The sequence below is a fragment of the Pinus tabuliformis genome, chromosome 4_1, assembly GCF_031772625.1.
Source record: "Pinus tabuliformis cultivar Carrire ecotype Pingquan chromosome 4_1, CPIR1, whole genome shotgun sequence".
Lineage (NCBI taxonomy): Eukaryota > Viridiplantae > Streptophyta > Pinopsida > Pinales > Pinaceae > Pinus > Pinus tabuliformis.
This window is the reverse complement of record NC_142303.1, coordinates 261,918,957-261,991,045: the sequence shown is the minus strand read 5'-3', so window position 1 is coordinate 261,991,045 and position 72,089 is coordinate 261,918,957. Positions and strand designations below refer to the sequence as shown.

Here is a 72,089-nt window from a genome sequence, read left to right as displayed (position 1 = left end):
CTGTAAGTGTTTGGATAGATAGGTCTCTAGAGTATGGCACCTCTTCCAATCCTTGGTCTCATGTACATTCTACAGACAAAGGAATTATTTAGTCAATGATGACAGGAGAGGCACCATGGGAAGATCACCACCATCGTTCCCAGCTTCAAGATAACAACGAAGATTATTCTAGCGACCTTAATCATCCTTTAGTTTTTGATTTTCTATCAAATACTGTAAATACAGTGGATTCCGAGTGGAATCTGTCCAATATTGAAGAAACTATTGCCATTAATATCTCGACCAAACCTAATGTTGTAGAGAATATACATGTTGGCAAATATCGTTCTCCTTCAGAGCTGGAAATATACTACGCTCTCTTTCATGAATTCAGAGATGTCTTTTCATGGTCATATTTGACTCGAGTATAATTGAACACGAGATAAAGATGTATCCAGATGTCAAACCAGTAAGACAACGGCTTCGACCGGTTCACTTGAAGAAAGCCGCTACCATTAAGGCAGAAGTTGAAAAGCTCTTGCATGCTGGTTTCATTTACACCATTCCTCTCACTGATTGGGTATCGAATATTGTTCCTGTGATGAAAAAGCAAGGAACGATTAGAGTGTGTGTCGACTATAGGGATGTGAATCAAGCTTGTCCAAAGGACAACTATCCTACACCCTTTATTGACTAGATAATTGATGAATGTACCAGATGTGAAATCTTTTCATTTATGGATGGATTTTCTGGATACAATCAAATCAATATCTTCCCACAGGACCAGTCAAAGACTGCATTTATATGTCCATGGGGCACATTCGCATACCGCAAACTACCTTTCGGTTTGAAAAACGCAGGGGCAACCTTTCAGAGGGCAATGAACTACACCTTCCATAACATCAAACACATCGTTCAACCATATCTCGACAATCTACCGACTCATTCACGAAAGAGGACCGATCACCCGCAACATTTGAGAGCTATATTTCTATGCTGCTGACACTACAAGATACGACTCAATCCACACAAGTGTGTGTTTTGTGTTGGTTCTGGTCAGTTACTTGGTTTCGTAGTTTCTAAGGATGGAATTCGACTCAACCCATGTAAGGTTCAGGCAATCATCGACATGCCTCCACCTTCAAATTTGCTTCAGATTCAGAAACTCCAAGGGAAAGAAAACTTTCTAAGTAGGTTCATTCCAAATTACACCAAACTTGCTAAAGGTTATACGCGTCTTCTGAAAAAAGAAGTCCCCTTCAACTGGGATCAAGTTGCACAAGCTTCCTTTGATGCTTTAAAAGGTTCCCTAGTAAAATCATCATTAATGTATGCTCCTGACTATCAAAAATATTTTAACCTGTATCTTGCCACTACAAATACAACCATCACCATGGTTTTAGTACAAGAAGACAATGGAATAGAACATCCTGTGTATTATTTAAGCCGCAACTTAAATGATACAGAAAGAAAGTACTCCTATGTTGAAAATCTAGCTTTAGCAGTTGTTCAAGCAGTATAGAGATTTCGATACGATATACTCTTTCACAAAACTACCATTTTGTCAGATTGCAACCCTATGACCTACATTCTATCACGTCAGTTACTAGGGGGCAAATATTCCAACTGGATAGTGATTTTTCAAGAGCTTGATCTGGAATTTACCAAATCCAAATCAAAGAAATCTCTAATCTTCGCGGAGTTACTTTGTGATCTCCCATCATCGTCCAACGATTTAACATCTAAAGCATCAATCGTGGATGAAACTATGTTTATGATATCATCAAGTGACCCATGGTACAGAGATATACTAATCTATCTCCAAACCCAAACCTTTATGCCTAACACCTCTCGCTCGGAATAGCAACGTACTCGATACCAAGCAAAAGACTACATGATCGTTAGTGATACAGTTTACCTTCAACTACTTAGAACTAGTCAAATCAAGACCATACAGACTGCCCAGTGCAAAGGGTGCGATGCATCTCACCTCCCACATGAAAAAAGTACGATTCATACTGGAAAACCCTTCTGTAGGGTGTGATGAGCGAGAGCAAACAAATGGCACAAGCAGTTTGCTAGGTGGAGAACCTGAGAATCTTCTAGAAGCTGCTCATTTGACACTTGCCTCCCTGAGTTCACCCAGGGATGAGTAAGAGATCTAAAATCTCCAAGTGGAACCAAGAACTACCAGAGAGATGACACTAATCAAAATCCTAGAAGCTGACTCACCCCCCTACAAATATCTCTAAATGGATCCCTCATCCCAGAGATCCAAAGGTTGGAATTGGGTAATTTGCAAAGAGGTGCTGCTGGTTTCTCTTTGAAGACATTGTTGGGTGACCTTGCTTTGTGTGAGGTGAAGAGGGCTTTCAAGCTGGGAGGATGGCGCTGGGTCATATCAAGTGGTTGTGATCCTCTCTTCTACTACTTTTACTAATAAAGCTATTTGAGTTTTCCTCCATATTCTTGTGCATCTCTAAATATTGTGTTGATATATGCATTTGTATGGTCAATATATATTTGATCCTATATTGTTTACAGTGAAAGATCTCTATGCTTTGATGGTATTATGCTGCTGTGAATCTACAGGTGCTCTTTGAAGCAGGACAAGTAAGGAAGTAGTGGCGAGATTTTGTCAAAGGGGAAAGGAAACAAGCGAGGAGCTAGGCGGAAGACTGAGGTTGGTACTCTCTGCTTCTTTCTCATCTCTCTCTCGTAAAGGAAAAACAAGTAACTTTAATCTGTTTGTTTCTAAGATAGCTACCCATCTTAGTGGGACTAGCAGTTTTGAATAGACACTAGATTTCCCGATAACAAAATGGCGACTCCGCTGGGGAGCGATTAGTTTGATTGCTTGCCTCTATTTGTTTGATTCATAAACCATGGACGGAGCCTGAAGTTAAGCTAGATAGCCTTCGAACTGCATTTGCTATGCAAGTGCAAAGTAGATCAACGTTGCTTTAGTCAATCTCTGGGTTTGTTTATGAACTGAACAATTGACTTGCAAACATCCTAAGTGCCCTAGAGGTAGGTTGAGTAACCTCATCAGATCAGCCCCTGTACTTTGTAGTTACTGACTATCATTTGATCGGCCTAAATCCCTGAACTAAACTGCAAACTGTGACCAGAAACCAAGTTGAAGTCTCGTCCCTTGACCATCACACCCTGTCTTCTTGGAAATCTGGATGCATCGCACCTCCTGTGTGTAGTATGTGATATGCATCCCTATTTCCCTGTGTTACAGGTGCGATGATCAGACAAGACTAGATCTGCCTCTAGATTTTGGTTTTTTCTTCACTGTCTCCAGTTTTATTAAGGAGTTTTTCTATTTGTGATTAGTATACCATTGTTGAAACCCCCTTTCTTTGCATCATCCAACCTCCATTGTACAAAGAATTGTGAATGTTTTTATGTATTGTGTGCCATTTACAGTTCTCTTTTACAAAGAAGTAGCTTAAACGAGCTGTCGTATTTTGATTTGGAAGTGTCGCCAGTGTCGTTTTCAGTCAAAGAAAAGAATACTTCTCTTTTTGATAGTCGATTACACTATTACTCTTGTATTTGGTCTGAATTTATAAGTATTTCATGTGTCGAAAACAGTTTTCAATTCAAAATCGCAAAGTGTCGTCTTCCCTTCCTGTCGTTTTTTGAAAAGAAAATCGTTAGTACTGTCGCTTTGAAAGAAGAGATAATTCAGATTTGTATTTAACATTATTTTTGTCATTCACACATTAAGAAAGCGGAAAACAAATGCATGCATGTGCATTTGCATTTAGACTGCTTGTTGATTGGGATTTAGGACAGTGCATCTAGTGTGTGCTCTCTACTCTATGTTGAAAAGATTTCATTTCTCTTTCCTTAGTAGCTAGGATTTTCATTGCAAAAGGAAGATTAAACGACTTTTTATCATTTCAGATTGCATTTTAGGAATTGTATATCTACATCACGCGGTGAACCTGAAAGGAAAATTTCTTAAGAAATATCAACTATAAAATAAATTCAATGAACATAAAAACGCTTTGGAACCTAACGCACAACATCTAAAAGTCTAGGTTAGAGACGTATTCCGGCATCGTAAAGCCTGGTAACTGTTGTTTTCATCATAGGTTGGGTGATTCCTCCTCTTTGAGATTAAAAGTGTCAGTACGGACTTGTGCTCCCACAATAGGCTATATCCTTTATCCTTAGGAAGCCGTGTCTGCCGCCCTATCGATCGCAATGCACTGAACACAACATTCGGGAAGATTGACTATCGTACTATAAAAAGTATTATGCAGTTTTGCAATTGGTTTGGTAATCCCTCTGTCTAGATTTCCAAAGTAGTCTCTTTCATTCCTTTTTAGACTCCTTAAAAGAAAAGGTCCATCTAAGCACTTGTCACTTCAGGCTCATTAAAAATCGAAGGCGACTAGAGTCATCTTTAGCTTTTTCTCGACTCTTAAAAATTGAAAAAGCAAGTTGTGTCAAAGCATCTAAAATTCATTTAATTCGAAATAAAAATTTTCCCCTCTTATTTTGAGTTGATCGAATAATCCGCAATCGCGGAAGAAATTCAATCAAAACCCCGTTGTTCGCGGAGACTAGCAAGTCAATCATCTTTGACTCCATAAATGAAACCATTCCGAGCCAAGTGAACTCGTTTAACTGGGTCAAAGTCTCCTAGTTTGTTTGAAACTTGTGTTTCAACATCCTCTGAGACTCCGGTTACTCCAACCGTTTCTGGTATCCCTGCCTCTACAGAAGAAGTTCCACAGTTACAAGAGGACATTGGAACTGGTCCTAGTGTAATAGTAAACACTTCGATTCCTGGACCAACTCCATCTAGAGTTTATTCGGAAGGTGTTACCCCTCCAGTATCTGTCACTGCAGCATCTATACCTTCTTCACCAACAAAAATATTTTACGGACCTGACGGTCTGCCTCTTCCACCCAGATTGATTGCTATAGAAGAGATTACGGAGGATCTCCCATCCAGTGTTCCATCGCATTTTGGGACTGGGATCCACCTATATCCTTCTACTTCAGAATTTAATACCCCTTCATCGCAAGTTCCTGTAGAATCGCTGGGAAGTCTTTTGGATAGACGCGATATGTCTGGACAACCATCGACATCTAGGACTATGTCGTCTGATATAGCGGTAGCAAAACCTCCTGCCACCACTCTGACGATGTTCACTGGTATACCATCTGTCCCAACTAGCCCTCGACCGCTAGAAGGAGTCCACTCAGGGACTGTTTCGACAGTATGGTCTGTACCCGTTTGTTCATCCAGAATAATATCTGGAATCTCTTATGTTGAATCTCAACAAATTGATCCTTCACAACAAATTCAATTTGGGCAGTTTGGTCTCCAAAGGCCAATCATTCCTTTGAACACTGGATTTCCGCCATATGGAGGGCAGTACACCCTTTCATTGTTCCCTCCAGGAGAACAACCATATGAAGGTTCACAACCGAATTCAGGTCAAATTGGAATCACATCCAGCGATTGGGTGCCAATACTGCCTCAACAACCAAGAGTTGTATATTCAATGCAACTGAGTCTACCTGTGTCGAATATCCCCACTACACCAACTATTGTCACAATGTCGCAAGTACAAGCATTGCCTATTGTATGCCAACCTCAAGTTTCTTAGGTCGTTGGACACAGCCTCTTGTCTCCACGACACAACCACAATCACCAAATAGTGGGTCCTTAACTGGAGTAGCCTAGGCTCAAACGAGTACTATTACCCATCATCTTGGTCAAATGTCCAGTATTGGGCAACAGCAAATGGTTTCACAACCATGGCTGGTGCAACATCAACAACCGCAATTCGAACAAGCTTACCAAGGACCTGAGAAGCGAAACTTTGCAGGCAATGGGCAGCCGTATATTCAAAACGGTTATCACCAATCATCTCAAATTGGTTATACCTAACCACCTTATCAAAGTTATCAGCATCAAATACATTATGCTGGTATGCAAAGACCCACTGCTCAGGCGATCCCATCTTATCCTGTGTATGCTTCACCGAAATTGAATCAACAATTGCCCTTCGTGGCAACTCTAGAGTTACCAGATCTAAATCAGCTAATGAACAATTCAATCGCTTATGCCCCTTGGTGGCCAGCGATTCCTCATAAACTTCCGTCAGATATTCCTAAATTTAATGGAAATCTGGGTGAAGACCCGTCGAATCATGTGATGACCTTTCATCTATGGTGTTCGTCCAACACTCTCAATGATGATTCGATTTGGCTTCGCCTTTTTCAGCGAACGTTAACTGGTCTGGAAACAAAATGGTACATCGAATTGCCTAGAGCTTCATTCGATAACTTCACCGCCCTTGCCACAACCTTTTTAACCCATTTTCAATTACCAATAAGGTATGAAACAGGAACAGAGCTTCTTACCAATTTCAAACAAACGACAGCCACTCACATATCTGATCATATTCATGAATGGCGACGTCATCGTAGAATGGTGAAAACATATGTTCCTGATCAGCTGCGAGCTGAATGGTTTATTAAGTCATTATTACCTTCTATTACCTAATATGTGGCAAAGGGAGGGGTCGTCACTGAAGAGAAGGTTATTGCTCGTGCGCAATATCTATACTCGATCTATACTCAGTCTGGAACACTCTACGACAAAATCCCCGACACTCCTAAACCAGAGTTTTCTGTTCCTCCTCCCCCTAAATCAAACAAAGACTCTCATGTCGGTGATGGCGTGATAGGTAAGACAGGCACGAAATCGACAAAGGCTACATGTAAGAAAGCCCGTAAGATTTCTGATCAAAATGCAAATGAATAAATTCTAGTCTCAGAGGTTAATGCCATGTCAACTGACAAAGGCAAAGAACCGAAGCAACCAGGAGGCAAGAATAAAGGGAAGAGCAAAAAGAAGAAACAGGATGATTCGTCTCCTGAAAAATCTTCTGCAAACCCTTCTGGGCAAAAGAAACCTACTCAGCCATGCCTCATATGCGATGAGGATCAGATGAGAGATTGTCCATATGAAGCTAAAGTTAAGAAATTCCTTAAGAATCCAAAAGCCTCAACAGTATTGACTGATCCGTTTCCAAACCCAGGAACCAATCTGGTTGCTAGTGACAATGCTTTCGCATCCCAAGTCCTTATGTTATCCATTTCAAAACAGCAAAATGATGCCTTGATATTGACAAGGAATAAAGATTACAGGAATCCACAGCTGTCGAACAACAAGGCTACTGATCAACCTAGTAGTTCGACAACAACTTCGACCGAAGTTGTGCCACCCATCATTCCTGAGCTAACGATAAAGCCGCCAAAGGGAGTAGTACAAAAATCGACATTTAATCCTCGTGCCAGAGCAACACAGAATTATAATATAGTAGAGGACCTGGCCCAATCGACATCCACTATGTTGACAGTTGAAGTACTGCAAAATTGCCCCTCCCAAAAGCAAGCTTTATTATCAGCAATAGGTGGGATTGACCCAGCAGATTCCAATCTTGTGGCCTTTAATCATAAAGGATATGACCCGCAGTTACCAGCTCAACTCGCTTTCCTCATTCAAGTGAAAGCCCTCAACAAAACTGTTCATCGAACAATTATTGATGAGGGGGCATCTACATGTATTATGTCAATGAGTTGCTGGAAAACTTTAGGCTCACCACCCTTGTCGCGATCGTCGACGACGTTAAAAGCATTTGATGGACGAACATACACTCCATATGGGATTTTAAGTAACTTGCAAGTCGAACTGGGGGGAAAAACAGTAGAAATTGATGTGGAAGTTATCAATGGAAACCTCGATTACAACATCCTACTGGGAAGGCCCTGGATTTATGCTATGGCTACCGTTGTGTCGACATACTTCAGAAAGATTGCATTTCCCTTCCAAGGGGGAATTACAATCGTCGACCAACAGACATTCCTCCCCAACAGTTCGCAAGTTACAGGAAGCATTCTGATGATCCACGGAAGCTCTCAGTCGCTTCAAAATATCGGAGTAGGCCTATTAAAAGACCCTACATTGATGGGTATGTTTGCCCTACCGCATCCAAACAACTTGGCGGAAGTGGAAACAGTGCGAACCTGCAATATGGTATCTTCAATTCAGAAGATTTCCGAAAACGATATTAGCATGGATCGTCACCAGGTGTTGCCTCCAAGCCCAATAGAAATATTGTAGCAATCAATTTTCTCGGAATGGGAGGCAAACCCTAATGAACGCTCATCAAGCATTTGGGTAGATAGGTCTAAGGAGTATGGTACCTCTTCAGACTAAGGAATTGTTCAGTCAATGAACATACAGGGGGAACCATGGGAAGACTACCACCATCATTCCCATCTTCCGGATTACAATGAAGATTACTCTAGTGACCTTAATCATCCATCAGTTTTTTATTTTCTATAAAATACTGTAAACACGGTGGATTCCGAGCGAAATCTGTCCAATATTGAAGAAACTATCGCCATAAATATCTAGACTAAACCAGATGTTGTATAAAATATTCATGTTGGCAAATCTTGTTCTTCTTCAGAACTGGAAGTATATTACGCTCTCTTTCGCGAGTTTAGAGATGTCTTTTCATGGTCATATGAATAAATTCCAGGCATCGACTCGAGCATAGTTGAACACGAAATTAAGATGTATCCAAATGTCAAACCAGTAAGACAGCAGCTTCGGCAGGTGCACCCAAAGAAAGCAGCTGCCATCAAGGCATAAGTTGAAAAACTTCTTCAAGCTAGTTTCATTTACCCGGTTCCTCTAATTGATTGGGTATCAAACATTGTTCCCGTGATGAAAACGCAAGGAACAATTAGAGTGTGCATTGATTACATGGATGTAAAGAAAGCTTGTCCAAAGGACAACTATCCTACACCCTTCATCGACTAGATAATTGATGAATGCGTCGGATGCAAAATCTTTTCGTTTATGGATGGATTTTTCGGGTATAATCAAATAAGTATCTGCCCACAGGACCAGTCAAAGACTGCATTTATTTGTCCGTGGGGCACATTCACGTACCATAAGCTACCTTTTGGTTTAAAGAACGCAAGGGAAACTTTTCAGAAGGCAATGAATTATGCCTTCCATGACATCAAGAACATTTCTCAACCATACCTCGACGATCTTCCGGCTCACTCACAAAAGTGGACCGATCATTCGCAGCATTTGAGAGCAATATTTCTACGTTGTCGACACTACAAAATAAGACTCAATCTGCACAAGTGTGTGTTTTGCGTCGGTTCTGATCATTTACTTGGCTTTGTAGTTTCTAAGGACAGAATTCGTCTCGACCCGTGCAAAGTTTAGGCAATCATCGATTTGCCTCCTCCTTCAAATTTGCTTCAGATTTAGAAACTCCAAGGGAAAGCAAACTTTCTCAGGAGATTCATTCCAAATTACGCCGAAATTGCTAAAGGTTATACACGTCTCTTGAAAAAAGAAGTACCCTTCAACTAGGATCAGGTCACGCAAGCTTCCTTTGATGCTCTAAATGAATCCCTAATAAAAGCATCATTAATCTACGCTCCTGATTATCAAAGAGATTTTAACCTATATCTGGCTGCAGCAGATACGACCATTGCAATGGTCTTAGTTCAAGAAGACAATGGAATTTAGCATCCTATTTATTATTTAAGTCGAAACTTAAATGATATAGAAAGCAAGTATTCATATGTTGAAAATCTTTCTCTTGCTGTTGTTCAAGCAATACAGAGATTTCGACACTATGTTCTCTTTCGAAAAACTACCGTTTTGTCAGATTTCAACCCCATGACTTATATCTTTTCATGACAGTTGCTTGGGGGAAAATACTCAAAATGGGTAGCAATTTTGCAAGAGTTTGATCTAGAATTCGTAAAATCCAAATCAAAGAAAGCTCTAGTGTTCGCAGAGTTACTATGTGATTTCCCATCGTCGTCCAACGATTCAACATGCAAAGCAACAATCGTGGATGAATCTTTGTTTCTGATATCTTCAAGCGATCCGTGGTATGGAGATATAATCATTTATCTCTAGACCCAAACATATAGGTCTAATACCTCTCGCTCAGAACAACGACGTACATGATACCAAGCAAAAGACTACATGATTGTCGGTGATACGCTTTACCATCGTGGTGTCAATACTATTCTGCGGAGGTGCCTCACCCGTAAGGAGGCCAAAAAAGTCCTGAATAATTGTCATTCAGGCACATGTGGGGGGCACCAATCTGGTAATGCTACGGCACAAAAGATTTTACGAGCAGGATACTTCTAGCCAACAATGTTCAAAGATTGCATAACCGAAGTCAGAAGTTACCATTCTTGTCAAATCTTTGACCACAAAACCAAAATACCACCCACACCTCTGCAGCCAGTAGTTGCTATTGGGCCATTTGCCAAATGGGGCAGAGATTTCATGCAATGTAACCCCACCTCAGCCAGGGGGCATGGGTATATAATAGTCGCAGTCGACTATTTTACGAAATGGGTCGAGGCACTGCCTACATTAAACAACAGTGGTGAAACGGCCGCTCTTTTCTTCTTCAATCATGTAGTCACGAGGTTCAGGGTTCCACAAGCTATAGTCACAGATCATGGATCACATTTCCGCAATCACATGATGGTTGAATTCGCCACCAAATTAGGACTGTCCCATGATAACTCTACTCCATATTATCCGCAATCGAACGAGCAAGTTGAAGCAATCAACAAAGTCCTAAAACGCATGCTGCAAAGGATGATTGGAGTCCATAAACAGAGTTGGCACCTAATTCTATACTCAGAAATGCGACCAGGTTTACACCCTTTGAGCTGGTGAATGGCTTGGAAGCGATCTTACCAGTTCAATGTGAGATTTCGTCTCTCAAGCTCGCAGTCGACCTCCTCCCCGGAACTTCAGAGGAAGAAGCTCATTTCTTAGAATTAATCCAATGGATGAAACTCATCGTGATGTCACCTTGGCTAATGAAGCGCATAAGAAACGATTCAAAGCGCAATTTTTTCAAACCGCGCATTTTCTCAGAAGGCGATCTGGTCTTGCTCTATGATCAGGAATCCAATAAGTTGGTAGTAGGTAAGTTCCAGTCTTTGTGGATGGGTCCCTAAATTTTTAAGCGTGTATTAGCAAAAGGAGCCTACGAGCTAGTAGATTATGAATTCCACTGTCGCAACCCTGAAACGGGTTGTACCTTAAGAGTTACTATGCTTGACTTGGCATGGTAACCTCTTCATATGCTTTTGTTACATTTTTGTTTTCGTTAAGAGTGATTGTTTTGGTTAGGTAATCCACTTTTTAATTTTGTTGTAGATGTCGAACCCATTGGAATCATTTGTTGGATATGCCGAATCGTAGTACATGGAACCTATCTTCTGCAACTTGGGCCATCTTTGATCCAAGCAGCCAGTTAGTAAGTTTCAAAGGGGTGTGTATTGGTCAATCAACGAACAACATCATTGAATATAGTGCGTTGATAGAACTCCTCTCTGATGCCATCGCGCATGGCATACACCGACTTGTCGTCAGGCTAGACTCACAGTTCATCATTCTGCAGCTTACAGGCATCTATTTTGTTTGGGATCCAGCTATATATCGCATGTTCCTAAGGGTCAAGATTTTGGAAAGACAGTTCGATTCTATTCAATATCAACATATTTCCAGAAACTTAAACACATTAACCGATTCATTATAAAATTATGTGTTAGATAGACATTTGCAACATTTGTAAAAGAAAAGCATTTTATCAATAAACTGCATCAGAATAATATAACTTAACCAAAATAAAGCTTCGAAAATCAAAAATATATATATAACTGTTTATAGTTTGTACATAGTGTTCTGTGTCCAGGAAAAAATCGGTCATATGACCCAAAAACTTAAAATGCAATGGGATACCCTAAGCTAATGGTGCTTGTGATAACTAGTCACCGCATGTGCAATCATGCGTAATAGCCTGGTCCATCGACTCAGCATGCCAGTGGTATGGCGCTATAATCTCAGAGGCAGCTCATCAGTCCTCACATCCGGAATACCAAGGGTGAGACCCTTGATATGATCCTGCAACACTGCAAGGGTCTCGGATACATCCAGGTCACGAAGAATAGCCCTCCCTACAGCCTCTCCTACTGGAACGACGGCTGCTACTCTAGGACGTGTTGTTGGTCGCACTGGCCCAATATCTGCATATTCACATGAGTTTTGATTAGTCCTAATAAACATTTAAAAATCACAAGAACATTATGAAAACAATAAACAAAGATATGGTCAGAGATTTTTACCTATGACACCCCACTGCTCACTAGCCAGCAGCACCAAATTCGGGTCACCCCAGAAATCCATCCCAGCATATGGATACTCGGCATAAACCATCTACTAATGGTTGAACCACTCAAAGAAGGCATCAGATAATGAAACCTGCGATTGACCAGCACGTCTGGCCATAAGGTCGACCCATCTCTGCATCCGTGGTTCAGTCGGTGGTGGTAGGCCAAGTGAAATGTACTGCGGTTGCATCAGTGGGATCTTCTCCAGAGCTCCAACAGTCACAACTCCAAATGAAATGGTAAAATGAGGGGTAAAAAACTATTTTTAAGTTACCTTTCATGTAATTTAAGTAGGGAATTAGTTTTTTAACTCATTTTTCAAGCATATGTTCTCATTTCTAATCAGTTTGATGGAGCAATTGAATAGGTAGTATGACCATCAAAAGGACATAGTGTTAACGGTGAAATCTAATATCAATGACCATTATCATGAGCAGTTTTACGTGAAGTTCAAGCTCATTAAAAAATAAACCTAGCAATGAGCATGTGTTCCACCAGAGTTTAAGCTCATTAAAAAATGAACCCGCCTCTGGTAAATAACCATTGTGAATGACTATCATCAGCTTTTGAGCCTTGGTCATGTTCTTACCATCACCTCCACTCTATTTTAGCCGATCATTCGCCTCCATTTGATTGTTTACCCCTTTGAGGAATAGTTGCGACGAGTGATCCTATTAGCCGCCTTCTTTACACTGCCGTGATTGAAAGTTCCAAGCCTTACTTGGAACCAGCTGCTATCTGAAAACATCACTCGTTCCTCAAAAAATGAGTCTCCTTTAAGCTCTTTTCATCTGACTCGTAAAATATGAAAAGATTGCCGAGCAATTGGCCTCTCCAACTCATTAAATTTATTGGAAGTGTTATCCCTCCTCTAGATTTTAATCTTTTTGGACCTGAGGGATTATTACACAAAAAGATTGAGCATTTGTCTTGTTCGTCTCGTTAAAGCTATCGAAAAGTCATCCCTTTCACATTGTTTTATACTTTTTTGGACTTAACGGATTATATTATGAAAAAGGAATATTGGAGTCTTCTTTCCATTTCTTTTCAGACTCTCTAAAATTGAAAAGGACTGAGTTATCCTTGTCATTAAACTCGTTAAAACAATAGCGACAAACTTGTCCATTCAGACAAGAATGAGTTTCACTATCGCTAGGCTCGTTAAAACATAGCGACGGGTTTGTCCGAAGGGAAAATTATAGAACAAGCATATGTTATCCTCCTCAAGCTTGAAAAAAATAAAGAGGTATTGGTCAGAAATGACTGGGGAAAATTGGGAAGAAAACTTGAAGAAACTTTATTGGTAGCAGGTCGCTCTTGAACATGACACTTTCACTCCATCACCATGATTGAGTTAGGTTTGGTTATTCCGTTCACCGGTCATATCACCATTGGTCCACCGTACCATCCACTTTTGGGGTTAAGGCTACCAATCCATTTCAGTGTCCCTAATATGTTCAAGAGAAGTCGCTCAGACAATTCACCTACCCAGCTTGTGTCTCATCCACTAAAATACCTTCACGCTTCATTCTTTCATGACCGTCACCCTAAACCTTGTATCATCAGATTGTTTTCACCTCTACAAAATCATTTGCTCCATTCCATGTCGTAGATGTGGGATCCATTAATGCCCACCTACAACGGGTCACTTCCTATCAACATCAGCTCATCATCCAAGAAGCTAACCTAGGGACAACCCTTCCAGTACTTTGAAGCTTGCATGCCTCAATGGCAAGCTTCTCACTTCCAGCGACAAGTTTACACTAATGGCCTTCGACTGAAAGATTTTGCGTGGTGTTCGACATCAACTCATGTATTCACACCACGTAAATTGTACTGCAGTACCTTGAGGGTCATCATCATTATCAGTGATTCCTCTCGCGTCTGTTAACAGCTTACATCATTGGCTAGTAATCAGGCGATGTCTTTCCATGTTTGACATCAGAACATCTATTCACATGGATCAACTTGTACTTCGTGCGAAGATTGAACAAGTTTTGAAGACCCCAAATCTAGTTTCATCCATCCAGGCTGCAATATATTTAGGAAAATAAAGACATCAAATGTACATCATTGCTGCACAAATAATCATCCAAACTAAGGGATGATGGCTCTACCAGAATCATCAGTCTACACACAGAGGGTTGTCTGTCCTATGTACATGAAAATGAATTTATCAAGCTGAGAATGGGAATGCCCGCCTCAGCTAGATCATGAAAATATTATGAAGATAATGTATTGTATTGTATCTTATTACAAGTCACCTTCTAGTGCAAAAAACCTCGGATCCTCACTATAAAGCATTTCACCCAACATCAAAAGATTTACGGCCTCAAGCTTTAGGGGGCAACTGCTATAGACATATTTGGGCACTACAAACCCAATCACATATGTCCATAAACCAAGGGCTTCTAAGTCCCTAAAAGTGTTGTTTCATACCCTAAAGAAGCAAGGTCAGCTGATTACATCATCTCCCAGAAGTTTTCCATGAAAATCTACTCAGAACTGGTCAAAGCAAGACCATACAGACTGCCTAGTGCAAAGGGTACGATGCATCTCACCTGCCACATGCAAAAAGTGTGATGCATACTAGAAATCCCTTCTGTAGGGTGCGATGAGCGAGAGCAGACAAATGGCACAAGCAGTTTGCTAAGTGGAGAATCTGAGAATCTTCTAGAAGCTGCTCATTTGACACTTGCCTCCCTGAGTTCACCCAGGGATGAGTAAGAGATCTAAAATCTCCAAGTGGAACAAAGAAATACCAAAGAGATGACACTAATCAGAATCCCAGAAGTTGACTCACCCCCCTACAAATATCTATAAATGGATCCCTAATCCCAGAGATCCAAAGGTTGGAATTGGGTAATTTGCAAAGAGGTGCTACTGGTTTCTTTTTGAAGACATTGTTGGGTGATCTTGCTTTGTGTGAGGTGAAGAGGGCTTTCAAGTTAGGAGGATGGCGCTAGGTCAGACCAAGTGGTTGTAATCCTCTCTTCTACTACTTTTACTAATAAAGCTATTTGAGTTTTCCTCCATATTCTTGTGCATCTCTGAATATTGTGTTGATATATTCATTTGTATGGTCAATATATATCTGATCCTATATTGTTTACAGTGAAAGATCTCTATGCTTTGATGGTATTATGCTGCTATGAATCTACAGGTGCTCTTTGAAGCAGGAAAAGTAAGGAAGCAGTGGCGAGATTCTGCCAAAGGGGAAAGGAAACAAGCAAGGAGCCAAGCAGAAGACTGAGGTTGGTACTCTCTGCTTCTTTCTTATCTCTCTCTCATAAAGGAAAAACAAGTAACTTTAATCTGTTTGTTTCTAAGATAGCTACCTGTCTTAGTGGGACTAGCAGTTCTGAATAGACACTAGATTTCCTGATAACATGCATGGGTATATCATAGTCGTTGTCGACTATTTTACAAAATGGGCCGAGGCAATGCCTACATTAAACAACAGTGGCGAAATGGCTACTCTTTTCTTTTTCAATTATGTAGTCTCTAAATTCGGTGTTCCACATGCTATAGTCACAGATCATGGATCACATTTTTGCAGTCACATGATGGTTGAATTGACTGCCAAATTAGGACTATCCCACGATAGTTCTACTCCATATTATCCAGGCTAACAGACAGGTTGAAGCAATAAACAAAGTCCTAAAGCGCATGCTGCAGAGAATGATTGGAGTCCACAAACGGGATTGGAATTTAATCCTGTACTCAGCTCTGTGGGCATATAGGACTTCGGTGAGAAATGCGAGAGGATTTATGCCTTTTCAGTTGGTGTATGGCCTGGAAGTTGTCTTATCAATTCAATGTGAAATCTCATCTCTCAAGCTCGCAATCAATCTACTTCCCAAAACTTCAGAGGAAGAGGCTCGTTTCTTGGAACTAATCCACTTGTATGAAACCCGTCGTGATGCCACGCTGGCTAACGAAGCACATAAGAAATGTGTCAGAGCACAATTTGACAAAAATTTCAAGCCTTATGTCTTCTCAGAAGGTGACCTGGTCTTGCTCTACAATTAGGACTCTGATAAATTGGGAACGGGTAAGTTCAAATCATTATGGATGGGCCCCTACATTGTTAAGCGAGTATTAGCAAAAGGAGCCTACGAGCTGGTAGATTACGATGGGATTCCACTGTTGCAACCCCGAAACGGGTTGTATCTTAAGCATTACTATGCTTGATCAAGTGTAGTAATCTCTTTATAGATATGCTTTTGTTACGTTTTTGTTTTCGTCAAAATTTGTCATTTTGGTTAGGTAATCCACTTTGCATTTGTTGTAGATGTTGGACCTTTTGGAAACATTTGTTGGGTACGCCGACGGAGCTAGTCATAATACGTAGAACCTATCTTCTACAGCTTGAGCCATTTTTTCTCCAAGCGGCTAGTTGGTGAGTTTCAGGGGATATGTATCAGTCAATCAATGAACAACATCGTTGAGTATAGCGTGTTGATTGAACTTCTATCTGATGCCATTTCACATGGCATACACTGAATTTTTGTCAAGCTAGATTCACAGCTCGTCATTCTATAGCTTACGGGCATCTACTTCGTTCGGAACCCAGCTATCTATCGTATGTTCCTAAGAGTCGGGATTTTGGAAAGGCAGTTTGATTCCATTCAATATCAGCACATTTCCATAAACTCAAACACATCAACTGATTCATTAGCAAATTATGTGTTATACATACATTTGCAACATTCGTAAAGAAAAGCATTTCATATCAACACTTGCATCTAGATCACATAACTTAACCAAAATAAACTCCGAAAATAAAAAATATATAGCTGTTTATAGTTTCACATAATGTTTTGTGTACAAGGCAAAATCGGTCATGCGACTAAGAAACTCAAAAATCAATGTAGAAAAGCATCCTAGACTAATGGTATTGGTGGTAACATGTCACCGCCTATGTGATCATACGCAAAAGCCTAGTCCATCGACTCAGCACACCAATAGTGTGGTGCTGTAGCCTCAGAGGTAACTCGTCAATCCTCACATCCTGAATACCAAGAATGAGACCCTCAATCTGATCCTGCAGCACTGCGAGGGTCTCCGCTATGTCCAAGTCACGAAGGATAGCCCTCCCTACAGGCTCTCCTGCTGGAACGTCAGTTGCCACCGTTTGGCGTGCCGCTGGTCACACTGGCCCAATATCTTCACACACATATGGGTTCAATTAGTCTTGATAACATTTAAAAACACAAAAACATTATAAAACTAATATATGGCCAAATCAATTTACCCATGACACTCCACTGCTCGCCGGCGGGTAATTCCAAATCCGGGTCGCCATTGAAATCCATCCCAACGTATGGATACTCTGCGAAGACCATCTCCTAACAGTCGAACCACTCAAAGAATGCATCAGAGAAAGAAATTTGTGGCTGACCAGCATGTCTAGCCATGATATCAACCCATCTCTGCATCCTGGGTTCCCTCGATGCTGGCAATCCTAGTGAAATGTATTGTGGCTGCATCAGTGGAATCCTCTCTAAGGTGAAAGCAATTAAAATGGAACCATAGCCAAAGTTCTTGGATCTTCCATTCTTTACCTTGGAGAGTTGTTCTTTTATCACCATAAGTACTGCCTCACACCAGTTGAATACCTTTGGTTCCAGGCATTCCAGAGCATACTACACATAAGATCTGTTTTCCAAATGAAGAGTCGCGCTACCAGCCAATCTAGCAAAGGTGAATAAAATGGTCCTCAGAGACCGATCAGTGACATCCTGGATATTGATCTTGCCATCTCTACTAGGCTGAGATCCATCTCTGCAAAACTAACAGATATAATCTCTCACAGATTCACCCCCACGGGCGGATCCCGACAGTGAAAGAGGGGCACCACGCCTCGATAACCCCGTCAAAAAGTAGATATCCTCGACTATCAGTGGAATATATTTACCTCTAATCTAGAATACCTGGTTGATCAGATCCCAAGCATCGAGAAAATACTGCAACAAACTGATTTTTTGCCTCATGCTGGATATACGGAAGAATTTGAGCAAACCACAGTTTCGCAATGCAGTAATAGTACCCTGATCATGTAGGGCAATCATGTCCTCTTCTTCATGTTCACGTTCACACAATGTAACGACCATCTTGATCCAACAAATATATAAGTCATAGACAAAATATGAATTATGATCCAAATTTGAGCAAAAACAGGCAAAAATTTCATGAAAAATTACTGTGTAAAGTTTCCCTTCTGCGCCCATCACACCCTGCCTTTGAACTAGGTGAGATGCATACTAACTAGCTAGTGTACAGCTTAGTATGCATCACACCTTTCGATATAGGGCTGGTGCGATGATGGGAGAAAAAATTCTTCAAACCCCAGGGGCTCAAAAGGAAAGGAAAATTTGCTCAAAATCAGAAAAAGATGGAATGAAAATGAAGAGCTCAGGGTTAGCTCCTAACTGGTCCTGATGGCACGGAGAATAGTCCACCAGATCTCTGGAAATCAACTAATGAAATTTGAGGGGGAAAACCACTCCAGAGCTACAAAGTCCGAAATTTGAAATGAAATGGTAAAAATGAGAGGTAAAACTACTTTTTATGTTACTATTCATGTACTTCAAGTAAAATGTTAGTTCTTAATTCATTTTTCAGGCATATATATGTGTATTTCTAATCAATTTGATGGAGCAATTGAGCAGGTTGAACGACCGATGAAAGAATCTAACGTGTTAAATGGTGAACTGAATATCTTTGACCAAAATCATGAGAAATGTTTCCACAAGGTTCAAGCTCGTTAAAAAATAAACCCGCCACTGAGCATAGTTTCTTCCGATTCAAGCTCATTAAAAATGAGTCCACCCTCGGTAAATAACCTTTGTGACTACCCTACTATCAGCATTTTGAGCCTTGGTTGTGTTCTTACCATCACCTCCATTCTTTTGGCCGATCATACTCTTCCACTTGATTGTTTACCCTTTTGAGGAACAGCTATGACGAGTGGTTCTATCAGCCACTCTCTTTACACTGCCATGTTTTGAGAATTTGCAAACTTACCTGGAACCAGTTGCTACCCAAAAACACCACTCGTTCCTCAAAAACGAGTCTCTTTTAAACTCTTTTTAGACTCGTTAAATATAAAAATATTGTCGAGCTATTGGCCTTTCTAGCTTGTTAAAGTAAGGAGAAGTGCCATCCCTCCTATATATTTTAATCTTTTTGGACCTAAGGGATTATCAAACAAAAAGATCGAGCACTTGTCTTTTTCGGCTCGCTAAAGCAATTGAAAAGTCATCTCTTTCGTATTATTTTATACTTTTTCGGACTTAAGGGATTATGCTACAAAAAAGGACTGTTGGAGTTTCCTTTTCATCCCTTTTCAAACTCTCTAAACATGAAAAGGACCGAGTTATCTTTGTCATTAAACTCGTTAAAACAATAGCGACAAACTTGTCCACCCGGACAAGAACGAGTCTCACTAACGCTAGGCTCGCTAAAACATAGCGACAGGTTTGCCCGAAGGGAAAATTATAGAACAAGCATATGTTATCCTCCTCAATCTTGACAAAAATAAAGAGGTACTGGTCAGCAATGACTAGGGAAAAAGGGAAGAAAACTTGAAGAATTTTATTAATAGCAGGCCGCTCTTGAACATGACACTTTCACTCCATCACCATGATTTATTCAGGTTGGGTTATTCCATTCACCGGTCATATCACCATTGGTCCTCTATACCATCCATCTTTTGGGGTTAACGCTACCAATCCATCTCAGTGTTGTCGACATGTTCAAGAGAAGTCATTCAGAGAATTCACCATCCAGCAAACACCTCATCCACTGTAATACCTTCACCCTTCATTTTTCATGACCGCCATTCCTGAACCTTATATCACCAGATCATTTCCACCTCCAGAAGATCGTTTGTTCTATTTCATGTCATAAATGTGGGATACATTAAGGCCCTCCTACGGCAAGTCACTTCTTGTCGACATCAGCTCATTATCCAAGAAGTTGACTTAGAAACAACCCTTTCAGTACTTTGAAGCTTACATTCCTCAATGGCAAGTTTCTCACTTCCGACGACAGGTTTACATCAATGGCCTTCGACCAAAAGATTTTGCGTGGTGTTTGACATCAGATCATATATTCACACCACATGAATTGCATTGTAGTAACTTGAGGATAATTATCATTATCGGTGATTCCTCTCACGCCTGTTAACAGCTTACATTATCAGCTGGTAATCAGGCAATGTCTTTCCATGTTCGACTTCAGAACATCTTTTCACATGGATCGACTTGTACATCGGGTAAAGAGTGAACGAGTTTGAAGACCCCGGATCTAGTTTCATCCATCCGGGCTGTGATATATTCAGGAAAATAAAGACATCAATTGTACACAGAAGCTGAACAGATAGTCATCTAAGCCAAGGAAGATGACTCTTCATGTGAAGAATCACTAGTCTGCAATAGCGGACGATTTTCTGTCTTATGTACATGAAAATGAATTTATAAAGCTAAGCATGGGAATTCCCGCCTTAGCTAGATCATGAAAATAATATGATGATTATGTATTGTATTGTATTTTACACAGGTCACCTTCCAATTCAAATACCTTGAATCCTCATGATAAAGCATTTCACCCGACATCAAAAGATTTATGACCTCATGCTTTATGGGGCAATTGTTATAGACATATTTGGGCACGAAAACCCCAAACTCATATGTCCATAAACCGAGGGCTCTTTAACCCCTAAAAGTGTTGTTTCATATCCTAAAGGATCATGGTCAACTAATTACATCATTTCCCAGAAGTTCCACCTGAAAAACCACTCAGAACTAACCAAAACTGAACCATACTAACTGCTCTATGGTCAAGGTGCGATGCATACTGGCTGCTACACTAGCTAGGTGCAACGCATACTGAAAGAGCCTTCTGTGGGGTGAGATGAGCAAGAATAGACAAATGGCAGAGACAGTTTGCTAAGTGGATGATCATGGAATCTTCCAGAAACTTCTCATATGACACTTACCTCTCTGAATTCACCCAGGGATGAGTAAGAGATCAATGAAATCTCTAAGTGGAACCAAGAACTATCAGTGGAATGACACTAATCAAAAACCCAGAGTTGACTCACACCCTTGCAAGACATCTATAAATGGATCCCTCATCTGAGAGATATAGAGGCTGGAATTTTGTAATTTGTAAGGAAGTGTTGTTGGTTTATCTATGAGAAGAGACATTGTATTGTTGGGTGATCTTGCTTTTCATGAGGTGAAGAGGGCTTCTATGCTAGGAGTATGATGCTGGATCAGACAGCTGGGTTGTAACCCTCTCTTCTACTATTACTAAAGTTCTTTGAGTTTTCCTCCCTATAATCATGTGTTTGTGAATCTTATTGTTTATGAATTCAACTGTATGGTCAATGTGTTTCTGATTCTGCATTGTTTATGATGTTTTAGATAGAGATGCTTTGATGGTTTTTTGTTACTTTGACTCTACAGGTACTCTTTAAAGTGGGACAAGTAGGAGAGGAGTGGAAAATTCTATCAAGGGAGAGAGAAATCAAGCAAGGATCCAAGCGGAAGATCCAGGTTGGTCCTCTTTTCTTCACTCTTATCTATTACACTTAAAGGAAATCTCGAATTTCTTTGATTGTTTGTTTCTAGGATAGCTACCCATCTTAGTGGGACTAGCAGATCAAATAGACACTAGTTTTCCTGGAAACAATCGAGGTTGCTCAAGAAACAATCCATAGTGTCAAACAGAAGAAGAGGAAAGGGGCAGTCATTAAAATAGATTTATCCAAAGCTTATGATAGAATAAGTTGGATCTATATCCATATGTTACTAACTCATCTGGGATTCAAAGTCGAATTTATCAACTGGATCGTGGGATGTATTACAAGTGTTAGTTTCGTGGTATTGATAAATGGAGATGCTTCTTCTTTTTTCAGAGGGCAACAAGGTTTGAGATAGGGATGCCCTCTTTCACCTCTGCTCTTTCTTCTAGTTGTTGAAGGTCTGAGCCAATTAGTGCAGAAGGCAAAAAGGGATGGAGCTATAAGAGGTCTAGAAGTGGCGATAAATCTGTTTATATCTCATCTATTATTTGTAGATGACATTTTACTCTTCTGTAATAGGAATATAAATGAAATTAAGGAACTCAAGAGGATTTTAGATCTTTTTATGAAAGCCACAGGAATGGAAGTGAACCAAAGGAAATTACACATTTTAGTTTCAAGTGGCTTTCAAGGGCCGGAAGGATGACCCTTAACAAATCTATACTTATAACAATCCCGGTTTATTGGGAAGCTTTGACATGGGTTCCGAAAGGCATTCTAGAGAAAATAATAAGGATATGTAGCAGATTTCTCTCGTCAGGATCTATGGAGGAATCGGTCCTACCTTGGGTAGCATGGGAGAAGGTGGCAAGGCCAAAGGAATGGGGAGGATGGGGAATAAAAGATCTCACAGCTTTCGGGCCTTCATTAGCAGCTAAATTAGGATGGAGGATAATTAAGATTGAAAACCTGTGGACGATGGTGGTAAAAAGGAAATATATTGACCCTGTCCCATTAGAAGATTGGATAAGAAACCCAATTAAGAAAAAAGGGAATGTATCTATTGTTTGGAAGGCTACCATAGACGCTTTCAAGATCATTGAGCAAGGTTTGTCTTGGCAGGTTAGGAACGGGGAGAACCTTTGGATAGGGAAAGATCCCTGGGTAGGCTGCAATGGAAATTTTGCACTATCCCTGAACCTTATTAGGAAACTCGGCTCTAAAGGTGTTTATTGTCTCAACCAGATCGAGAAACAAGGTCATTCCACTATTTGGGGACAAGCATGGCTATCAGGGGAGGAATTGGATCTGATGCCCCAATGGTGGGACGAATGGAAGGTTTTTACTCAAGAGCTCTCCAGGTCGAATGTGAGACTGAGAGACAGACCGGACCAGCTAGTGTGGGCTCATGCAGAGTACAAATCCTATTCTCCAAAAGATGGATATAAATTCCTTATGTCGAAGAAAGGATGGGGGAATCCAGAATGGTGGGCCAAGCACTTGTGGAAGCTGAAAAGCCCTACAAAAGATAGAATTTTCTTTTGGTGCATCCTTAGGCGGAAGGTTCCAACATGGGACATTCTACAAGCCAGATAAAAGTCAGGACCGGGGAAATGCTCGCTGTGCAAAAATGATTCTGAAACAATAAAGCATCTATTTATAGAAAGCCCGGTTGTTAGAAGGGTGTGGTTGGAGGTTGGGAAGCTTATCCAAAAGAATGTTGTTTGGGAAGGGGAATCCTTCTCAGATGTTTGGAAAAAAAGTTGGCAGCTCTATCCGGAAGGGAACTTGCGGAATTTACCCCTCATCATTGCATGGGGCATCTGGATAGCTGGGAACAGGAGCATATTTTTGGATATGCACATCCCTCATGAGGCTATTGCAATTCAATGTACTTCAATATACACCAATATCCCTGAGCCTGATACAGAGAATGTGCCTAGACAAGCTATTGAGGAACAAATCAAGGAAGGCATACCGTGGGCATATTTCGATGGGGCCTCCCAAAACAACAGAGCAAGAGCCGGGCTGGTAATACACATAAACCAAAACAGGTGCCTTAAAGCCTCAGTGGGCTTAGGAACTGGTACAAATAACTTCGCGGAGTTGTCTGCCCTTAAACTGCTTCTATGTTGGCTAATTCACAGGAACATCTTCACGGTTCAGATCTTCGGGGACTCACTGAATGTTATAAAATGGTTCAATGGGCAAATCAGATGCCAAAATTATATCTTATTACCTTTATTAGAAGAGGAAAAATAGTTAAAGTACTCCTTTAATGTTTTTTCTCTTTGCCACATCTACAGGGAGCGCAATGATGCAGCAGACAAGCTTTCTAAAGAGGGTATGCAACAAGATATGGGTAGTTGGAGAATAGCAGACGAGGACCAGGGAGAGATCTGTGTGTCGGATCAGCCACCATATTCATAGCCAGTCTTTACTATGGACTCTTCAGGCTTTTAGCACAGCCTGAATTTTTTGTTTACAGCTGATTTTATGATGATTATCTCACATGTCACTGTTTCTTATATTTTTTTTTTAACTTTTTCAGACGTTTGATGGGTTTGTTTTCCTTCTTGTTTGGGTTGTTTTCCTCAATGAGGAGACCCGGGAAGTGGAAGCAACATTTTTTCCTTCATGGAGACTTGCAGACTTTGTTTTAAACTGATATATACTGTCTATTTTGAGCTGGGGATAGGGGTTGTTTTCCTCGATATGAGGAGGTCCATGCTTCAGCGCAGTGGTTTATCTTTACCTTCATGTTTTTGAACAAGACTGATAGTCACATCCTGTGGAGCTCTATGATTTTCAAATCATACAGAAAAATGAATGCTTAAGCATATACTATGTAACTTTTTATTTTTGTTATAAAAAGTTTGATTTTTTCTTTGGAAAAAAAAGACTAAATTCGATTTTAATTCAAAATTTAATTCAAGGACAAATTAAATTGGAATATTCTTTTTGCCATATTTCAACACCCCCTCTCAACAAGAAAGGGATTATTTGCCACCCGATCCTATCTCTATGGAACTCGATTTTACATTTTGACAATGCCTTTGTCAAAATGTCAACATCTTGCTCCTCTGTCGAAATATATTGCAGCAACATGATCCTCCTCGCTACACAGTCTCTGAGATGATGATACTAGATGTAGATGTGCTTGGAACTATCATGAAATACTGGATTCTCAGAGAGTTTGATACAACTCTGATTATCACAATAGATCACAGTTGGATCCATCCTCTGATCAAACAAACCAACTAGGTTTTTCCGCATCCAGATGGCCTCACATGCTGCCTGACTTGTAGCCATGTATTCTGCCTCTGTCGAGCTGAGTGCAAACAACCTCTATTTCCTACTGTACCAAGAAACTGTCGTTGACCCTGTTAGCTCTGCTATATGCTGCTGATTTTTCAGGAGAAGTAATAAGTTTGGTCCTTGGTTGCTGGCTCAGAGATGGTTTATAATGCTTATCATTGTCTCTCCCTATTTTCCCTGCTACCTCCATTTCCTCCTTTCCCTCAAATTCCTCTTATTTCCCTTTAAACCCCGATAACCCTTTAAACCTCGTTAACCTATAAACCCCCGATAAACCTTTAAAATGGCTTTTGGGCATTTTTGTTTAAATTCTATTAAACCCCATATAAACCTATTATTCATTTTACCCCAGCACTATAGTCCTAACCCTTATAACCATGCATATAATTAAAATCATTACCCGCTGAGACCGTTACCTATCACATCAACCTAGGAGCATGTGCCTTTTACTGTGACTGTCTGATCATCCCGCGGAGATCCATTGATTGACGCTTCCCCTGCTCCGTGAACCTGCACGGCTGATAACCTATGGGGAAGCGGTTTCCCACCTGCCACATGTTGCAATTTAACTGGATCGCACCCACCTATACATAAACCGCCATTCCCGAAGAGCAGTGAAGGGAAACCGCTTACCGCCCTTTCATTATAGCTCCCCGCCCGTTAACGCGTGTTCAACTCTTCTGCCCATCAGCCGTCGAATCTCCCTGATCATGATCCGATGGCCCACAATCCTCCTTTTCACCTACCCGCCCGATAGCCTCTCAGATCGAATCTCCACTGTTCATTCACATGATCCGACGGCTCTCATTACATCTTCTCTATTATCTCCCAATAGTTCCTCCTGCACAATCTTTGCCGTTGATTTTTATCATCCGACGGTTGGGATTTGTTCCACTGTTTAATCTTCCTTTGTGTCTTTCATCGCCTCCCACCAGTTTCCAATGTAATTTTCACGTTTATATCAGTCATGTGCACCTGAAGAAAAAAGGAGCTCATGGTTAAATAATTAGCGCATTTAATCTGCAACCAACTGCATTTAAAGACAGAATGGCCGAAGGACAGAAAGGACACCCTTGAGCAGTTCAACCATTTAGCAGTTATGGAAATGCATTCAAATCATATTTCACCTATTTAGGAAGGACATCAAAGTACAAAGAGAGCCGTTTTGTTCATTAAAAACAATTAAACTGTATCAGAGACCCATATCTTATTGTAAATGCGGTTGGTGGTTAGTTATGACCCCTCGACGCATGAGTTATGCAGATAAATTTTGTATTCAACCTCCCTATATACCCAGAAAAACGATTTAATCAGGTTGATGAGTGTTATTTTATTGTAAGGCTAAACTTCTGGAGATTGTAACTGTTGTGATACCTGCAGTGTTTGGTCTTCATTTTCAGCTAATGCAAGCTTCTTTTGTTGTTAATTGCTCACTGTCCACTTCTTCTTCTTGTTCCAGGTTGTGCCTATTTTGCATTTATTCATGCGATGTTAATGCTTAGCATTAGAGGGGCTGTCATCCCACCTCTGTGTTAAGATTTAGCATGTATCATTGAATTTGTATGTAGGCTTTTATTGTTTTAATGCGAGAGAGCTGTCATCCCGTCTGTGTATTAGGAAATAGATTTACAGACCTTTTAACTGGTTACAGTCGGCCATCACAAGGTCATGTGCATCTGCTGGTGTGGTTAGTATTCTCCATCATCACATTTTCTTTAAAACTGTGAGTAATTGGTGGTTAAAAGCCTTGTAGTCTGGGGGTGTTCACCCATGTCTGGGTTCAAGCACAGTAGAAGTGGTTATCTGGCTTGAATATGCAGCATTTCTTTCATTCATCCAACATTTTACCAACATTTTTTGTTGATTTTGTAATGTTCCCGAGCATCTCTGATATACAACCTAGGAGAGTTTTTTGGGGTGATAACATTAATTGGCACCATTGCCGAGGAGAGGAGAATTGAAGCTCAACTTCCCTGGGAGAATGAAACAACTTCATGCTTTGATGATAGACAAGGTTTGAACACAGTTTTTGGTTGTAATCATCTATCTGGCAACTCCATTGGAGGAAGACCATCCTTTGGTGACTCCACATTGAAGTTCTAGATCAGTTTGTGAGACATACTCGAAGAAATCCTCAGAAATTACCAGCTGAACCAGTGCCTGAACCTTAGAGGACTGTTAAATCAAATAAATCATCACAGAAAGGGGCATCAAGATTAGGTAAGCCTAAAAATTCTCATGCATCTCTAAAAGATAAAGTTGTTGCTGAAGATTTACAGTTTGAAGATTTAGAAAACAACATTGTTATTAAGGAAATTTCTTCAGAGATTAGTTCAGCCCCTTGTGCAATTGGTTCCCCTTTGAATCTCAGTCCAAAGAAAGCTTCCCATTTAGTCCAAAACGTCCCTTTATCTCTGCCATCCATCACATTACTCCCTACCATTCAATTTGCTAGTATTATTCCAAATATTCCAATCATGGCAGGACAACAAGCACCTACTAGGATAGAAAGAATTGTAGCTACCAGATATGGACCATTGGTATTGCATGTGCCTTTAAATCCTTTTCCTATGGGAGAATATCAAAAATATATGCATAAATTCACTGCTACAGAGGGAGTAACAGCAGAAGAACACCTTGAAGCTTTTTACAGTTATGTTGATAATTTAGATATAAGTGAAAATGATGTGTGGATGAGAGTTTTTGTCCAGAGCCTTGTTGGAGAGGCTAGGAAGTGGTTTAGAGAATTACCCCAAAGATCTATAACTGATATTGAAGCATTAGATGATGCATTTTTGAAACAATGGGGAGATAAAAAAGACGTCTTGTATTATCATACTAAGTTTGGTAATCTGAAGAGGGAAAATGGTGAATCTTTGCCTGATTTTAATAAAAGATTCAACCGAATGTATAGTAAGATACCAGCTGAGGTAAATCCTACTCCTACCTTGGCCAAACTCACTTATGCTAATTCTTTTGACTCTGATTTCTACCTGTTATTGAGAGAAAGGAGATGTGCTACGCTGGCAGACATGCAGGATGTAGCCTTAGAAGTAGAATCTAATATCATGGCTGCAGAGAAACTAAAAGGTCAAGCTGACAGAAGGAGGCAGAGAGGTCAGGCTTCTACTTCTTCTGCATCATCTTCAGAGCCAAAATTGGATAAAATGACCAAGATGATAGAGTCATTGGTTGCTGAAATTTCTAAGCTAAAAGTTGAACAGAACTCAGGGAAAACAAGGCAACAAAACACATTTGCTCCAAGAAACCCCAATCCATTCAGAAGAGCCAATGAGAAATTAAAAATAATGCAGAGGGGTGAAGATTCAAAATAAGATCAGAAAATTAAAGCTCCCTTCCAAAATGTAGTCATGGAGGAGGAACAATTTGAAGAAAATGAGGATGAAATTCACTGCATGGAAGATAAAGGCAGTGTTGCATTTTTTACATTGGCTGAGTATGAACAATCATTACTGCAAGAACAAGGTAGTCAGGAATGGGATAGAGAAGATGCCCTACAAGCTGAACAGCAGTAAAGATATAACCTAAGATCAAATGCAAAAAAATCTAAGGAGAACCCTGCCCAAAGAGTTGTTGTCCAAACAGAATCGCAGAATACCAGACCGAGAAGACTAGCAGCTGATGCAGTCATCCTCAAAGCTCCAGTTCAAGAGGTAAAAAGTTTTGATAAATCATCTTCTTCTTTTAACTTTGAGTTAGAAATTCAGAAATTGAAAATAGTTGTGCCTCTGGTAGAGTTGGTGAAGAATGAAGTATTTAGAAAGCCTATCCTTGAAGCCCTTGAACTAGAAACCAGGCAAACCTCCACTGACTCTATCAATTTGCAAGATGACAAGCCTGCCATTATGCTTAGCCCCATGATTGAGCTTGCTGATAATAATTCCCCATATTTTTATGTCTCCTTGACCATTCATGATAAAATCCTCCACAATTGCCTGCTAGACACATGGGCCAACCAAAATTTAATGCCTAAAGCTTCCATGGAAGAGTTAGGCCTTGATATCACTAGACCCTACCATGATTTATTTTCTTTTGATTCAAGGAAGGTGAAATGTCTTGGATTGATTAAAGATCTGGCCATTAACTTAACTCAGCTTCCCATGAAGAGTATGATGATGGATATCATGGTAGCGGATGTCCCTCCTAAATTTGGCATGCTGTTGTCCAGAGGATGGATTAAGAGACTAGGTGGGACACTACAAAATGATCTATCTTATGCAAATGTCCTAGTTTTTGGAGGGGAAAGTAGGAGATTGTACAGAGAAGCACAGTTGGCATACATCATCAGTGATGAGAAGAATCCTACCAATCATCCCATATATGCAGTGGACACTGATTTTGGAGCATGTATTCTCCAAATAGAAGAATCTCATAAGGCCTCAATGCAGCTCAGGAAACCAACAGTTCAGGTCGAGGAAGAGCAAGGGGGTTAGGTTTGGGAATTGTGTTTTGATGGAGCATGTTCCAGGGAGACTGCAGGAGCAGGGGTGGTGCTAGTTTCTCCAAAGAAAGAAAGCATTCAGTTGTCTTTTAAGCTGGTTTTTCAAGTGACAAACAATATAGCAGAATATGAAGCACTGTTGTTGGGCCTTAATGCAGCAAAAGACAGAGAAATCAAGAATACAAAGGTATTTGGAGATGATGATTTAATTATATAGCAAGTAAATAAAACATTTCAAGCAAAGCACCCAAGGCTGAAAGCATACAGAGATGAGGTATGGAGAATCAGATATTGTTTTGATTATTTCTGTATTTCATATTTTCCTAGAGCCCAAAATCAACTTGTTGATTCCCTTGATGTGTCTGCTAGTCTATTTATACCTTCCATGCCTCCCAGACTAGTTTATGAAGTCCAAGTGAAATACAGACCATCCTTGCCTAATAATGTCCATCATTGGAAAGTTTTTGATGATGATGATGAGTTAAATAGGTTCTTGCAAGTCACTGATGAATTTTCTGAGATGCAAATTGACCAAGAAAATGATGTCTTGTTAGAAAAACCCCAATCCTAGCTTAGAAATAAAATTGGTAAAGACAGCATTGTCCAACTTCCTAGTAATCATATCCCTAAGGGTCTAATTCCTCTTGAAAGACTATTTAACCAGAATGATGTGCCTTACAAAGTTGCCCAAAAGGAAGACCAATCTGCAGACTGTAAGCATGATATAGGAAGTCCAGGTTAGCCTAGGTATGTGAATTTGTCCACTCATTTGTCTGCTGATCAAAGTGATGAATACTGCAATTTGATGGGGCAATTTGTTGATGTGTTTGCCTGGGAATATAGTGACCTGAAAACTTATGATAAGAATATAATTCAACATAAAATCCCTCTGGAAAAGGACACCATTCCTTTCAAACAGAAGTTGAGACCGATAAATCCTATGCTTCTTCCTCTGATTGAAAAAGAAATTAAAAAGTTGTTGGCTGCCAAGATTATTGTCCCTCTCAGGTATTCAAAATGGGTAGCCAATTTGGTGGTGGTGCGGAAGAAAAGTGGTGAAATCAGACTGTGTGTTGATTTCATAAATTTGAACAAATGCTCAAAGAAAGACAACTATCCTCTGCCAAAGATGGAACATTTGCTGCAAAAGGTCTCAGGAGCTAAAGTGATGTCTTTCTTGGATGGTTTTTCAGGCTTCAATCAGATTGTTGTTCACCCAGATGATCAAGAAAAGACTGCATTTACCACTCCTTGGGGCACTTTTATGTATGCCAAAATGCCATTTGGATTGATGAATGTTGGAGCCACCTTTCAGAGAGCTATGGATATAGCATTTATGGGAGAGAAGGACAAATTTGTGCTTATCTACCTTGATGATATAATAGTTTACTCCAGCAGCCATCAATATCATTTACAACATTTGAAAAAGGTGTTCCTGAAGTGCAGAAGGTTTGGAATTTCAGTCAATCCCAAGAAATCTCAATTTGCTTTAGATGAAGGCAAGCTGTTAGGACATATTGTGTCTGCTGCAGGTGTTCGAATTGATCCAGAAAGAGTAAAGGCAATACAGACTTTGTCTGTCCCGAGATCAAAGAAGGATATCCAGTCCTTTTTGGGCAAAATTAATTTTGTCAGGAGGTTTATTCCAAATTTTGCAGAATTGGTTAAGCATGTGACCTCCATGTTGAAGAAAGGATCAGAGGTAAGATGGATTGATGCAGCAAGAGAATCATTTGAGTTTATAAAAAAAGTTATTGTGGAGGCTCCCACTTTAACAAGTCCTGATTATAGCAAGGAGTTCCACATATTTTCTTTGCCTCTGAAGACACCATTGCAGCTGTTTTATTGCAGGCAGATGAAAAAGGTTCAGAACATCCAATAGCATTTTTCAGCAAGAATTTGAAGGATGCTAAACTGAGGTATGATATTATTGAAAAACAGGAATATGCTCTTATCAAATCCTTGAAAGCTTTTAGATTTATATCCTTCATTCCGAAATAGTTGCATATGTACCCTCTGCTACAATAAAAGATGTCTTAACACAACCTGATGTTGATGGAAGAAGGGCGAAATGGATTGAAAAAATGATAGAATTTAATATAGAGCTGAAGCCCACCAAGCTAGTTAGAGGTCAGGGGCTTGCCAAGTTATTGGCTGAAGAGAATTGCAGGTCTTTAGATATTGATTTCCTGAGCACAAATGCAGAAAATGGTTAGACAAATGAAAAGGAGGAAACAGCTGAAAAACAAAGGAAGCAGTTAGTGGTCGAGAATCTAGCTTCTTGTGATTGGTATGCTGCAATAATTAATTTCTTGTTGAAGCTAGAAATCCCTTCAGAACTTACTCAAATTAAAGCTAGAACTTTGAAACTTAAGGCAGCAAAGTATTGAATCAATGAAAATCTGCTCTACTGAAGGGATCCATCTGGAATATTTTTGAGGTGTTTGGACAAAGAACAGTCAAAAGAATTTATGCAGTAGTTTCATAACAGCATGTGTGGAGGGCACCATTATTGGAAGACTACAGCCCATAAAATTCTCAGAGCTGGGTACTATTGGCCCACTTTATTTTCTGATGTATTTTCTTTTGTTAAATCTTGTGACAGGTGCCAATGATTTGAAGGAAAACAACAGTTGAAATCCCTACCCCTAAAACCAATAATTGCAAAAGGACCTTTTCAGCAGTGGGGCTTGGATTTCATTGGAGAAATCAATCCACATTCCAGTGGACAACATAGATGGATATTAGTAGCCATTGATTATTTCACAAAGTGGATTGAAGTAGTCCCTACAAGGAAGGCTGATCACAATGTGGTCATGAAGTTTTTGACAGAGAATATCTTCAGCAGATTTGGTTATCCACATAAATTACTAACAGATAATGCAGCAGCTTTCAGGGCAAAGGAATTGGTGGAAATGTGTGATTTAATGGGGATTAAACTTATTCATTCCACCTCATATTATCCTCAAGGAAATGGTCTAGCAGAATCCTCTAATAAAATTTTGATCAAGATAATTAAAAAACTGTTAGAGGACAATAAAAAGAATTGGGATTCAAAGCTCAAGTATGCACTGTGGGCTGACATAGTGACCATTAAAAAATCCACAGGCAATTCTCCTTTCAAGTTGGTATATGGCACTGAGGCCATATTTCCAATTCAGCTAACTCTCCCTGTGGAAAAATTCCTTCAAGAAGAGTAAGATGAGGAAGAAGACATGGCAAAGAGGATCACTGATCTAGCAGAAATACATCAGATTAGAGAACAGATGGTTGAAAAAGCTACAGAACATCAGAAAAGGATCAAGGAAGCCTTTGACAAGAAGGTGAAAACAAATAATTTTCAGATTGGTGACTTGGTTTTGAAATGGGATGCACTGAAGGAGAATAAAGGCAATCATGGGAAATTTGATGCTTTCTGGATAGGGCCTTTCATTATTTCACAGGTTCAAGGGAACAACACCTTCATACTGAAAAGTATGGGAGGAGAGAGTTTTTGATGGCCCAGTTAATGGGCGGTTTTTGAAATTTTAAGTGGTTTAAGGTCTTTGGCCTTAAAGGCAGTAAATATTTTGTTTTTATCAATTTTTGCAGGCAAAGTAGACTCCATGCCCATTGGAACACTAGCAATTTTGATTAATTAGTTTTCAGCTGGAAAGGCATTGGTCTGCATGTTCTTGAGACCTCACCAGGAGGCTCTCATCCCCAGAAGGAGCCAGTGTTAGCTTTGCTATATGCTGCTGATTTTTTAGGAGAAGTAATAAGTTTGGTCCTTGGTTGCTGGCTCAGAGATGGTTTATAATTCTTATCATTGTCTCTCCCTGTTTTCCCCGCTACCTCCATTTCCTCCTTTCCCTCAAATTCCTCTTATTTCCCTTTAAACCCCGATAACCCTTTAAACCCCGTTAACCTATAAACCCCCGATAAACCTTTAAAACGGCTTTTGGGCATTTCTGTTTAACTTCTATTAAACCCCATATAAACCTATTATTTGTTTTACCCTGGCACTATAGTCCTAACCCTTATAACCACGCATATAATTAAAATCATTACCCGCCGAGACCGTTACCTATCACATCAACCCAGGAGCACGTGCCTTTAAACGTGACCGTCCGATCATCCCATGGAGATCCATTGATTGACGCTTCCCCCGCTCCGTGAACTTGCATGGCCGATAACCTACGGGGAAGTGATTTCCCACCTGCCACATGTCACAATTTAACTGGATCGCACCCACCTGTACGTAAACCACCATTCCAAAGAGCAGTATGGGGAAACCGCTTACCTCCCTTTCGGTACAGATCCCTACCCATTAACACGTGTTCAACTTTGCCGCCCGTCAGTCATCGGATCTCCCTAATCATGATCCGACGGCCCATGATCCTCCTTTTTGCCTACCCACCCAATAGCATCTTAGATCGAATCTCCACCGTTCATTCACATGATTCGACGGCTCTCATTGCATCTTCTCTGTCATCTCCCAATAGCTCCTCCCGCACAATCTCTGCCATTGATTTTTATCATCCGACGGCTGGGATTTGTTCCACTGTTTAATCTGCCTCTGTGTCTTTCATCGCATCCCGCCAGTTTCCAATGTAATTTTCACGTTTATAGCAGTCATGTGCACCTGAAGAAAAAAGGAGCTCATGATTAAATACTCAGCGCATTTAATCTGCAACCAACTGCATTTAAAGATAGAATGGTCGAAGGACAGAAAGGACACCCTCGAGTAGTTCAACCATTTAGCAGTTATGGAAATGCATTCAAATCATTTTTCACCTGTTAAGGAAGGATATCAAAGTACAGAGAGAGCCATTTTGTTCATTAAAAAAAAATCAAATTGTATCAGAGACCCATATCTGATTGTAAATGCAGTTGGTGGTTAGTTATGACCCCTCCACACATGAGTTATGCAGAGCAATTTTGTATTCAACCTCCATATATACCCAGAAAAACAATGTAACGAGGTTGATGAGTGTTATTTTGCTGTAAGGTTCAACTTCTGGAGATTGTAACTGTTGTGATACTTGCAGCGTCTGGTCTTCATTTTCAGCTAATGCAAGCTTCTTTTGCTATTAAATGATCACTGTCCACTTCTTCTTCTTGTTCTAGGCTATGCTTGTTTTGCATTTATTCATGTGTTGTTAATGCTTAACATTAGAGGGGCTGTCATCCCATGTCTGTGTTAGGATTTAGCATGTATCATTGAATTTGTATGCAGGTTTCTATTGTTTTAATGCCAGAGAGTTGTCATCCTGTCTATGTATTAGGAAATAGATTTACATACCTTTTAACTGGTTGTAGTCAGCCATCACAAGGTCCTGTGCATCTGCTGGTGTGGTCAGTCTTCTCCATCATCACATTTTCTTTAAAACTATGAGTAATTGGTGGTTAAAAGCCTTGTAGTCTGGGGGTGTTCACCCATGTCTAGGTTCAAGCACAATATAAGTGGTTATCTGGCTTGAATATATAGCATTTCTTTCATTCATCCAACATTTTACCAACATTTTTTGTTGAGTTTGTAATGTTCCCGAGCATCTCTAATATACAACCTAGGAGAGTTTCTTGGGGTGATAATAGACCCAAGGTTGAAAATCCCTCCTGATGTGCTCTTCTGATCTGATGGACTCCCTGCCCAATTTGCATCAGTGAAGCCTTGTAGCTTCACTCCCTCTATCCGTCAGTACCATAATTCATACTGAGATGTGCCTCTGGGTATCTCAATACATGCTTTTCTGCCTTCCAAAACATCTTGGTAGGTTGAACCATCGCTTGCCTTAGCTGGTTCACTGCATAACACAAATTTGGTCATGCATTCACTAAGTACATCAATGAACCCACAAGCTGCCTGTACACAGTAGCCTCTACCACTTCTCTTGAAGTAGCAACCTCATTCCTCCAGTTACCTGCTAGAGGAGTCTGCATGGGCTTGCACTTCTCCATGTGGAATCTCCTAAGTATCTCATTGGCATATGTGCCCTGAGACACAAACAATTCCCCATCCTTCTGCCACACTTCCATGCCAAGGAAGTAATGCATGAGACCCATGTCTTTCATCTCAAACTCTCTTGCAAGGTCCTCCTTGCATGACACGATCAACTAATCATCACCAGTCATTATGAGATCATCAACGTAAAGTACGGTGATCAATAACTTACCTTTCACCACGATTTTGTACAGGTTCGCATCCGCTTCACTCTTTGTGAAGCCCAACCCGATGAAGTAGTTGTCTATCCTAGTGTACCAAGCATGAGGTGCTTGCTTTAGCCCGTACAGCACTCTCTTGAGTCATCACACATGCGACTCACGATCGAAGGTTTCAAAACCTTCCGGCTGCTCTATGTACACCTCTTCCTCAATCTGGCCATTGAGGAATACAATCTTCACATCCATCTGATGGATCTTCCAACCCATCTGTGTTGATAGTGCCAACATAGATCTGATAGATGAGTACCTTGCTACAGGAGAAAAAGTCTCATCATAGTCAATCCCCTCGACTTGTGAAAAGCCATGGGAAACAAATCTTGCCTGATGCTTCTCCACACTACCATCAACAACTTGCTTTACCTTGTAAATCCAATGGGAACTCACAATTGACTTGTTCTCCAGTCTCAAAACCACGTCCAAAACACTATTACGAACTATGGAGTCATACTCCTCCACCATAGCATCAACCCAAATCGGCTGCTGCACTACTTCCTCAAAGGAAGATGGCTCGGGCTCAACACATTCCCCAGCAAGGGCCATGTATCTAGTGTGCCTCTCAGGTGACCTCCTTTGTTTGCGCTAAGAAGATGGTGCTCCCACATTCTCTCTTGCATCCTCTAGCAATCTATCAGTTTCTCTTGTGCACTTCCGTCCATCTCTGGAAGACTCTGCTTGAGTGGATGTCTCCACTCCTAGAACCTCTGCATGAGGCTACTCCACATCAGTCTAAGGCTCCTCCTCCTTAGGAACCAACAGTTCCTCCATAGCCTGTAGTTGGAGCTCCCTCTCAAGGGAAACTCACATGACCTTTTGATCATCAAACTTGATATCTCTGCGAACCACTGTCCTCCGACTGGTAGGCAAGTACACCCAATAGTTGTGAGGTGTATCAGTGTACCCCACAAATACCCCAAACTCAATTGTCGGCTCAAGCTTATTCCATGCATCCTTTGTCACATGGCAATATACTGATGAGCCAAAGATCCTGAAGTGACCCACATCTAGTCTCTTACCGGAGAAATCTTCCTCTGGTGTCTTCATCCCAAGTATGCTATGTGGGCTTCTATTATGCAAATACACTATTGTGTTGCATGCCTCAGCCCACAAGTGAAGTGGTAGGCCTTGGTCATGCAACATTGCCCGTGTTGCCCCTACAATAGTTATGTTCTTCCTCTCGGCCACCCCATTTTACTGTGGGTTATGAGGTGCCATCAAATCTTGTTTAATTCCTTCCACTGCACAGAAGTCCTTAAACTCTTGAGAGACATATTCTCACCGTTGTCTCTTCTTAAGGCCTTGATCTTCATCCTTGACTCTTTCTCGACCAAAGCTTTGAACTCACAAAACTTTGTCAAAGTTTGGTCCTTCTTCTGCATGAAATAAATCCAGCATTTACAAGAATAGTCATTAATGAAAATCACATAATACCTTTGCTTCGTTGTGGATGTCGTTGAGAATGGTCCACACAAATCAGTATGAACTCGCTGTAAGATAGCCTCTGCTTGACTGTCTTGATCATGAAAGGAAGACTTGGTGTACTTTCCCAAGGTACAACCTTTGCATGTGTCAACTTGCTCAAGTTTACCCTTGGGAAGTCTTGTAGATATTTTCTGCATTATCTTCAAAGCCCCATGATGCAAATGGCCCAATCGCCTGTGCCACAACTCGCCAATGTCTTGGCTTTGCACCAATTCTGCTTTTGTACTCAATGTTGAACAATCATCTACCTCTAGTTTATAGTGATTCTTCACCCGAATCCCTATCCTCTTGGTCTAACCCATGGCTATGTGTCTTAGGAATGCCTTTCCTTTACTGAATACAACACTGTAGCCTTTGTCCTCCAACATCGCGACAGATACCAAGTTCTTCTTCAGTCTAAGCACATACATCACATCTGTCAAGGTGAGAGGAGCTCCATGCTCCCTCTGAAAAGCAACTGTGACCACTCCTGAAACACTATACCTTTCTTCGTCACCCATCTCTATGCACATCGTGAGGTCTTTCTCCTCCAAGGCACTAAATAAATTTTTATCACCGGTCATGTGGAATGAGGCTCCACTGTCAAGATACCAGACACAACCCATCATCGATGACACCATGCATGCAATGAGGGTAAAGTCCATTTCGAATTGAGAGGCTAATGCCTCACCTTCTAATCCTTCCGAGGATCCCTTCTTAGACTTCTTCGATGGGCAATTAGTTGCATATTGTCCCATCTTGTGACAATTAAAGCATCTTACTTTAGACATGTCATCCTTCTTCCCTTCATGAGAAGGATTCAATTTGAAATGGGAAGCCTTCCCCTTACATTTCCTTGCCTTACTTGCTAAGGCCAAACTTTCTTCATCATAATTCTTGGATGAAGAACCATCTTGTGTGCTCCTCCTAATCTCCTCGCATAAGATCTGACCACAGTTGTTCCCAATCTGATAGTTTCTCCCTTCCATTCACAGAGTCCTGGTAGCTATTCCAACTCTTTGGAAGGCCAAGGAGAGCGAGGCTCACCATATCATCATCGGTAGTAGTTATTCCCACACTGCCAAGCTCATCTCTACAGGTGGTGAGCTTGTTCAGATATGTGGAAATAGTATCGCCCTTCTCCATTTTGATTCTTCAGAGCTTATCCTTGAGCACCAATTTCCTTTGGTCGCTATTGTTCTGGTATAGGTCCTTCAATGTCTTCCACATTGAAAATGGAGTATCCTTCCCATGGAGACTTGAGACAATATGGTCTCGAACTCCCTCAAGTATGATCCGTCTCACCTTCGCCACACACTTCTTCCACTCAACCAAACTTGTGCATTAGTTGAAGCTGGCTTTGGGATTTCTTGATCAATGAATTCCTTGAAGCCATTGTCTTTTAATACAACCTCCATTCTATCTTTCCATGCTATGTAATTTGAGCTACCTTCCAAGGCATACTCAAGTCTCAAGTCATAGAATGCCATTGGCCAACCTTGAAGTATGATATGAATTCGATTTGCACTTGCAACCCCGAACTTCAAAATTTGAATTCTCTTCTCAGTATATTGTTCACAACTCTGATACCATGTAGAAAATCTATGTAGGTTAACCCAATAATGCAATATAAATCAAAGCAGAATAATATAACCTACTTCTACTATCAATTGTGGAAGCTTAAAGGTCGAGCTAAATAATATAACTAGAAGAAGAAGAATCAATGGCACAATACACATGAAAATACTTTGGGGAAAGCCTCAGCTAAAAACCCTAGACTATTGTATTATCATACATAGTGGAAATACATAGGAATTATACAAAGCCATAGCTCTCATAGCTAGCCATCTCTCAGTACAATCCTCACAGATGCTCACAGGAAATCTTGGCTTCTCTCTAGCCTTCCTCTCTTCCCTCCAAGCTCCTATTTCATTGTGTTGTTCCTTGTGGATGATTCTCCTTCAACCAAGTGGATGATCTCCTCCAAAACTGCGCAATCCTCAAGGATTAAATCCTTGACTGCATGCATGAGTTTCTCCATGAGAAAATACATGCAACTAATAGTACATTGTCCTTGAACATTTATCTCAACTGGGTCTTTCTCAGAATAGATATGCATGAGTTTCTGATGAGGGAATCTTCAGTTAACTAGAGTAGCACTAGTTGAGTGCATTAATGCATCAACTGACTGTTAACTCACTATTAGTTCCTAAAACAGTTTGGAACTAATTTAAATGGACTTAACTCAGTAAATTGAGTTATCTAATTACAACTTAAATATAACTCAAACTTATCTCCTTAAGTTAAGGGATAACTCTTGCATGACTTCAGAAAAACTTCTAACTTGAATTTCTCCAACTAATTAATTAAAAATTAATTAATTAATTATTTCCAAGTAGTTGTTAAGACTAAATTCGATTTTAATTCACAATTTAATTCAAGGAAAAATTAAATTTGAATATTCTTGTTGCCATATTTCAACAATAATAAGTTTCTTGAAATTCATAAATGAAAGCATGATTATAACTACTAAGGGAAATCGGATATTCAATACAGCTTATGTCTGATAAAAATTGTTGAAGGACATGTTCTTCTATTTTCTCTTAAAATCCCCTTGATTGTTCTAAATTTAACAACAACAACATGCATTCTTATTCTCCATAAGGGTTCTCTAACTAAGAGGGAACTTGATTTTCCAATTGAGTAGGTGGAAAAATGGTTAGATTTTGGATTTGATATCCATTAGAAATTGTCATTCCTCCAATTCTGCAGCCAATAAAGTCATCAACAGTAGCTAGCCATGGTCTACCCAAAAATATTGGGTGTCCTAGTTTAGTGGTTTTGAGAGAGATCACTATAAAATCTACCAGATATATTCCCAGGAAGCCACAATTACTATCACATCTTCTATGACTCCAATAGGCTTAACAATAGACTTGTTTGCTAGCTCTAACACAATAGGTGTAGATCCTACCTTGTTTAGTTGCAGTAAGGTCATAATATCAATGGTCATTTCATTAATGGCTACTCCTAAATTCACTAGAGTGTTAGGTAGAAAAGTTACATTAATTCCAATAGTTACTACTTGATTCTCTAGATCATCCTATTTTGGTGGCAATCTTGATATCATTTCAAAAATTTGGCCAACTACCTTAATGATTTGGTTATTATTTTTCTTCCTTCCTAGTTTCTTTATACAAAGATCCCTAATAATCTTAGTGTAAATAGGTATATCTTTAATGGCCCGAAGTAAGGGGATCTTTATACAAATATTTATTAGTTATGATTCCAAGTCATATTCCATAGGTACTTTAGTTTTCTTTACAATAAATCTTTCCGAAAAAGAGATTCTTTAGGTTCCAATTGCTCTTATGGTTCTCTTATCACATCATTTTTGTAGGTTTCCATTTATTCATTTTCATCAAGTTTATGTTCAAATTCTATTTGGGGATCATCCTCTTGAATAACAACTGCAAGTTTATTTTTATTTAACATTTTCCCATACCTTAGTTGAATTTCCTTTACATGAAAAGAAGCAATGACAGTGTTAGGGAAGGTCTTCAGTCTATGTTTTGGACAGGTTGATGAGGTCTATTATTAGGATTAGGTACAGGTTGTGCAGGAAGCTGCGTTGGTCTTGGAGGATTTGAATTAAATGGTTGTTGTATCTGTTGTGAAGGTTGATTGGTACCTTGAGGTAATGGGAGTGGTTGTTGTGGTGGTAGTGGTAATGGAAATGTGGGTTGTTGTGGTGTGGAATAGGGTGGATTATACCCTTGCTGATATTGAGGGACATTAGATGTGCATGGTGCATAAGCTAGGTATTTTGGTTGATATTGGGAGTATGAGGGTGCTAGAAATTGGGGTTGATAGACATTCCCATAAGGATTTCCTCTCCATGGTGAATTTTGAGGTGATTGAGTTGACCATGGGAATAAGGTGCTTTAGGATTTTAAGGTTTGGTATTGGGGATAAGGCTACATACTAGGGTCTTGATAAGAGTTGATATTTGGTGCCCTCCATGGTGGTCTTCTAAGAGGATGGGAAGGTTCACTTATTTCATCCGCTCCTTTATAAATAACATGTAATCCTGGTAAGGAATGACATTGTTCGGTTGGGTGGTCATGTGTAGAAATTCCACAAACCTCCACTACATTTATAGGGCACTCTCTTTCAATGTGTTTCTTTCTACAATTAGGACAGAAGATAGCCAAAGCAACATTTTCTTCTTCCAACTTTTTCTTGATATGAAGAGAATCCAATTGATCACTAATGGTGTTCAAGATATCCATTTTAAAGTTTTCTAAAAGATTCTCCAATTTTGTTCGAGTAAGTCCCCCTTTGACAGGTTTAGTAATTCTTGTTACAAAGTCTCTTGTATTGTCTTGAATCCTTTTGCATACTTTAGCTTGACTCTTATAATATGTTCTACAAAGTTCAACTATCTCAGCAAAAGGTTTCTTGTAGATGTCTCCTGAGCTTAAGAGGTTTAATGTTTCTATGAAATCTTCCATTAATCCCTTTAATAAGACATTCCTAATAGTTCGCTCATCCATATTATCTATTCGAGACTTATGAAATTTATAAAGGAATCTCTCAAGATACTCTTATAGACTTTCATATTCCATTTATTTCATCCTAAATATGTCATTGATGTCTCTACTTTTATATTAATCTTGATACTTTTTAAGAAAAGCAAATTTCATTTCATCCCACAAAAATATCATATTTTCCCCCAGACTCATGAACCACCTAAGCTCTTAATATTTTAAAGTGGGAAGTAATTTGAGTTTATGAGCATGCTCATGATAATTGTAACTCCTAAAAGGAATTTCAAACTCAAACAAAAAAGAATCAGGTTCCTCTGAAGACATACCATGAAAAAGTGGAAGAGATGTCAAAGGTATGTTCTTCATAATAACATTCCTTGAGACATCCAAGATGGGAACCTGAATGTGGTATTTGTTTCCTCCTCATGTTCATTTTCATCAAGTCCAAATATATTCCTTCTTGCCACCATTTCAATTAGTGTTTTCATTGTTTCTGTTCTATTTGTCTTCCTTGCCAAAGAGAATTTAGTGTAGTGTCCCAGCTGGAAGAAGATTCAACTAAGTTAGTTCTTATATGCAGAGCTCCTAAATCTCTTCAGGGTGCTCCCACTCACAGGGGCTTCACTCAATGAACCTTTGACATATCACGTGCATTCATGGCATAGTAAAGAATACCCTTAATTTGAATACATATTGGAAAATAACTCTAAAAATCACATTATTTAACCCCCTATCAATACTAACCCAATACACCTTTCAAATTTAAAAGCCCCTACTTTCACTAGATATTGCAAGTATCCATTTTTTCATTAACATTTCTTATACCCCTTTATATCTTTTCATTAACTTTGGGCTCCATTTTTTATGCCTACCATATATTATGTCATTTTTTCCTCAATAAATATCCCCCAATATGAACCCACGTGGTATGGTATTTCTCCCCCAGTGAAGCCCCTATTCTCCCACTGCATACTCTACTTGTGAAATCACCACCTCCTGCAATATTGGTACTTTTTCTCTCTCCACAACTGATTACAATACAAGTTGTTCTTGTTTTGATATACCTCCAAATAATACATTTTCTTTTGTATATGATGCCTCCCTATTTGAGCCTATTGATGTAGCTAAACTTTCTCCTTTCTCAACGTTGTCTACATAAGAATTAGCAGGGTTAATTGGGGGGGTATTTGTAGGACCAAAAAAATCTGAAGGAAAATTATCACCCTAAATAAAACTTCCTTTACTATCTCTAAGTCTACCTTTAGCTCTATGCATACAAAAAAGAAACTAAAGAAATAGATCAGGGACAACCAGACTTTGGAGCAACCCCACCATAGTGGATGTGTGGCTCTTCACTCATGTCTTACCATACTTTCTCCGCCTTCTTTTTGCCCTGCAAATTTTCTACCACAAATACGAATCTACCGAACTCCTGTCAAAACAAAATGTTAACTAGACCATTTGTAACTCCCTGGAAATGACGCCAAATATGTTAGGGGTTTTATATGTATATTTTAATTTCCCTTCATTAAAATTTCAACCAAGGTTTGTAAAATTTGAGTTTCAAAATAACAATGATCTAGGTGTGCTTCAACAAGCCTATTTAATATAAAAATATTTTGCTCTTAAAGTTTAGCCAACTACTTAATCCAAATATGTCAACTACAAGTACGATGAATTTAATATTCCTACCAAATCAGTACAATATTGAAGTACCAAACTATATCACACTCAAATTTCAACCTTTACACCCGAATCTAAATAAACCACTTAACTACTCTAATTAGAAATCATGATTTTACAAAGTAAAGAAGCATATTAAACCTTTTCATTAGAAATAACAGAATATTATAAATCAAAGAAATCAATTCGATTACTCTACCAACACAAAATGATATAACACTGAAGGTATAACTCACTTCATATCCAATGTTGACTAGACAAATCTATCTCAATCCAAATCAAACAATAACTTAAACAGATCTAATAGTACCAAAGGAATCTAACTTGTTTCAATCAAACAATAATCAAAAGAATCTAACTCATTCAAAGTTCTAACCTAAGATTTTTAACCAAACATCAACAAAGCAAAGTCTTTGTTCAAACCTTAACCTACAACAATCAATATAAAATCAATCCTATTTCCGGTTTCAATGCGCCAATCAGTAATATGCAATACTAGGAAACAACACTTCAATTAAAAAACAAGAGATGATCGATACTACTAAATGGAAAGTGTGATTACTCTATACTAGATCTAACCATGCATACTAAGTCTAATTAAATCTATCTTTACAAGGCTTGACCAAGATCGATGGTGGGCCCTTGCTAATAACCCAAGTCAAGCTAAATTAACTGTAATAAATCAAATTAATCACAACACATCAATAGTTAGGAAAATAACAGTTGAAATACTATATTAAAAAATCTTCAATAAAACTTATACATCATAGTTCCTAACATGTCTGAACTGAAATAAAGCTCAGGTATTCCAACAAAAATATGGTCACTAGTCTTCCTCCTCTCCTTTCTGTCTAACTTATGACACTACTAATGATTCTCTTTTAAAGAGATCATTGTCTAAATATATTTACAATTGAATATATAGAAACAATATAGAATGATTCAATAGTGTCATATCAGGACAAAAACCAGATTTCTTGGAACATTGTTTCAATCCATATAATCGATGCCCACAAAAATTGATCTCCTTTGTCAAATACGACCAAATGTCTTCCATACAAATTCTAGCATATTCTTGGAAAATCTGACATGGTTTCGAACTAGATGAAGGAGACTACCAAAGAGGGTTGAATTTTGTCGAGAGGAGCATATAGATATATTATTGGCTTGCTGGTGAATAATCCTAGTACCAAATTAAGAATGAAACATAATGTTGAATATTTTCTTAAAACCGAACTTCCATCCAAGTGTTGAAAATATGAAGTAGAATTGCCAAAGACTAAGGAGTTAGCATTTTTATGTCCAGGAGCCCTAGTAAAGATGCAACCATATTTCGATGTTAGAAACATGACATAAACTCACTTAAACATCTCTCTAAATCATCCAAAGAAGTATGAAAATGAATCTAATTCATGACTCTTTACCTCCATTCATAATTTGGACCATTGACAAGCATAAGGATAACTTTGAGTATCAAAGGATAAAAATTTAGGAATAATGACTATGGAAAACGGTGGAATAGGGTATAAAAAAGAGTTCAAAAATGAGTCCCAACAAGATGTGTCTCACAGATTTGTCACAAATGTGTGCAACACACATTGTTAGCAAAAAACTCAACTAAGTGGAAGGAACTTATCAAGCATAAAGTGGAACAAGGACAAGGATCAGTAGAGGGATGCGATGGATTATTGTTTCACACACATAGCAATCTGCAATAGAAATCTAGTAAAGTAGAAAGAAATGAAATTTTGCACCATGTCAAAGGGACAACATGCCTGTAGAAGGAATGACAAGCCATTTCATCCACACTTACATGAGTGAGCCATGATGAAAGGAATATCTTCATGGAAGGAGATATGCCAAAATTGATTATAGATGGGCCACTCACTAGTCTAAGCATGTGCCATACGAGCAATCATTTTGATACCATCAACATCCATGAAAGATCAAAATGGATATGGTTCAAATCATATCATAACATGTCAGACCCTCTATATAGTGCAAAAATTTTGTTATTCCAATCTATCTACGAAGTATGGAGGACAAAGAGAGATAGGAGTAAGTTAGAGTAGTTAGGAATTATAGAGAGAGGCATTGTTGGAAGTTTCATGTGGCCTGGAGGAAGGGAGGATTGGGCCATGAGCTCAGAGTGAAGATGTCAAGAGTCTCGATTGATGTTGCACGGTCTACAGAAAATTATGTTAACACACCAATTGTAGGCAATGAAGCATGAAGAAAAGTCTCAGACAGATATGTACAACCAAGGAATCCAAGCACAATATTTGTTTAGAAAGTTCACGAGTACATTGCACATTGCCTACAACCGAGTATTGGTTCATAAGGAAACATCGTGTTGCCCAATTTCATGTAGACTACGATATCCCAATGGAATCAACCCTCCATGTGCTGAGAGTTGCAATGCAAGTATTTGTTCAAAACTAGGAGTGCAAGCCTTTGTACTTGTAGTCTTAAAAGAACGTGTCATTGGAAGAAGCAATAACAGTGGATGGATAAGTGCATAATATTTTGACAATTGTGAAGCCATGCAAAAGAAATAATCCTAAAAGAAACATGAATAACAGAAGGACTAAGTGGCTCGAGATGAGCCATAGGTGAGTGTTATGAGCCTGTTGGAGCTAGTTTTGGGTGAATAGACTTGGAGGATTTTTTATGGAATTTTGACAATTTTGGCGAAGTTGCACACAGAAGTCAGGAGCAGAAAATAGCACAAAGGATCAACGTGCAGAATTGGTGTAGAAGAATCAACACGTAGATTTGTTGTATAAGGAAAGAGTGTGTGGAAAGGATCAACGCATAAGACGATTGAGCTAAATTGGTTAAGTTTGACTGAATCTTTTGGACTGGTTTTTACCAGGTCAAGCATACTAATTCTAATTTACCTACCCATGGTAAATATTTTCCATGGTTATAAGGTCAGCTTAGGTTCATATAATCATCTATAAATAGATGTATCCCAAGGGAAGTTGGGTTAGTTCTTTTTAGAGTTGACTTGTTGGTTCTTTTTTGGGTTGGTTAATTCTTTGTGTGGGTTATATGGTAATGTTGTAATGCTGTGATGTTGTACTAAATTGGTTGGTGAGTTACATCAAGCTAAAATGGTGATGTTATAATATTGCACTTAACACCCTTTTGATATTAATTAATAATAGAATATGGTTGATGGTTGCATTTTCCCGAATCATGTGTTCTATATGATGATTACGTAGTAGTTTAGATTATGTTCATTTATTAGTATATCACAGTAATTCTTTGAGTAGGTTACAGTGCCCTAATTGTTTGAGCAATTGTTATTGAACATGATGCACCCCTCTAAAATTTGTCAATGTTTTTATATGTGTAATGACTATTATGTATGTCTATGACTGGATTTATTATGCAAGTATGAATTGAATATTGTCTAGAATGTTGAAAAGGGTAGGTAGCACAAAGATTCTTATTCCCTTCATGACTATAGAATTTTGGTTCTTGCAATCCCTATAGGTGCCTTAGGTGAGACTTCATATGTTTTGCAGGTGATGCTGAAAGGGCCAGTGCCTAGTGGGGTTTTGTTGGCCAAACTTTGTGCATTAACCCGAGTCAGGCCTACCCCAATGAAAACATCCCATATAGATTCACAATGGAAGAGAAGGACACACTATGGACATTAATTTTTCCACTCATAAATAAAATGCAAATGGACATATAAAAATTGGGCACTAATATGCCCATTCAATTCAAATTACTCAAGCATATATACAAGACATGATAATGCCAAAACTAAGCATCAGCATGCCTTCTTGTCCATGCTTAGTTACATAAGCACATGTATTAACATTTGAAGCACATTTGAAATAAAGTTACATATAACTACAATTTTGGAATGGGCTTGCTATCTATCTACAATGAAATGTTGATGTACAATTCAATTAGGTCAAAGGAAACCACAATAATAAGAAATGAATTTAAAAGCTGGAAGAAGAATACCCACATTCTATTAAACTTCAATCAGTTCCAGCTCTTTGTAGTGAAGCACATGAGAGCAACAACATTTCTTCATGGCCATACCTTGCAGTTTCAAGCATAAGATCATCTAGTAACACAGTATGATCATGAATTTCACAACAAATAGGAGTTTATTCTAAAACATGTGTTGGACTATTTCTCCACCATTCTTTTTTTCCATGTAGAAATATATTTACATTCCATTAGGGAAATATAGATTTTTTTGTCTACTTGGGAATAAATAGACAAAGCTCAAATCCATACAACAATATACTTGATAAGAGCTCAACATGTCACTTATGGGAATTGAATCTGGGTGGGGAGTATACCAATCATTCCTCTGAACCACCAAGATAAGCCTAATTGACAATTCCTCCACCATTCTTATCTTCGAGGAGTTCAATTTTTTCAAACAAGTTAATTCATATGTAAATAATACCACTAGTAGCTAGGTTGGGATCACATTCTCATGCTATGGAATATGAATTTTTTCGCGGGACATAAGAAATATCTTCAATTTCCTAATTAATACACATATCGCTTAGAAGACAACAATTTCACAATATTGAAGTAAATAATTTTAAAACAACATTCTACCTCACTAATCAATTTGAAATCTAGTTAAGGCCAAGCACCATGTTTTCTTAGCAGATGCAAAAATTCTTGTAAAGGAAAACCATTACTATAAACATTGATATAGAGAGGCCATAGAGATAAGTAAGCACTCAAATAACTTAAATAGGGTCATAAGTATTAAGGTGAGTTTGAACTATTTCCTTTAATAAACCAACAAAGGAACTTAGCTTGAAATCTAACCAAACAACAAACCAAGAAACCAACTAGAATAGTTAGTTCAACAACATTGTGACTAGGCCAACTACAATTTAAGATTTGAACTTGCATCCATGTGACAATATTAATCAAATAGATCTTCCAATGCTACAACTCACTCAATGCCTTAATGATGAATCTTGAGATTCAAGGCGTTGACAAACATAAATGTCCACTATGGATTATCCAAACACTGACTTGTTTAATACAATTCATGGTGGAAATATCATAAGTGAACCATCACATTTGGGTGATGAATTTGAATTCCTTTTTCTTACAAGATTTGGAAGATGTTATATATTAGCAAAATTGCATTGAGAAGATGCATTAAAAAAAGATACAACTTCGAAAGCCATTAGTAGACTCCATATCATGACTATAGTTTCTAATATGATTCTTGTCAGAATACATAAGAAGGAGAATAAAGTATACTTCCAAAATGAATCAAACAACATATTCCCCATAATAGACACCTAAGATAAAGATAGCAAAGCACTGCATATAAAAAGACTAGAGGGAAGAGAAACAATCTATGTCTGGCTACCATCGTAAGAGTCTCTAAATCCAAGAGCATTTAAGTCTCGGATGAGACATGTTGAAGAGATTATTGGAGTTGTGTATAATTTCCTTGAAGGGGAGTGTGTCTGCATGGTTTCCTCATGCTAGAATCAAAATTACTCTAGCTAGGACATAGGGCACCACATTCATCTTGAAGATGTTGAAGACCTTGACAATGTTGCACTAAAATTCCCAAAGAAGTTACAACTTGAGTAGATATATTTTAGATACCATTATGGAGTTGGCAGATTGAGGAGTGCAATTCATGGAATTCCTCTTGAAATCACTATAACCCAAACTTTAGTGCCATTGCATCTTGTTTTTCCATTAGGACTCAAAATTGAAGATGCCACTTTAGAAATTGAAATAAAAAATGTGTTGTAGAAAAAACTTTGGAATTGATTATAGGGTTTGGATAAATATCAAGGAGATAATAATGAACATTGAACATGGGATTATATGCTATCCAAGCTAAGGCTTCTAGTCTCAATGTTAATTACAACCATGAATCTAAAATATGATTGGTATTCCCCATTAATTTTGAATTTACAAGAAATTTCCCACCTCAACACCAAATCATGACATTCAGTCCCAACTCTTACTGCAACTATGATCTAAAATGATGGATAGTACACCCCATAATCACCAAGAAAGTAGGAAATATCCCACCTCAACTTTGAAGAGGGTGTGGGAACTTAATATAATTCATGTTAACTATAATGAAGTTCATGAGATGAAGGTGGAATTACTATGATGTAATTTCTTGGAGGTTGCCACAAATATTGGATGGGGCAATTTCATAATTAGAAATTTAATGACATTAATTAGGAGGGACGAACGTGATGTTTTCTTGAAATTTCCCGTTGTTGCCAGAGAGTTATTTCCACAAAAATTCCCTTGATCTATGAAAAAAAGTAGCAGTCCATTATTTTCCCTTATTGACTAAGATGCATATGATGAAATGAAGAGATTTTTGTATATACCTTTCTCCTGAATTTTGATCCTAGTCTAATATAGTCGGTACCTTCTCTACAATTCTTGTTCTGGTCTCCAAAATCCTTGTCTTAGTCTCTGCCACTTATTTCATTTAAACAAATATTGAAAAACACAAACTCTAATCTTTCATACCAGAGTTAGCAAGCATTAGTAAATCAAATCTATATAAAATAAAATTTGACAATTCACATGCAAAATACAAAGATAAATGGGGAGTAGTGGTGGGAAATTTTCATATTACTAGAATGGAAACTTATTGTAGCTTCAATCCCTTAGTAGCTCCTTAATTGAAGACTCCTCCTCTCTCCCACACTCACAGTCAAGACTGTAGAAAATCCTGTAGATTCACAAGCTAATGCAATTTGCTAAAGCAAGAGACAAGAATCTACTTCAACTCTTTACATCGGAAGCCCATAAACATCGAGTAAACAATAACCATTAGAGGAAGAGTATCAAAGGCACATAACACAATAAATATCGAGGGAAAGCCACAGCCCAAAACCCCACTATCTGTTTTGTATTAATCTGGAAAATCAAGATGAAATTACAATGCTTGTTCTCTCTAGAATAATCCCAACACTCAGTAAATTCAATCTCCAACTCATAAGCAAGCTCAAGGCCAAAGCTTAGCCTCTTCACAAGCTCTCCAAGTCTCTATTCCAATGTGTAATTCCTATGAAGGATATCTTGTATTTAAAGGGAAATAAAACCTCTAAAAATAGTCTGATCCCTCAAGGATCAGTTCTTGATTGTATGCATTATCAGTGCAACTCAAAATAATCTAAAACAAATAGTACATTGTCCTTGCACTCTATTCTCAACTGGGTCTTTCTCATAATTGACATGCATGAGTTTCTGATGAGTAAATATTCAATTAACTAGAGTAGCACTAGTGGAGTTCCTTAGTGTCACCACTGACTGTTAACTCACTATTAGTTCTCTCAATCAGTTTGAGAACTAATTTAACTAAACTGACTCATGAAACTGAGTCTTCTATTTTACAACTCACAATTAACTCATATTGGACTCCTACAAAATAGGGAGAACATATACATGATGACAAAAAGACTTCTAACTTGAATTTCCTAAGTTAAGTAAGTTTAATAAACCTAATTTAACTATTTTAAGTCGCTATGAGAATAAAATTCAAATTTAATTCACAGTTTAATTCAAGGACAAATTAAACTGGAATTTCTTGTTGCCATTTCACAACAAAGACACACTATTGATATGACTTTATTGTAAGGTAATAGAATCCTCTTGTCACTTCGACATCATGACACTACTTATACTTTTTCCCCCTTTCTCTCATGGAGGATTATTATTTATAGGCGAGATGAGAAGGTAGGGGGATGCATTTAGACACTTTGATCCTTATTTAACAAGGTATTTTCATCCATATCCTTTTCTTAAATATTATTCTGACATTTGTTGACCCTATTTTTTCATTCTAGAAACTTTAGCCACTTCAATGCTCTTTGTAGGAGGAATATGAGCATTCAACACCTTTTTCCAATGTACTAGGGGTGTTGCAACTCTCCTTGTCAACCTTCCAAGGGTGTTGGAGGATTTACTTTCACTTTTTGTAGGATTTTTCCATAGGAAAAGTGTGGTATATCAAGCTCATTTTGTCATGGCTTCTCAAGTGGTCTCATGGAGTATTAAATTGAGCTATAACACATGGAACATGGAGTGTGGAACTTTGCCTATTGACTATGAGGTCCCCCATTTCCCCCTTTGTTGCTAAGTTGGCACTCTTTAGTGCCAACTTGGGGATTGCTTTCTTTGAGGACATGGAAACAAGACACATAGGGAAATGGGTAAGAAGAGAGGAGATGTTTAGAAAAATTAAATTCAATCTAGTATCCTTAGGAGAGGAACCTATCTTAAGATGTTTGATAGTGTTCTTAGAATCCCCTATAATGATAACACTATATGTAGAGAGGGGAGAGGGTACCTTGAGACCTATTACAAGATGTAGGCTTTTGCTTCATTGTTGGTGGTTGTTCCTAGGCTCTATGCAAAGGAGAGAATCAATTTTCCTCCTAAGTCAAAAATCACCCCTCTTGCACATGCCATCCCATAGTGACAAATTTGAATTTAAGTCTCTAAGTTATTTGTCTAATTCCTTACCCTTTCCACTCTAATTTGACCCACTAATTTCCAACCTACCATACATCTAAGAGTTGACATATTCTAGATAATTGTTTGATCTCCTTGGTAAATTATTGTGCTTTCCTAATAACAATAATGGATGATCTTGCCATCATTAATTTATATTCTTGTATATAATAAGGGGTTTTTTTACCCTTGATGTGTTCCAAGCATCTTAAAAGTCTTTATTTATTTTCCCATAAATATTTCAAAAATTTTGTTTTCTTACCCAAAAAAAATGAATAAACTACTTTAAATTTCACATAAATATCAAAAACCCAAACAACTGACTTTCCCTTAAAACCTTCCAAATAAATGTCTATTAAGTCTTTGACCGTGACAAGTTAATAAAAAAATTAGTTTAAAAAAGGTTAATAACTTAATACATATATATTATAACAAATCTCAATGCAATTTCATCTCTACTCTACTTAAAAATTCTTAAGGCTACATATCCTAAGAATTTTAATTGATTCTTAAAAAAATTGATGAGTTATTTAAATTTTGATATTAAAGATACAAACATATTCACAATATTTAATAAAATTAGAACCATGACATAAACATTCAGAAATTCTAATTATTTACTTAAATACAAGTTTAATTCATAATCTAATATTATCTTGAACTTTTGCAATTTGTTTTATATACTTGCTTTATATAACTTGTTTTATATACTTGCTTTATATAACTGTATATCCAAATAAGAATCATCAAATTGAACAGTTATATCTACCTATAAAAATCTTTGCCTTTATAGGAAGTGGGTAAAATTACTTTTACATATAAAAAAATATTAATCTTAACCCAAATTAATTCATCCATTTACTTAATAAGACTTAACTTTTACCATGAACGGACCAACCATCCAATTCCAAAATTACTTTTACATACAAAAATCTTAATCTTGTCATAATACCCATTAATCCATCTAATTAATACCCATTAATCCATCTAATTAAAAGTAACCAAGAATAACCTACATAAAGATTAACTACTCTAAGAAAGGTTCTGTGTCATCATCTTCCCTTATGGAGCCAACTTTCCATGCTATTTTTATGGATTAGTATTCTTGATCTTGTTATGATTATTATTTTAAAATTTGATTTGAGTTTTAAGTAGAGTGATTATTGAGCCATCAATTGTAATTCAGAACTGGTAGTTTTTCTGGAAATCCATAGGCTTTTTCCTAACTTTATATCGGGTTCTCATGAATTTGCTCATCTTTCTTAAAATGCCCCATTATCAGAAGACCTTGTGTCAACACTTCAGGACTCCAGCAAATTTAATGAGCGCTCCAAAAAAAATTACTAATTTACTTGCACGTTTCGTTGACATGTAAGTTATAACCGCTCTGATCCTGTTCTTCCACGATTCTTGATCGAGTTGTTTCCTGTCTTGCCATGCTGAGCTCTTATTGTCATTGAAGGCATCTCTGTTACTTCGTCAAACTCTCTGGAACTTTCCTGCTTTTACATTGCTCCAAAGTTTCAGGTGTCTGTATTCGTTATTTCAGCGAGGATAGAATTGAATTCTGTCATCCGAGGATTAGTCAGAATTCTGGTAAGGCTGGTGCCTGAGAGAAATCAGCAGTTAAATTTTTTTTTATTTGCTGTTGTTGGCCTTGGCAGTTAAAGGAAGAAGATATGGTTACTGCACTGCTGAACCGTGCTCTGAGTTCGCTAGAGCGTGTCGAGGACACGCTCTCTGAGCGCCGCAATGAAACAGTTTCTCTGCTTTCTCGGTGATTCCCACCTCTGTTCCCTGACTAGTATTTTTATCAGAATGTATGATTTTTAAATTGAAAAAACCAAGAAGAACGGTTTACATAATCTAGACATTTAAGATGTTTAAATACACCAAGTGAACCTTTAGTACCATGCTTCTATGAAGATTGACTCTTTTCTTTCATTTTTTTTCAAATGGTTGCAGATATGTATCACATGGTAAAAAGATTTTGCAGCCCCATCAACTGTTAGATGGATTAGCAGAGCTAATAGGCCAGAATGATGAACGTCAAAATCTCCATTTTTTTGGGCTATTTGGAGATGTGTTGAAGTCAACCCAGGTATGGTCAGATTTTTCCATTATTTAAATGATATGTAACATTCTGCAAATTCTGGAGCAGTTGATTTCAAAATCAATGTAGTTGTCTTAAAATGTTTGCATATTTATTTGGTTCTCATGACAATATGATGTATGTTTCAGGAGGCCATCATTCTTCCACCATGGGTTGTTCTTGCGGTACGGCCAAGGCCTGGTGTGTGGGAATATGTTCGCGTCAATGTTGATGAACTTGCTGTTGAACAGCTCTCTGTATCTGAATATTTGGAATTCAAGGAACACCTTCTGGATGAAAGGTACTTATTTGCATTGTGGACCCATAGTGCATGAAAATAAAGATGGCAAATGCTGCAAGTGCAGATGTAGTCAATGATATATTGGAAGTCTCATGCCTAGATATGAATTGTAATGCTGTTGAAGCTAGTAGATGTCTTCTATCATATATAATTTTAATTTCCTGGACACTTCTCTTAAATTGCAAAAGACAGAAGAGGAAGGTAATAAACATTGTCAATGAATACTTGGAACTGCATCAGCCTCTTTAGGTGCCTAGGAAGTATATGCTATAAACTGTAAATTCAACTATATTGTGCTCTCCCTTATTTTCTCTATATCCTGTTACAGGTGCCAAAGACAGATTCACTCTTCTTTTTACTCGGATAAGAAAATGATGACAGTTTTGTATTTTGCAGTTTCAAGAATAACTATGTATTGGAGTTAGACCTTGAGCCCTTCAATGCATCCTTTCCTCGCCCAACAAGGCCATCTTCTATTGGTAGTGGAGTTCAATTTTTGAATCGACATTTGTCCTCGCTACTATTCCATGGGAAAGAAAGTATGCAGCCATTGCTGAATTTCCTTCTGGCACACAAATACCGAGGCCAGGTCATTTGCTTTCCTTGGTTAATATATTGCAACATTGTGTTTGAAAGTTTGATTCAATATTATTCCGCGCAAAATAAATCTCAATCAAATAACAAAGAAGGCTGGCCTGGCTGTTCTAGAGACATGGAATATGAATTGATAAAAAAATTCATAAGGTTATCTTCTATTCTCATCTATCATTTTGGCTTCAGTTTTCCCTAAGCAACTTTAAACTCAATTCAAATCAAAGTAAAACAGAGGAAACCTAATTATGAAGACGTTTCTCTTTCTCCACTACCTTGTAATGTTATCTTTCTTACTCATTCTTGGATTTCACTGACAATAACCTTTGTTATATATTGCGTATAGCACGAAATTGACATCATACTAAACATATGGATATCCCATTAAGTGTGACGGTGACCTAAAGATGATTACAAGAATCTTACCTGTAGTCTAAGTAAATGGCAGGGTTTTCAGAGGTGTAAAGTTGTGTCAAAGGAACTGTTTGTTTTTTGGTTAGAAAAGGATTTGTTTTGGTTTTATGTGATTTTCAAGTCATATGTTGAGGAATAGGAAAATATAATGTGTGCCACTCAACTTGCAGAAACTGATGCTGAATGAAAGGATACAGAGTTTAACCAAGCTACGGACAGTTTTGGTAAAGGCAGAGGAACATCTTAAAAAACTGCCTAAGGATATGCCATATGCAGAATTTGAATACAAGTAATATATGACTTTTTTTGGTAAAAGTCTTCTATTTTCTACTCAAGATATATTATTTTTTCAACTCAAGAATTGTTTGAGGATCACATTGACCTTAATGCGTGCTTCATTTTATGTGTGTGAATAACTCAACAATTTTCCTGATTCATACCTTCATATGAGAGGATGGATTTAAAGATGAATGAATATATTGGAAAGAAAATTAGATTTGAAGTTTATAGGTATAGGAGATTAAAACAAATGTCAATACCTTCGTTTGATTCTTACTCGACTAGGGTGTGGGCAGATTACAAGAAATGGGTTTCGAAAAAGGTTGGGGAGACAATGTGGAACATGTCTCAGATATGATTCATTTACTCTCGGAGATCCTTCAGGCACCTGATCCATCGACTTTGGAAATGTTTCTAGAAAAAATTCCTATGGTCTTTAATGTTGTGATTCTTTCACCTCATGGTTATTTTGGGCAAGCCAATGTATTAGGAATGCCAGACACCGGTGGACAGGTACACAGATTTTTAATAATGTCCATATGCATTCCATGGGATCTTGATATTTTGAACTTGTCCTTCAATTAATACCATCGTTGATTATTAAAAAAAGTTTATTTTCATATTCTTATTTGAGCACAGGTTGTGTATATACTTGACCAAGTTCGTGCCTTGGAGAATGAAATGCTGTTGAGAATAAAACAGCAAGGACTAGACATTACACCTCACATTATTGTGGTAAAAAGTGTTGCTCTGTAACCTACATTATTTCTTCTGTATTGGTGCTGCTCTGTCACTCACATTATTTATACTGTAGTTAAATCAGCGCTGGCCCGATTTGAACAAATTATTTCCCATTACAAAATGTAAACTATAGCTTTGGATAGATGAATGGCTTTCGTTGGCATTATGTAAGACTATTATGTGTAAGTTTAAGTACATCATCGCACCCCTTTTGAGGTACTAGTTCCTCTTTGTATTTAGGTTCATATGTTCTCTTTTATTTTAGCTTTCTAAGTCCTTAAAAGTAATTTATCAAACCCAATATATTTATGTTTTTTGTTTGCATTTTTGTTACAAGGTGACTCGGTTGATTCCTGAGGCCCACGGTACCATATGTAATCAAAGAATTGAAAGAGTTATTGGAACACAACATTCACTGATACTCCGGGTACCTTTCAGAACAGAAAAAGGAGTTTTGCGAAACTGGGTTTCTCGATTTGATATATGGCCTTATTTGGAAAGATTTGCAGAGGTAAAAGTTGATAAATTAACAAATATTGAAATGAATATGTCTTGCTCAAGTTTTTATCCGCAGTAGTGCAATTCAAGGTTTACAATGCTGTAACTCAATTGAAAAAGTAAACAAATTTAATATGGTCAACATTTTGACCCGAAATGCTATCAATGTAGAAAACATTTTACCAAATACAAATATATTTGTTGGTTTCGTGCCCCCAGTAGATCATATGGAACTGATTTTGACAGAGATCACAACTACAAGGTAGCCTATACTAGAGATTTACTGGCTATTGCAAGAAGTGGCCACCTGATGATTCCTTAGAAGCCACAGCCTTAGCTCCGTTCCTCTTCTGTTTTGTATGCACTTGCAGTATAAAATTGTCGTGATGACACAAGTCTTCTCCAAGCCCCACTGTAGCTGGAAATGCCCCCATGGTTTTATCTAGACGATTTTGTAGAGCTGAAACATCACTATATCCAGAGGTTTGTCGTGTTGATTTCTCATATTGAATATCCTCAAACGATGGGGCATTCTTATTTGTAAAACTGCTTCTTATGAGAATGTTACACACCCCTTCTTCTTGTGACTGCCTATGTTGCTGCTGACAATGGGAATAATAGTTTACTGTAGCTTGTATCCTGAGGATAAACCACATTAGATGGTTCGAAACGTCGACCAAATCATGTTGTAATTAATCCGAAAGACAATCTCTGTTAGGATATTCCGACACATAGGATATAGTTAAGTTCAACTTGGTCTAGTATAGAGTTAGGTTAGAGTTAGGTAAAGTGTGTTTCTTTACCGTTGTACATTTTGTAACTTACAATCCGACGGTCACGATATGTAGTGATCCGACGGTTCACTCTCACCTCGGTATTACCGACACTTGATCCGTGGCTTGACACCCGATTGGTCCATGAGTTCTATTTAAAGCGCATGGAGGGTCATTGTTCGGGTAATCCGTGCATGAGAGAAGCTTATGTAAATTTTCATTCTTTGATTAATAAATTGTCTGTACCCACGTTGGGACAGGCCGTGGACTGTTTCCCTCCTTGCACTCTGAGGGTTTTAACCACGTCAAAAATACTGGTGTATTGATTTGAGATCTGGTTGTGAGCGGTGTCCTTTTGGTATTCTTCTGTGGAACTTACCCTGTAAATTCCTACATGGTATCAGAGCTATTTGAGGGCCGCGTCCGTTGGTGATCCAAATCTGAAGCCGGTAGAACTGCATGCGGCTGTCGTTTCCTAGATCTGCTGTTTCTGACTGCTTTCGGGCCGAGAGGACTGCTCTGTTGCATTCGGAGCATCTGTTTCAGTGAGGAACCCCTTTCGTTTCACGCGAAAAGGTTTCCGGTAGCCCTAGCTGCGTCATTTTTCAGATCGGGAGGTATACAGTGTTTTTTTTGCAGTTTACTGTCATTTTCTCTCTGCTTATTTCGGTTTCGGTTTATTTAGCCTTTTTTTTTTTCCCGGATCTATACCTTTCATTTCTGCGTATGCTCTTTGCCCTGCGACTCTGTGCGATCTGGGCAAATCAGAAACAGAAAGAAAGGATTTTTCTCATGCGTATGCTCTTTTCCCTGCACCTTAGTGTGATCTCGGAAAATCAGAAACATTGAGGAAAATATTTAGTTTTTCGGCTAAAAGCTAACTTTGAGATTTTTTTTTAAAATTTCTAGTTTTTTGGCTAAAGCTAACTTCGAGCCGTAAGGTTCGTTTTTCTTTGGATATTCGTGTTGGGTTTTGTGTTTTGTGTTTTGTAGGGGAAAAGAGTCTTCCCAAGGCAAGCACGCAAATCGAGGCCCCCCCCTCTCTCTCTCTCTCTCTCTCTCTCTCTCTCTCTCAAATCTTTTGTATAGATCAATTGGTTCAAAGACCTTTTAAGAGAGTAGAGGTCTTGGGTTCAAGTCTCCATTTTGTGGGGGCGGATTTTTTCATTCCCGCACATTCGCGCACTTTGCCGGCAACGTCAACAATTTTTTTTCAAAAAGCCATAACTTCTTCATCCGGAAGCCTTTTTCAGAGCCGTTTTTTTTAAAACCGCCTATTTTTTCGAGATCTATCCATTGGACCACTCACTTTCAGCATCTTCAGCTTCAGTTGTTTTTCAAAAATGGAAAGTCCATGCCAAGTCATTCTTGACAGCACTAACTACTTCCAATGGGTCGCCTACATGGGAGATTTACTTAGAAGTAAAGGTCTCTTCAGAATAGCCACAGACCAAGAGAAGAAACCCAAAGATGAAGACAAGGCCGAAAAATGGGAAAATCGACAAGATCAAGCACGTGGCTTGATAGGAATGTCTGTTTCTCCTGATCTTAGATTCCACATTGCAGAAATTGAAACTCCTCATGAAGCATTAGAAAAACTTGCTAAAGTTTTTGGGATTAAAAATGAAATTAGATCCCATCAACTTGAAAATGAGCTGCTTACTTTGGATCCTAATAATTTTTCTTGCATTGAAGATTTCTTGTCAAATTCAAGAACCTTAGATATCTCTTGGAAGGTGTTAAAGTTAAGAAAGATGATGGTAACCTTATTTATTCCATCCTCACTAAGTTAGGGCCAGCCTACTCTGTATTTGTTTCCACTTTCCATTCTACCAGGGAAGCTTTCATTTGTCAAGGCAAAGACTACAAGCCCCTTCCTTTGACTCCTTTTGTGATTCCTTAATAAGAGAACAAGAAAAACTCTTACACCTTGGTCTTCTTAATCTTGGAAACTCCTCCACAAAAGCGTTAGCCGCCCAGCAGTATCCAAATTCAAAGAATCCTAAGAAGTCTTATCCTCAAAGGAATGGTCCTAAACCAACTCAGCCTCAAGATGAAAGATCATTTCAGCAATATGATAAGACCAATAAAAACAAATGGAAGAAGACTGAAAGACATTGTAACTTTTGTAATCGAGATGGCCACTTAGAATCTAAATGCTTTAAGAAGATGGAAGCCTTGGAAGCCGCAATGAAGAAACATAACATCCATCTGGAGCCTACTTCAACTTCAACTTCCGGAACGGCATTTTCTGCATGTCATCGTCAATCATCTCAGTCTGGTTATGCATTAAATGTATCTTCTTCTTCTTCTCATTCTCATGAGTGGCTCATTGATTCTGGAGCCTCTTGTCACATGGCCAAAAACCAAGCCATGTTTTCTTCTTTAAATGATTGTAACACCAAAAATATATATGTTGGTGATGATAGATCTCTTAATGTTGTAGGGACTGGAACTGTTCATCTAGACAATGGTCAGTTCAATGATGTATTATGTGTTCCAAACTTATCCTGCAACCTTCTATCTGTCTATCAGATAACTCATTCAGGTGAAGGTAAAATCGTTGAATTTTCACCTCATGATGTTGTAATCAAGGATCTAAAAGATCCTAAACAGATTCTAGCTACTGGTCTTGCTGATGATTCCAAAAGGTTGTATAAGTTTCACAACTTTGGGTCATCCCATCTTCCCTCAGTATTTGTTGCTCATAATGATGAAGTGAGCAAACTTTGGCATGAGCGGTATGGTCACTTAAACTATCGCTCCCTTCAGCATCTCTGTAAAGAAAACATGGTGACAGGTCTTCCTATGGTATCTTGCAAAGATGGTGTTTGTTCCGGATGTGTACTCGGAAAACATCATCGGGACAGTTTTGACAAACGTGCCTCTTGGCACACCTCAGCCCCTTTACAGCTTGTGCACAGTGATTTATGTGGTCCTCTTCCTGTTGCTTCATTCTCTGGCTGCAAGTACTTCTTAACTTTCATTGATGATTTCTCTAGACGCACTTGGGTATACTTCTTAAAACTCAAGAGCGAAGTATTTACCACCTTTTTGGCCTTCAAAGCATTCGTTGAAAAACAATCTGGACATCAAATTCTTAAGCTAAGAACTGATAATGGTGGAGAATATGTTAAAAATGCATTCATCACCTTTTGCACCGAAAATGGAATTCAAATGCAACATACTGTTCCATACACTCCACAACAAAATGGTGTAGCTGAAAGGAAAAATCGCACTTTAAAGGAAATGGCTAATTGTATGCTGCAATCTAAAGGACTCAGTCTTAGTTTTTGGGCCGAAGCAATTAATTGTGCAAATTATATAATCAATCGCACTCCTACTAAGGTTCTAGAGAATATCACTCCAGAAGAAGCTTGGAGTTCCATTAAACCAGATGTAAGTCACTTTCGTGTGTTTGGAAGTGAAGCATGGGCCCATATTCCAGATGAAAAGCATAAAGCCTTAGAACCTAAGAGTGAGAAATGTACTTTTGTTGGATATTCTGAAGATGTAAAAGGCTATAGACTTATTCCATTTAAGTCCAAAAATGTTATCATTAGAAGAGATGTAAAATTTGATGAAAATAAATCGGCCTGCGAGCCTAGTCCGGCGGATGTGCCACCTCTTCCCATCTCTTCTATCTTTGAGAACATTTCTTCTTCTGATGATGAAAGCGAGGATGATAATCCTTCCCCACCTTCTCAGGATCCTCAACTTCCAAGATGGGTCCGTGCTACTCGGGATGCAGCAGGTGATCTTGCCGGTGATCCTACAGATCAGCGACGTACACGTTCTCAGTTTGAAAGAGCCTCTTCTTTACTGGCTCAAGCTCCAGTGAATCATGATCCTGACACTTTTGCAGAAGCTTCAGGCCATCCACATTGGGAAACAGCTATGAATGAAGAATATCATTCATTGATGACAAATGATACATGGGATCTTGTTCCTCTACCAAAGGGACGCAAACTTGTTAGATGCAAATGGGTTTACAGAACCAAGTATGGACCAGATGGGAAAGTTAACAAACATAAAGCTCGTCTAGTTGCTAAGGGCTTTTCACAGGTTGAAGGCATTGACTACACTGAAACCTTCTCTCCAGTTGCCAAAATGAACTCTATCCGCCTTGTTCTTTCCCTTGCTGCCTCTTTAAAATGGGAAGTACATCAAATGGATGTTAAATCTGCCTTCTTGCATGGGGACTTGCAGGAAGAAATCTATATGGAACAACCCATTGGCTTCATACAAACAGACTCCAGCCTCGTTTGTCGACTTAAGAAATCCCTTTATGGCCTCAAGCAAGCTCCTCGAGCTTGGTATGCCAAAATGGATAGCTTTCTTTTAGAATCTGGCTTTTCTAGGTGTCATTCTGACAATACTGTCTACACCAAGAAAGTGGGCAACTCTCTCATCATCCTTGTTCTTTATGTTGATGATCTTATTCTTACTGGTAGTGATCCCAACCTTATAAACCATGTGAAGTCCAGCCTTAAAAAGAAATTTGAAATGACAGACTTAGGACACTTACACTATTTTCTCGGTCTTCAAGTCTTGCAATCCCAAGAGGGTATTTTCCTTTCCCAGTCCAAGTATGCTTGTGATATTCTTCGTCATTTTCACATGGAAGACTGTAAGCCAGCCCCTTCTCCCTTTCAGTCTGGAGTCAAACTTTCAGTCTCTTGTACTTCTCCTGAAGTTGATGCTACCTTATACCGTCAACTTGTCGGAAAACTCTTGTATTTAACCCATACTCGTCCTGATCTTTCCTTTGTTGTTGGCCTTGTTGCTCGTTTTATGCAAAACCCCCGTGAAAGTCATTGGAAAGCAGCTAAAAGAATACTTCGTTATGTTCGAGGTACAATACAGTTTGGGATTCATTACAGTGCCAAAGCAGCTCCTCTGTTAGTTGGTTTCACTGATTCTGATTGGGCTGGTGACCTTGATGATCGGAAGTCTACTGCCGGTTATGTCTTCACTCTTGGTTCAGGACCTATTACATGGGCTTGTAAGAAACAGGCTGCCATTTCTCTTTCGTCAGCAGAAGCAGAGTATCGTGGTGCCGTGGAAGCTAGTAAGGAAGCCTTGTGGCTTCGTCAGATCCTATCAGAGTTTGGCTTTGAGCAGCAGCATCCAACCACACTTTGGTGTGATAATCAAAGTGCCATTCAGCTATGCAAAGATCCAGTCCAGCATCAGCGCAGCAAACACATTGAACTACACATGCACTTCATCAGAAAGCTCATTCATGACCATGTTCTTGAAGTGCAATATTGTCCAACGGATGATCAGGTTGCAGACATCTTCACAAAGGCTCTCACAGAGGCGAAGTTCACTAAACTTCGATATATGCTTGGAGTTCAGGAAGTTGTCACTAAGGGGGGATAGGCTCTAGTGCCTCCTTCCTTCTCCTATTGTGTCATATTTGTAAATCCTTCAATCCTATCCCAAGTTGTTCTTAAGGGGGGATGTTAGGATATTCCGACACATAGGATATAGTTAAGTTCAACTTGGTCTAGTATAGAGTTAGGTTAGAGTTAGGTAAAGTGTGTTTCTTTACCGTTGTACATTTTGTAACTTACAATCCGACGGTCACGATATGTAGTGATCCGACGGTTCACTCTCACCTCGGTATTACCGACACTTGATCCGTGGCTTGACACCCGATTGGTCCATGAGTTCTATTTAAAGCGCATGGAGGGTCATTGTTCGGGTAATCCGTGCATGAGAGAAGCTTATGTAAATTTTCATTCTTTGATTAATAAATTGTCTGTACCCACGTTGGGACAGGCCGTGGACTGTTTCCCTCCTTGCACTCTGAGGGTTTTAACCACGTCAAAAATACTGGTGTATTGATTTGAGATCTGGTTGTGAGCGGTGTCCTTTTGGTATTCTTCTGTGGAACTTACCCTGTAAATTCCTACAATCTCCTTAGCTTGGAAATTGTTGATTTTTTATTGCATCTTGTATTTATCTTCCTCACATAAGATACATCCCGAGGATACTACTACAAAATTCTAACTGAAATAGAGTTCTTAGATGGGTTTCTATTTGTTTATTTTATGCAGATGATGCTTTTTGATTTATATTGAATTAACCATCTTTTGCAAATTGAGTGTTAGGATTCAGGCTAATGCTTCTGGAATGGAATGATTAGGATTAGGCATTGAGTTGCTTAGTTGGAAGGATTAGAATTTATAACCTTGTTGCTGAACAATTTGTATTATGTAATCTCGTCTGCTTTTTAACATTTTATCAGTATAACTGGTAATATTTTGGTAAGAGAATGGCAAGGTGTTCCCGTTCACCCACCCCTTTAACTTGGGATTTCTGGCATGCTGTTGTAGGATGTATCAAATGAAGTAACTGCAGAACTAAATGGTCAACCTGATCTGATAATTGGAAATTACAGTGATGGAAATTTAGTTGCATCTTTGATTGCAAATAAACAAGGAATCACTCAGGTACTTTTCACTTGCCAATGTGCTTTTATATATCAGCAACTGGAAAAGGCATTGTTTTTCTCAAAACTTTGAATCTAAACATATATTATCCTCTTTTTCATCTCAGTGCAACATAGCCCATGCTTTGGAGAAGACCAAATACCCAAATTCAGACATATATTGGAAAAATTTTGAAGAAAAATACCACTTCTCTTGCCAGTTTACAGCAGATCTGATTGCAATGAATCATGCAGATTTCATTATCACTAGCACATATCAGGAGATTGCAGGAAGGTTTGATGTTTTCCTCATTTAGAGAGCATTTGTAAGATCCTGTTTATTTATTCCGAATATCTGAGACTTAAAAACCAAAAGGGTCTTTTTTATCTTATTTGAACCAAGTAGGAAGTAACCACTATTTGAATATATAAATATAAAAATATGACTTTGTTGCTGCAGTAAGGATACAGTTGGACAGTATGAAAGCCACACTGCTTTCACCCTTCCTGGTCTCTACCGTGTCATTCATGGAATTGATGTTTTTGATCCCAAATTCAACATTGTTTCTCCTGGAGCAGACATGCAGATTTATTTCCCTTATACAGAAAAGCAGCGCCGCCTTACTGCTTTACATGATTCAATTGAGGAACTCTTGTTCAGTTTTGAACAGACAACTGAACATATGTAAGTAATACTCTCCATGACAGTTTTCTATTTCTTTTGACATCGCCCACTTAGTAATGTCAGTGTGTGCTAGGCTTCACCTAATTTTCAGACATGTTAGTTCAAGTTGTGATGGGTTAATTGTCTTGCGAAAGATGAAAATTATTGTTTGCCAACCCAATGATGGTAATTCATGTGTAAGTAATACTATACATGACAATTCTCACATTCTTTTTATTTTTGACATCGCCTATTTAGTGTGTGCGCCAGACATCACCTAAGTTTGGGACACATTTTAGTCTCAGTGAGTTATTTGTCTTGGGAAAGCTGAAAATGATTGTTTGTTAACCAAATGATGATAATGCATATCTATTTCATTTTCTTCTTGGGAAATATTACTTTAACCACAAGTTATTTCTCTCACAGTATTGAAATCAAACTACTATTCTCTCATTTCAGTTGATTCACTATATATGAGAGGCCCATAATATGTTCCAAGTCCTGAGTATATCACTTCAAAGTTGGAGAAGTTAGAATTTTACTTTATAAAAAGTAGTCATTCATGCCTGCAATGTTTCTTCATATTGGGAAAAGGAGGCAGCAGGGACTGCAATTCCATATGAATGAGTAGAATTTACTGATTTATTCAACATTTTATTTGGCTATGTTTTCAGGTGTGCCTTGTATGACCCTAAAAAGCCCATTATCTTTTCTATGGCAAGACTCGACCGAGTAAAAAATATTACAGGATTGGTTGAATGGTTTGCAAAGAACAAACGTTTGAGGGAGCTGGTTAACCTTGTTGTGGTTGCTGGTGATATTGACCCATTAAAGTCCAGAGATAGAGAAGAAGTGGCTGAAATTGAAAAAATGCATAGACTTATCAAGGAGTATAACCTGAATGGTCAGTTCCGATGGATATGTGCACAAAAGAATAGAGTACAAAATGGCGAGCTGTACCGTTACATCTGTGACACAAGAGGTGCCTTTATTCAGGTTAGCCTTTTTCCTTTTCATAATCTTAAAAAATGTTAGGGTCCTGCATCCCTAGGTTTCATATGAGGCTTATCAATTTCTTATCTATAAGTATATACCTGTCAAAACTTAATAATATAAACATGAAAAGTTAACTAAATCTTACCCTTAATTACAATAATCTAAACAAATAAAGAGTAAGATCAGGCTTATCAATTTCTTATCTATAAGTATATACCTGTCAAAATTCAATAATATAAAAATGAAAGTTAACAAAATCCTACCCTTAATTACCATAATGTAAACAAATAAACAAAGAGATCTCTTAAGCACTGAAAGATTTCCTTTTTTTTAATCCGTTGAAGTCAATAGATCCATGGTTAAGATGGATCTATGCTGATTTACCATTCATTTAGAAATGGATTAAGTCTATCTATGATATCAACATTTGTTGACTTGGTTATGTTTCAGCCTGCACTTTATGAAGCTTTTGGGCTTACAGTTGTTGAGGCAATGACATGTGGTCTTCCTACATTTGCAACATGTAATGGTGGTCCTGCTGAAATTATTGTGGATGGGGTGTCTGGATTTCATATTGATCCCTACCGTGGAGATTCTGCAAGTGAACACATCGTTAAGTTTTTTGAGAGGTGCCAGATAGATCCCACTTACTGGGACAAGATCTCTAGTGCTGGTCTACAGCGTATCTATGAAAGGTAAGTTGCTTTATTGAGGGGGCAGCAGTGAATATAAACTGTTATTTTTCATACGTTTCCATACATCGTACAGGGCCTCATGTGAATATGTATATTAAAATATTTGATTCAATTCAACCATATATATCTAAGTTGATATGGGCAATGGATATGTTGCAGGTATACATGGCAGATTTATGCTAAGAGATTAATGACCCTGTCTGGAGTTTATGGGTTTTGGAAGTATGTATCAAAACTTGAAAGACAAGAGACCCGCCGCTATCTAGAGATGTTTTACATCTTAAAGTACAGAAATCTGGTTAGTGTTGTTGCAATACTTGATTTGTAGATATGTAGGTATATTATGGTCATGTTGGCCTGTTGTAGATTGTGAAAACTGGGAAAGGCTAATGTGCTTTTGTGGGCAGGTTAAAACTGTGCCATTACTTGTTGAAGAAAGCGTCGATGGGATTGAAGATTAAAGTGTAGAATTGCCTGCAGGAGATGTCCTGCCCAATGGATCTTTTGCCTTAGTTCACAAAAATGACCAGTGAAGGCTGTTTTATCACTCAAGATTCAAAATATGTGAGAGGGGATTGATATCTTTCGTATCAAGTTTTCATACATTTCTATTTTTCGTGGAGAGGTGGGGGTACATTTTATAGTTTTAATGGATAATCGATGCCACAGCCCGTGAGCTGCTAATAACCCAGATTGTATGGGTATTTTTTTATCAGAAGTGATCCAGCAATAAACAGGTTTATTCATGGTTATCTGCTAAAAATTATGATGGTTGAACACCTTGATGATAAGATTTTGTTTTAAGTATTATGAGGTGGTGTTTTGGATGCATCACTTGCTTGTTATTTGTTTTTACTATTGATTGGGTATGTTTATTTATTTTTAAAATTGAAATTGGAAGAAATTATATTAAAATAAATCTGTGGCTGCATCGCACAGCGAGTTAAAATTCAGAGAACGACACTGAGATTTCAAAATTTTCAAAACGATCAAGGGGACCCCCACAACCAGCTTGGCTCTTACAAGTTCTTCAACAAACTATTTTTCTGAAACTGTCCTAGCAAAGTTTTCCTTCAGCAAAACATCAAAACCTGGATAGATTATTGAAAATAATTCCCATTGTAGGTTTCTTGGTTGTCCTCTACTCTAACTTCCACATCTTCCTGGATCTGCTGGATTGGGTTTTCCTCCATTTTTTCTTTCTTGAGAGATTCAACTGAACCCTGTGGAGGAGAAATCCTTGGATTAGGGCTTCTATAGATATCTAGAATCAATTGAACAGTGGAAATGGAATTTTTAATTAATTTATTTATACTGTGTTTAAAACGGTCCCATTTCAATATAAATATAACTAACTATTCATATTTATAATTTTTATAACTAACTATTTCAGGTTTATTAACTTGGATCACTTACCATTAATTGGAATTATTTTATTTTATATATATTTATAATATCATTATTATAATACCCTTAAATTACTTTATATTTATTTAACTTTTATAAATTAATTATTATTCTAAAATTCAACTAGTTTATAATTGATTTATTTTAAATAAGGGTATGAAACAACTCTTTCACTTATATTTTTTATATATTTAATTACTTTCATAACTAATACTCTACTTTTTAGATATAAATTTGAGTTAGTTTATTTTATTTTTCACTTATATTTTTTATATATTTAATTACTTTCATAACTAATACTCTACTTTTAGATATAACATTGAGTTAATTTATTTTATTTTTAATACATATTTATAAGGGGTCCATTTTATAACTAACCAGGGTAACTTTGATCACTTGCCATTAATTTGAATTATTTTATTTTATATATATTTATAATATCGTTATTATAATACCCTTAAATTAGTCTATATTTTTTAACTTTTATAAATTAATTATCATTCTAAATTAGACTAGTTTAGAATTGATTTATTTTAATATTTATTTATAAATAAGGGTACGAAACAACCCTTTGACTTATATATTCTATATATTATTTATTATTTATCATATATTTTTTATATATTTAATTACCTTTATAACTAATGCTCCAATTTTTAGATATAAAATCTTTATTAACTAAGTTAATTTATTTTAATGCATATTTAAAATGGTAAAAATATATATAAATAAATAAAATAAAATGAAGGGATCCATTTTATAACTAAATGGGGTAACTTATCTTATTAATAATGGTTATTTTCGTGTCCTAACTAACTGGTCAAATCTAGCTGTTGTCAGAATATAGTCGTTGGAGGTCTGCTCTATCTATTTAGCTTGCTTTGCTTGATCTGTTCATTCAACTTGCCTTGACGATGAACCACACTAGTTGGTTCGAAACACGTCGACAAATGAAATATCATGTGATTTATGGATCACAGAAGCCTCAATACAACACTATAAGCTTTTTAAGTAGAATGCTTCGCGATGCCACTTTTGCCTCGAATTCTGCATTTCTAGCCATCAAAGCTTTGAGTTGGGATACACACTGTTACTATGGTGAGAAATTGTTGTCCAGGGCCCCTTTGACTTCTCTATGTGGCGTCACGTGGGGCAGAATGACCGAGGTTATGTCCTTCCATAATGGCGGGAAATAGACTCAAAGCTTTGACATCCTTACGAATATGAGGATAACCACTCAGACTGCCAACAGTGAAAGAACTTGAGGTGCTCAGATTCTGAATATTCCACATATTCATTAAACAAGGAATAAAAATGACTGGCCTCTGTACCTCTAGTCAAAATACCTCACTCAAACGAAAACCGGATGAAAGCAAATAACTTATTGTTGGCAATTTCAGGAATAGAAGGGTGTTTTTTTAGTGACCTGTTTTATTTTTCTGATGGTAACTCCATCATCATCAAGGACTCATCGAGGACCAAGGAGTTTAGTGAGTAAACTAGTGTTGAAACACTTATTTATAAGAGAAAATGAAAAGTTCAGGACAAGATGAAGAATCAGATCATGGCATGGACCAATATAGAGATCCTTAATATTTTTAATGGCTATATTAAACAGCTAGTTTTGAAAAAAGATTTTTAGGATGTTAAAATTGACTCAAGTCAAATTTTGAAAAAATCAAATATTTGGATGAAAGTGTTAAATGTTTTTTTATTAAAATATGAATAAATAGGAATAAAATTGAAATAATAATATACTATTTTATTATATAAAATCAAATATTTATATTGAATTATACCCCCGATCGGGGTGCGGGTTCAAGGTCGGAGAGGACAACAGACAGATATGGTAGTTATGACGTTTAAAGGCAGGGTACCACCCAATGCCCCCACACGCTCATGGCGATGGGCGCGGTGGCCTCCCGCATGCAATCTGACAAAGGAGATGGGAGAAGTGGCAGGCATGGCCAGGATGGAGAAGGAGGTGAGGCGACTAAGGCAGGACAGGTGACACGACAGAGCAAGGTTGAATGGGAATATGAAGCAACTCAGGACGGAGAGAAGGGTATTGTTGAGATTACAGGTGGACAGAGAAGCGAGGGCACAAAACAGTGGAGCTGCCAGCAATAGTTTCAGCAAAGCATTCTTGGGTATGTATCTTGGTCTTTCAAGCCCCTTACTATGACAACTTTGTCGATTTATGGCTGCGGGGTTCTGGAGATGACAGGGGAGGGAAATTGGGGGGATGGTCGAGGAGACCAGCGTAAGCTTGGGGTGATGGTGATCGCGCTTGGGCCGGAGGCGAAAGCCATGAGAGAAACACGAGGTTGAGAATGAGAGACCCCTCCTGTGAGCGAGCGAGGCAGCCAGTATCCCAAAGGGAGTGGTGAGGCTGAGGCTAAGCATGAGCGATGGCCAAGGGAGGGGCAGAGAAGTGAGGCAGCTCTTCTGGGCAGAGGAGTGATGCAACAACACTGGGCAGAGGGGCGAGGGAAGGCACCACGATTGGGAGTGATGGTAACTCGACTCAATGGGCTAGTTGTGAGAGCCGTGAGTGTAAACTAGGTCTGGCACCGTGAAACCACCCCTGAGTGTATTCGAGAGAATCATTACAACCATGGGGGTGGTGAGGCAAACGAAAGGCAGGAGCGAGAGCAATGTGAGTGGCAGAAGAGTGGCGCAATTACACCAGGCAGAGGAGTGGCACAACATTTCGAGACAGAGGGGTACCCGGGCAGAGGCAATTGTGCCTGGAAGCACGAGGGGAGGGGCACCTGTATCAAGCCAAAGAGGCATGAGATAACGTACCGAGAGCTAATTCATTTTGCTTGTGAACAGGCAAGGAATAGAGGAGAGATGGCCTGACCTACACATGGAAGGGGACACAACAAAAGGGGGAGGGAGTCGACTAGAGCCGCAGACCCGAGCACTTCGAAACCTAGACGTGGGAGGAAGCCTGTAGAACACCTCATTAGTGAAGCGGTGGAACCTACAAGGAAGGAACGGATGCAGGCATCCGTAAGCTTCTGGATGAATGGGAGGCGAAAATAAAACAGGAGGATGAATTCAAAGAGGAGATGGAGAATTGGCAGGCAGTAATCCCAGATCCTGGGAATACCAGGGGTAGACTCACCCAGTTTAAACAGACCCTCTATCTGTACTGGCTCATGAAGAGCCTTATGGGGAGGGTAATGGAGCAAATCTTAGTGGGGATGGCTATGACTCTCCATGACATGCCCAATTACAAAAAAAAACTTGCAGACAATCCAATTCCTGTTGCACAAGCAAGACATCCGCCTTGACAGGATCCAAAGGCACGTCACTTGCATTATTGAGCTAGCTGATATGCCCGGCGACTCAGCGAATGACCTGGCTCTGATTGAGTCAGCCTCGGAAGGACAACACGATTAGTCAATTTCTTGGGTCTTTTCTATTTCTAGTGGGTAGCATTTACTTTTAAAGATGCATGCTTATGATGGATAGACATATAGGCTCTTATCATGATACTGATATGTATATAGCTTGGTTAGAAAGACTGATACTATATTGTTTTTGGATGGCTTAGAACGAGGATAGGTGGCAAACAGACTTGGTTTCCCACTGGGCAAGTTGAAGCCACCTATCTCATATATGTGGTGTAAACTTGTCCTGCCAAGCTTAACAAAAAAAAAATATTTATATTGAATTATATTAAAATTAAATCTATTAATAAGTTATGGTTAGATATTAAGTCAAATATTTAGATTCAAGAATGAAATTATTTGCAATAAATGCTATATGAATTAATGTAAATTAACTTATTTATATTTAAATATGAAAATAATAAAATCAAGTCAAACTTAAAAATAAAATTAAAAATAATCCAATAATGATAAAAGAGCCTGAAAATTATTAAAGAAAGAAAAAATAAAGTTATTGAACAATATATATTATTTAATTTTATTTAATTAATTAATTGATATATTCATTCAAAAATAATAATAAAATTTTTAGTAACTTTAATGACTCAAAAAATAAAATAAAAATAAATAAAATTTATGAAGAAAGGTCAGGGACTCAATGATCACTAATCTTCCATCCATTATCTCTTTTTAGATTGCAAGGCTTCCTATCAATCTCAATGGCCTCTCTATCAATTTCGATGAAAGAAATGATCAATCCATCAACCCTTGCAATGACCTTGGCCTCTCCGATGCAGATGTGATGTTTTGTCTTTT

The 72,089-nt window shown here is 38.4% G+C and overlaps 1 pseudogene across 1 annotated transcript; it reads left to right on the top strand.

Annotated features, from left to right (window-relative positions):
• Positions 1–22,624: 22,624 nt before the first annotated feature.
• LOC149175271 (sucrose synthase 2-like) lies at positions 22,625–66,998 on the top strand (annotated as a pseudogene). Its single transcript, XR_016258321.1, has 18 exons — positions 22,625–23,286; positions 24,106–24,200; positions 53,445–53,578; positions 53,647–53,759; positions 53,948–54,083; positions 54,224–54,375; positions 54,772–54,964; positions 55,551–55,669; positions 55,956–56,172; positions 56,299–56,394; positions 56,738–56,911; positions 64,016–64,132; positions 64,239–64,405; positions 64,571–64,795; positions 65,449–65,770; positions 66,221–66,465; positions 66,625–66,763; positions 66,873–66,998. The product of XR_016258321.1 is annotated as a sucrose synthase 2-like (transcript).
• Positions 66,999–72,089: the final 5,091 nt, after the last annotated feature.